We start from the raw sequence: 72089 nt of genomic DNA on the forward strand, positions 1-72089 counted from the left end.
AAAGAAAAAGGACACTGTATAAATTGAGACGATTTTGTTTGTTGTGTGTCTCTTTAATCTATTTCGTCGACGGCGTTTCGACCCTCTCTAGATACCGGGTCTCATCAGGACTGTTTATCTGGGGACAGTACTTGCACATGAAGCAAAGGAAATCCAACGATTATGGGACTCGTCTTTTATCCCGAGACAGTTGCTGTGCCGGAGGAAAACTATTCCGGTCTTGGTCCATTATTGAGTGGCCGAGTGTTTTGATCGTAAACGAAGTGGGATCGAGCATTTTCTCTCCCGCCTTCTTGGATCAACAAGAAGTAAATGCACGCCGCTAATACACCTAGTATCAAGCGGAGTAATCGTCTAAGCAGATGTTAATCCTTTTTACTGTCTCAGGATAAAAGACGAGTCCCATAATCGTTGGATTTCCTTTGCTTCACGTGCAAGTAGAGAGGGTCGAAACGCCGTCGACGAAATAGATTAAAGAGACACACAACAAACAAAATCGTCTCATTTTATAGTGTCCTTTTTCTTTTGTTTCTGTACTGATAACCTCGATTTTGAATATGTCACAATTTTTCACTGTAAATATGGTTACGGTCACCACACTTGGGGTTATGTGAATGTTTTTTTCAAAAATTGTTTTCAATGTTTATTTAATGTTTTTATGTGAAATGTATATAAATTGCTGACTTTTGTAGAAATAAAGTGCCTAGTTGAGTGAAATAGGCTATAACCATTGGGTTGTTCAGTGAGCTTGTCAGTGTAAAATGCAATGATTGAATCATAGTAATATACAGAAGTGATCACCAGTATATAGTTTTCTATCAGGCCGGGCAATCAATCAAATTGCCACAAATCTGTTATCAATTTTTTTTTTAATGAGTTCCTTGTGAACGTTGTTTCTTTAGTACAAAGGTATGAATTTATGCATAACCCCATGGAGTAGGAAACAACCATTAAAACCAATAAAACCACAGGTTAAAAAAATAAAACATTAAAAACATGTACACATACCACATCATAAAAAGTTATTAATTCTAATCAAAGACACTGTACAATTAGGCGAGCCCTCAAAATCCATGCCCAGCCTAAAAATTTCGCCATAGCTAATGCTATGGGTAGTGAGGTATCAGTACGCAAAATTCGTTCAGCCTCTGCCGCCACCCTGGTGCCTACAAGCCTGCAGATTGGTATCAACCAGGCCCTACGTGGGGCAGCATAAGTATTGCAAACAAAAAGAATATGTGCCGTAGACTCAAAAATGGCACTGCATCGCGGACACCCAGTTATCGAATGAGATGACCATTTCATCGTGTGGTTTCTAATCAGTAGTAGCAGATAACATGTCTCTGTCCCACCCAATAACACTTCAGTCAGCGGGATAAGTCCAAGCCCCCCCCCCCTGTAAAAAGCGAAATTCTGCATCACGCTACTGCAATGAAACAACATGAGACAGAAAAGATGATGAAAGAGGGAGAAGAACAGTGATATTGAAGGAATAGAAAGATATTGTGAGAAGGAGCAGAGCAAATGAGTGGCAATGAGAGAAGAACATGAATGTGTCTACATGGGGGTTTCCCATTGTTTTTATATTTGCATGTGTGCATGAATGTGCGTCTTCATGTCTACATGCTAATACTTTCACAAAATCTAAACCTATTGGCTCTGTCAATGCTAGTTTCATTAAACTCAAGCCAGGACAACATCTTTGTTTAGACTGGGATGGTTTTGAACCAATGGGTTAATTTATACTTAGATAAGAATTAGTTTCATCTTCTGCTTGTTCTCTTAGCTCTCCCATAGCCGAGCAACAAGGAGTCTTTCATTGAGAGGAGATGCATTGCAAATTGGTCTCAAGGCAATCTGAAATCTGTCACTTGTTGGTGTTTTTCCAATAAGAGGTTATTTTCCTTCCTGCTTCTTTTTTTGGCTGGTGCTGCACCACTTTACCTTGGCCAAGGCCCAGGCGCTTGTAAGTTACCATAGATTCCATAAAAAACATGAATATGAAAATATCTTTCAAGAATGTTTACAAGCAGATGCCATTATCTTTCAAAACAACAGCCTTTCACTCATGACAGCCTGCTTCTTATGAGAAAGCACTGGAACACCCTTTGAATTGTGATAGCATTTGTATTGCCCCCACATTTCATTTTATGGAAGTGTATTTTGTAGCTTGCTCTGTGACAGATTGCACCACATTTTGGTCTTATCTACATTTGTTTTTTATAAAATCTAGAAGACAAATTGTTCAGTCACATAACAATAGAGATATCACAAGGACATTCTCTAACTATGCTAGAAAAACTTATTGTCACAGGAACATTTTATTAAATTGCAAACAAATAAGCTATGGAATGTTCTCCATTGAGGCGCATTTCGTGCAGTCTCAGTCAAAAATGATAGTAAATAAACACATCATCCAAGATTTATTTTCTTCAAAGAGCATGTCTTTTTTCCTTCGATATGTGGCAGATTTGAGGAAAGAACTAAACCCTTCAGAATAAATGACAACACAGAGCCGGGTCTGATGCACCCACATTATAAACCTGTGTTCGACCTCCATGGTGAGAGGTTCAAATCCTAGCTGGTTCACTCAGCCTTTCATCCATCCGAGGTCGAAAAAATGAGTACCAATAAACATCTGTTATTCAGCGCCAAGATGTCTCTGGGTGAACGTGTGATTTAAAAATACACATGTTATGTAATACAACATACAGCTGCTTTAGTGGTAATCATGTTAGATCAGTATGGATAAATAATGAATTCAATAGGTCGAACAGGGCATTCTTCTGCCTCTATTCAATTCTTAGCCATGCTTTCTGGTGCTACTCTGTCCCACAAGCAACACCCAGCACCTGTTCTGGAAGAATGATTCCTGGCTTACTTTTAAGGTCTTTCAGGGGCTGCCTGAGGTATAGGGGATTGTGGCCTACAGTTGGAGAAGAGAGACTTCTGAGTTGTTTCATTTTGCAGCTCAACGCTTCGGGTCTGGAATTGCCCAGACTTATTATGTTGCTTCAGCCCCTCAAGGTTTTGATTGTTTTCCCGAAGTTGGGTAGAAGAAACCTGTTTGTCTCTGTTCTGAAAATGATGATGCAAGTCTTTAGGAAGACATGTGTTTGGAAGGGCTGCCGGCACTCAGGAGGGAGAGATGTGTGCAGGCTACTCCATTCATGTGTAGTGTGGTGCCTGGTGTACTTCAGCAGTGCAAGGATGGGGTTGGGAAAGCTTAGGAGCAAGTCTTTGTCATATGGAAGAGGCAGAGGATCTGGTATGTATGTGCTGATTCGGGGAAGGGGTGATAGTTGATACCATGCTGTCTGTGTTTACTTTGTAATAATGGATTTGAGTGCCAGGTCGAGGCCAATGATAAATCCAACCAATTTTATATTCAAGATGCCTTGTGGTTTCGCCCCCACTGGTCAGGGGTTAAACATTTTCAGAGGCCTAAACTCAGATATCATTATTGACATAAGCAGCTTTTGCAAGTCAGTGATGAGGATCGAATATCGCTTATGTGCTGTTTTATCTCAGATGGGTCCTAGTGGGTGGTAAACAGTAGCATTAGTCCCATAAAAACAGGATCGTGGGTGGCACACTTCCTATTAATAGATGAATTTTCATTTTTTATTAAATGTACCTTCATGGCTAGAGTAAATTCATAATAATCATGTATTGTTTATTATTTGAATATATTAATATTGCTTTTAATTCAGTTTAAACCATTTTTATTAGTGCTCAGCATTATCGTCACTAAATGAAACTGGTCATACATTCTGTGGGAAGATGCTTTATTTGTAGGTGCAGGTAGGTACCTACAGCTAGTAATAATACCACAATCACAAATAAGGTCTAGTCAAGTTTTAATAAATTAATCCTTGCCCAACCCTTGGTAGATTGGATGACAAGCAGTCAGGCTTAACTAAGAAGACAGGTGTGCAAAGTATTAATATCACCAGTGTATATGTAAAAGACACAATACAATAAAACTCCACCACCAATTTATAAAAATAGAGAATATTTTTATCTTTAAAATTACATAAACACAACAAAGATCTAAAGTAGGGAACTGAAGATATGAATTTTTATAATTGAGATAAAGCAATGTGCTTTCTAGCGCCTTAAAGTGAAAAGTGACAACTGCGGCTATCTGTACGTGCAGCGCCAGGACAAAGTCAAAGTGTCAGGCTGATCGCAATGGAGCGGGTCAGATCTGATGAGTGGTTGGGCCTGGTCAAGTTTTTACCTCTGACTTAGTCACTTTTTTTCTTGACGTCAAGCGATTGGGTCCTCTGATCGAGATTTTGATTTGGCGATGCCATCTTGGTGAGACCTAGTGGTCTTTCTCTTTGTCATCGACAGCAAGGAGCTCCAGAGCTTTCAGCGGAGTAAACTTATGTGGTCAGGCTGACGTTGCTGGCTTGAATCTCGTATAGATGCCAGTCTTCTCATGGACTTTTTCTCAAAAGTTGGCAAACTTTCACATCTTCATCTGAAAGTTTCCTTAGGGGTCAGAGAAAGGAGTACACAGCACCAGCCAAGGGTTCAGAAGCTCTGGTTTGCCTCTTGGTGTCTGGGACTCCAACTCCCACAATGCACCTGGTCAGTCTAAGTACAATCCAGGTGAAGTTGGTCAGCTGGAGTTGTCCTTGTTGTGGATGTTGCAGGTCATGTCTTGAGGTACCTTCTTCCGACACTTTTTTACCTGTCACCGATCAGGGAGTCCACTCCTGTATCTTTTAAGACAGGCAAAGTCCACTTGTTGTGAAGCCTTGAGAGTGCAGCAGGTGTAGTTCTTCTGACAGCAGTTCTCACTTGTGCAGTCCAAGGGTCGAGCCTGGCAGTCCTTCTTCTCCAAATTTTTTCAGTTATTGATCTGAGCGGCTTTTGCAGCTCTCACATATTTACTCCCTATTCTGAGCTTTCAAGGGGGGCCCTCAACCAATGGCGTTCAGTTTTCCACCCTCTATTATGACAACTTCCTGGAAATTGTGGCATATTTCTGTCACAGACTGCACATCTCAGCAAAAATCAAAATGGAGAAAATCTCTCCTTGGATTTCAGGTCTAGCTAACCCAGACCCACTGGTGTGGCTAACTTTTCCCTACACTCCCCTTCCAGCCCCTCTCCTAATCTAGTTAGAGAGACTCCCATCAGGCTGGGATCAAGGAAATTGGAGTAGACCTGGTTCCTCTGTTATCTGGGGTTCTTCTTTTGAAGACCAGTATATCCCCACAGCCCCCTTCCTGGCATCTGCAGGCAGCAGATCTCCCCCCACCAGATGGCTGTTTGGTTTCAGGCCCGGCCTCTTCACACCTAATCAGGGAGCAGTTTGGCTCAAGCTGTTAAAGGATAATCAGAAGAGGCTGTTCCAGAGTTATTTTAGGTCACTTCAGGAAAGCACATTCTAAAATTATCTTCCTGTAATAGTTATAATAAATCAGACCATGGCAATTGTTGGATTTATTGTAACTATTATTTTGACACTTTGATTTAAGTTGCTAGCTCACTCCTGTCAAAAGTTAGACTTTATTAAAATTTAATTAGGCTTTTCCAAATTTGCCTTTGGAGCTAGCATCACTACAATGGGGAAACATGACTGTTTCCCTCATCAGAGCATATAGAAAACATCATTTATAATGTCCCTGCTTTTAATACCAAGGCACCCTACCCTTGGGGCACCTAGGGAAGACCTTAGTGGTGACTTATATGTAATAAAAAAGTAATTTTAGACTTTGCAATAATTTGTATTCCAAAGACGAATTTAGACACTGTTATATTTTATAACCAGCCTGCAAGGCAGGGCTGGCTTTAAAATTACACCATACACCACAGCAGTGCACACTTAAGTGCATTAAGTTCACTGTGGTCTTTAAACTTTCATGCCCTATCATATACTAGGGACTTACAGGTAGGTTGTCTGAACCAATTGTAATTACACTAATTACCATATATACCTTTTAAACAGATACCTGCCCCGTGCCTGATTAGCAGAGCCCAGGGCACATTCAGAGTCGGTAATGAGCAGTATCAATAAAAAATGGGGGAGATCAGGGCAAAAAGGACGACTTTCCCACACATACTCAGTTTTTGAGAGGTAGATTTTTGCATCTTTCTGGGCGTATAATTATTTTAGAACCTATCATTGACTGAGTGATGTGTTCTTGATCATAAGCATCTTTTGAATTTTCTCTAGAATGGTGGAGTGAATACGTTTTTGACCACATTTAGCTAGAAGAGTAGTAGTGCAGGATGGATTATATTTTTGAATAAAAAAATGCTTGGCAGAATTCTTGTCTCAGTTACCACTTTGTAGAGCAATGAGGACTCTGAGCCAGTACACTTTGAGGTAGGCGCTGTCAACCATTTTGCTAATCCATAGCACATGATGGGATTTGGGTCAAAGTAGAGATTCCTAGGGGCTCAAGCAAGTGAGATGGTTGTAACAAGTTTGTAAACACAGAAACATTTTGGTGGTGGTTTGCAGGGCTACTGGAAGATGATGAATGAGTTCTCAGTAGAGTTGGATGTTCTTATAAAAAAGTAGTTATTGTGGCTCTATTGTTATTAAGGAAGGATTTCAGTGGGTTTACCCATGAAGGTTAGTTGAGAATGGCCATGATAAAAAAGTACAAAGGAAGAGGTACCAATGTATTGCCCAAGAATTAATATTGAGGTGGATGAGTGGATGCATGAAGGTGAAGAGTGCAGGCCAATAGATTGCAATACCAGGGTATTCAAGTTTCACATTAGTGCTAGCTAGAATATTTTAGAAACGTGGTAATGAAGATTAATTCTAAATTGGGTTCAGCTTGCAGTAGCTGTCTACCATATATGCTTGGATGTCAGAAAAACAGTCTGCAAGCATTTTCTCCTTTCAACGTGAACTATGAATTAATCGTTTAATGAAGAAAATGTAATTAACTCAATGTATTTTATGATGCTATGAAATTAGAATAAATGAAAAATTCTATTTAAACTACAATCAACTATACAGAGAAACCATCATTGAGTAGTTTAATGCCAGTTATTGAGCAAGCTTCTTGGTACAACTGGGTGCCATCTATCTATTGGTGACCTTTGCCTCCAATATGTGCATAAGAATAAAAAATTTGCTAGCATTCGCACCAAGAATTTTCGATTCTATTAAGGACACGGAGGCGAGGATTATGCTATCTCTTTCTTTACTGTATAAAACACAGCAGCCAATAAAAACATTCAATTAGTTATAACAAACTATATTGCCCATGATGCTTTGCAATGGTATCATCTCCTTAGCCCTCCCTAAGAGCCCTGAGTCCAATCCCATTATCCTCTTTCTTTGCTTGAACTGCAACAGTCCATATGTAAACAATAACTGTAGGACATCCTCCAACATGGAAGTCAATACCGAACCAAGATCCATTCTGTAGTCTTCAACTGGAAGAACTTGTTATTCAGACTTCTTGTCTGCGCCTAGGGAAGAAAAGAACAACTCGTAATATCTGTGTATGAAGTTTCTCATCATGTCATCCAACACAGGTGGGTAATATGGACAACTATTTTGTACATAGACGGGTGGGATAATTCTCGCCCAGTCCTTAATAGAATTGAAAATTCTTGGCGCGAATGCTAGCAAATTTTTGATTCTATTACAGGACCGGAGACTTCGTATTATGCTAGTTTAACGCTTTATTAAATACAACCGATGTTATGTCTCCCACCGGCTTATAATAAAATTGCTTACGTTGATTCTGCAGACCAATCAGCACAATGCATAATATCCTGAATGTTAGAACCTAACATATAAGACTTAGATGCCATGGCACCTCTTACTGAATGTGCCCCAAATTTCTGAATGTCAATACCAGCTCTTTCATTATATAACAAAAAGCCATCTGGCAAAAGACGCAGTCGACACCGTCTTAAAAGGTTTCTGTACTGCAATAAGCAGTTGAGTAGATCCCTCTGGTCTCAAAGGCCTAGTACATTCTTCGTATTCCTTCAAACAATGCACAGCACATAATTTCTCATTGCTGGGAAAAGCATTATACGTCACATGTCTAGATAGAGTTTTCGTACGACCTGTGATAGTAAAAGAAACTCCCTCCAGAGTAAATACTCTACCTGTAAGTTCCAATGTCCATACATCCGATGAACGTCTGCATGCCGAAAGACATAGAAGCATTGCCAATTTAGCAAACAACTGTTTCCGGGATAGAAGATCATTCAGGGGCCAGTTATTAAACAAGGAAATAACAAGACAGACGTCCCACAAGCCAGAGTATTCGGGCTTAGGCGGTTTTGCCACCCGTATACCCTTAAGAAGCTTAAATATCAGTGGATGCATACCAATAGGTTTCCCGTACACCTGATTATGCCCCACCGAGATGGCCGATCGAAAATTATTTACCGATGGGTAAGCCAAACCCTCGGCCGCCTTTCCAGACATAAAATTTACAACATGGGGAAGACCTGCCCCCACGGGATACAAATGTCGTTCCAGGCACCAACCCATCCAGCCTTTCCAGGCTGAAGAGTGTCACTTTCTAGTTGTTGGAGCCCAAGCTTGCTTGATGAAGGCTGAAGCTGTCTCTGAAAATCCTGGCATTTCCCACTGTTGCCAGAAAGCCGCCATGCCATCAGGGACAATCTCTCCTCTAGGATCAATGGATGCTGTTCCTCGTGAGGTCCCAGGAGTAGGGACTTCGACCACGGCAGCATCCTGGGGAGGTCGCAGGTCATTTCCAGTAACACCGGGAACATGACTGTGACCTCCACAGGAGCGTCCCCAATATCACCTCCGCCTGTTGTTTGAAAATGTGTGATGTCACCCTGGGTATTAACAGGAATGGAGGGAACGCATAGTTCAATGCTCCCGACCAGCTTTGAAGGAAGGCATCGGTTGCTTTCGCCACTGGGTCCGGCCTCCAACTGAAGAAGTTCGGAAGCTGGCGATTCAACCGTGACGCAAACAAGTCCGTCTGACAAGGACCCCTAAGGTTCTGCAACCACTGGAACACCGTTGGGTCCAGTCACCAATCGCTGTAATCCCTGAGATGTCTCGAATTCCAGTTTGCCACTAAGTTGGACTGTCCCGGGATGTACTCCGCATTCACCGTGATCTGACGCTTTAGGCAATAATGCCAAAAATCCTTGGCAATGTCCACTAGAAGGGATGACCTCGTCCCCCCTAACTTGTTTATGTATCTGACCGCAGAAACGTTGTCCATCCGTAGGATGATGCAACACAACGTCTGCTTGGGAGACAGAGTTCGAATCGCAAAAGAACCCGCTAGGAGTTCTAGACAATTTATGTGTATCAACAGCTTTTAGGGGGAACATCGACCGCATGTGGAGATATCTCCACAAAGCGCTCCCCAGCCCCAACAGCTGGCGTCTGATTCTATGACTACCTCGGGTTGCAAACCGAAAATGGCTCTTCCGTTCCACGTTCCACGTGGCCCAGTCACCACTGCATTTCGTCTCTCACTTCCTGGGTTAACGGAATCATGTCCGTGTAAGAGAGACCCTTCTGTAAATGCTGGATCTTGAGCCTCTGCAGGGCTCTGTACCGCAGCGGGCCTTGGAAGATCACTTGGATGGATGACGCTAGCAGACCCACTATCCTAGCAATACGCCTGAGAGACACCTGTTGCTTGTTGAGAAGTGATGTAATCTCTTTCCTGAGATCCTTCAGCTTCGCTTTGGGAAAACTCAATTGTGCCGACTGTGAATCTATCACAAAGCCCAGAAATTCCGTTCTCTGTGCCGGGGTTAGCGCAGACTTGACGTGATTGATCACGAAACCCAGACTCTGCAAAAGGGACATTGTCATTTGGAGATGATGAGTCACTAATTCCGGGATCTGTGCCATAATTAGGATGTCGTCCAGATAAACAATCATGCGCACCCCCTGTTCCCGCAGGTGTGCCACTACCGGCTTCATCACCTTGGTGAAGCACCAAGGAGCTGAGGAAAGCCCGAAAGGAAGGGCCGAATACTCGTACCACCGACTGTACCATTGAAATTGTAGGAAAAGGCTGTGCAGTGGAAAAATGGGGATGGACAGGTAGGCATCCTTGAGATCCAGCCTGACCATCCAGTCTCCGTGTTTCAGTAGATCTGTCAAACAATGTATCCCTTCCATTTTGAAATGTTTGTAAATGAGGTACTAATTTAATTCTCTCAAATTCAAAACCAGTCTGTGTCCACCACCTTTCTTTTGGACCAGAAAACCATTGCTGCAGAAGCCGCGAGGCTTGCCGTCGCAAAGCCTGATTGCGTGTTTCTGCAGCAATTCTGCTATTTCGGAGTCTATAAAACTGCACTCTTGTTGGGAAAAATGGAGAGGTTTGGGAAACTGTCTTGAAGGGGTTCACTGTAGAACTGTAGGTGGAAGCCCTGGACCGTTTGAATTACCCACGCATCCTGCATAATCAAACACCAATTCTGCACAAAGGCCTGAGTCTGACCCCCCCAATGGAAGAAGAGATACAGCTGGTAGACTTACCTGAGGAATTTTGTGCTTGAAAACCAGCTCTGTTTCCACCGACATGGAAATGTCGTTTGCTGAAACGCCGACGAGTGGGGTAGGAGGTACCCCCTCTTGGTGAGTCTCCTCATCCACGACCATAGTCACCTCTGGGGGGTCCTTGGGTATATCCACGGCCTGACGAGCGTCCTGTGCCTCGTCCAGCCCTGTTAAAAAGGCCTTGCTGGAAGACGCGTTTAATCCCTGACTGCACCTTGTCCAGGGATGTGAATGTCCCTACATACTTCGATACATCTTTAATAAACCGGTCTCCGAAGAGATTACCTTCGGCCAACGGGCCTGGCTCTGCTGCTGCAAGGTCCTTAAGATTAGTATCCATGCGCATGAGCAAGGATTTACGCCTTTCAGTGGATATGGCACAATTCGCATTGCCTAATAGGCAAATCGCCCTTTGGGTCTAACCCGCTAGAATATTCGGGTCAACTGGAGTCGCTGCTTCTTTGGCCACCAGGGCCATTTCCAGAATCTTTGCCAATGGACCCACTACGTCAAGAAGTTTATCTTGACATCTGCGCCAAGCTCGGTCAATCCCTTTCTTAGGGTCCTTAGCGAACTTCTTTAGAAAGGTGAGAAGACTCACATCTATTTCTGGGGTCTCCGCTACTTTTTCAGGTCAAGGACATTCTGATCTGAGTCTGTTACGAACCTCTTTATCGAATCCTTTACGAAGGTTTTCATGAAGGAAACTCAGTGACTTCAGGAGCCGGGGACCAATCCGAGGACCGAGGGTGCACAATGTCACTGGGATTGAAAGTGAACGGAGTATTTAGTTCTGCTTCTGGGGTTGCGGACGCCGCTGTTTTTGCATTCTGTTTTGGAGGGGGTTCTCCATCCGTATTGGTAGTGTCTGTGTCAATGTTAGTTGTGTCGGTATCGGGGTAAACCTTCTGTTTACTCTTTGCCTTACCACTAAGGGAGTAATCATGTTCCCCTGAAGAGGAGGGGGTAGATCTTTTAATGCGCCAGCATGCAGCCAATGACTTCCCTGTGCTGTGCTCGCAGTTGGTGGAGTGCTTTTCCCCTTTTCTTTAGTGAAGCCATGCCTTTTAGCAAAACTCTCCAGCTGCTTAGTGATAGTTTTAAGTGCAGCAGCTAGGCTAGAGCTTGTTGCACAGTATTAGGTACCGTGCTCTCAATAGCCTTATTGACTGAGGACTGGGCGGACGTGCCCAGAGCCTCCACAATATTGTCTTCCAGTCTCCTGCTGTCCTTTATAAAATACCTCCTCATCGCCATCTTCATAAGTCACCCAGTCATCCATCTTTAAGGGCTGTTGCAATATACACAAGGCAGACTGTGTGTATATATATATATATATATATATATATATATATATATATATATATATATATATATATATATATATATATATATATATATATATATATATATATATATATATATATATATAGATATATATATATATATATATATATATATATATAGATAGATATATAGATATATATAGATATATAAAATCAATAAAGAGGATTAATGGGGGGGCAAGCCCACACTGCACACAACCACTGATGGCCAATATTGTACCAAGCCACCTCAGCAAAGCTGTAGTCAACTGTTATACAACCCCTTACAAGAGGTGTAGGAGCCAAAATAATATTTTAGGAGCGTGTGCACACTCCAGCAGGCAGATATTGTTGCAGTCGAACTGGGCGTCACTCACCTCCACCAACTTTCCGTGTATAAAATGCGGGGAAAAAGACTATTAGCACGGGCGTGACGTGCGCAGCACAACGCGCTACCAAAAAGGAGCCCACCATGAACCACTCGGCTCCGCGTGCGGGGGGCGACAAGGGGAGCCCAGAGCACACTAGCGCGTATACGCGTTGCCGTTTATCGGCCTGAAAGAGACCACACAAGCGGTCCGGTACTACCGCGTGAGGAGCGTGCCTGAAAGTGAATGCGGAGACCTGCGGCGCTGGTAAACGCACAGGCAAGGTCCAGCGTCAGCGCTGAAATGTGCTAAATACAAACGGACAAGGTCCCGCCTCAGCGCTGAATCGCGCTAATCGAAAAAGCCAAAACTGCAATAAAAGCTAAAAATAACATTTTGGCATAAAACAAAGACACTGCTTTATGCATAAGTAATCATGTAACATATTAAATCATACGAGTCAGAGCGACACATCAATGACAAATAATCCTGCAAATGGAGCAGTAAAATGGACACTTATCTCTTGCTGTGAGCAGCAAAGAAAGAGGATGATGGGATTGGACTCAGGGCTCTTATGGAGGGCTAAGGAGGTGTTACCATTGCAAAGCATCATGGGCAATGTAGTTTGTTATAACTAATTGAATGTTTTTATTGGCTGCTGTGTTTTATACAGTAAAAAAAGAGATAGCATAATCCGAAGCCTCCGGTCCTGTAATAGAATCCAAGTTGTTCTATTTACAGGCTGACAATCACAAGGGAGCGGATGCCCCCTTGTCAGAACTGACAGGTGATCTATTGGTTGGAATCTATGCTGTTAGGCTAGTGCTGATTGGAGATCTATGGTGAAAATAAGCAAAGTGCAATGTCAGTAAATCTAAATGGTGGTGATAGGATGTTGATGCACACTTGATGGTTGTGCCAAATGGTAATAAGGGTGAAGAATAACCAGAAGGTAGAGCCTGGCATTGTTTGCAGTGAGGAAGCCATAATTCACTACATGGATGGTAGGTGTTGCAGTTCTGCAGCATGGCCTAAAACTGTATTGATAGTCATGTGGAAGGCAGTTGAAATCAATCTTTTATTAGATATTGAGTGGCATCTATTGTTTTCCCCCAAGAGAGGTAGATTTATGATGGGTTGGTAGCTGACTACATCATTGGCGCCTAGATTGGCTTTCCTACGACATAATCCATCTACAATGTTTTGAGGATGTTGTGAGAGGCTTTCAATAGGAAGAAGGCATTGACTATGTTGAGAAGCATTTGAATGGCTATTGGGTGACAGATTTCAAGCAGGTCAAGGGTGAGGTGTTTTCTCTGTAAACTATTGCTTGAGTAATAGACAATATGAGGATGTTGTAGCATATGTGACTGGGAGTATCTTAAAGGTGAACAGTTTGGGCCTATTGCATCCTAAGATAAGTGCCATTGTGATGGTGATTTCAATGTATTTTTTTATATTATCTATTTTTACTATAAAGAACTTTTTTTTTATGGGTATGCATTTGTTTGTTATTTGGAGCATTATCCTGATAAAAAATATGGTATGAAAAATACAGATTTTAAGAAACCTTTCTGCAGAAATACCATTCTGCCGAAGGCAAATTTTAGATAGCAGCTCAATTGATCACTTTCTACATTAGCTAAAAATAAAAATGTGAACATTTCTTACAGTTCCTCTAACAAAAATGTAAATAATAAATGATTATTTTTGGTTCTAATTTTGTTTTTAAAAAAAGGGCCATGGTAGTCTGCATTTTAAATCTACTATGACTAGGACAGTAATAAGAGAACAGGGTCTAGACAGAGGAAACATCTAAGAAGAGCAATCTAAAGATTATAGGGTAAAGGAGGCCAATGGAAGATGCACACGAACAATTATAGTGGGTATAGACATTAAAATTTGTTTGAGTGGTGGAGCAAGGCTATGGGGGAGGATGGAAATAAAGAGGAGGAGGGAAGTGAAATGAACAAGGGGTACAGAAGATGCAAAAGGAAATGTCGGAATGATATTCAAATTGGGGGAAGGAGAAGGGCAAGCAGTGCACAAGGGGCACCAATTTGGAAAAACATGGGATTATGGAGACTAAAGAGAGGTACCAGGTGGCAGCAAGAGCGAAGGCGGAAGAAAGGGGGAGAGAAAAGAACACCAAGTTGCTTACGTATGGTGATGTAGGGGATCTGGTACTGATTGCTGGTTGTGTGGGACTTGTGAATCGGGTAGATGCGATGATTATACTTCTAGAAGTATATATGTTGATTGTGCAGAATGTGCATAGTATTAGGCACACTGGTAACTTTTCTAGTGTACTGGGAATGGAGGCGTCCTTTGCTATCTAAAGCCTGCTTCAACAATTGGTATTGTATTGTGGTATACTTATATAGTGCAACCTGTCACCACCAAGGGCATCCTGGCGCTTTGAACACTGATCCAGCAGATTCAGCAACTAGCCTGTCCTAGGGAAGAGGTAGGTTTTCAACGCCTTTCTGAAGGCTAAGAGATCTTCAAGGCTCCTTAGGGATATTGGCAAAGAGTTCCAGAGTTTGGCCGCCGCTACTCTGAACGATCGGCCACCCATCCTTACTCTCTGGAAACGCGGAACTACTAGTAGCCTGGATGAAGAGGAACGTAAAGCTCGGGATGGAAGGTACCAGGCAAACATTCTTTGCAGAGGGATCGGGCCCAGGCCATGGATAGCTCTGAACACAATGCACGCTGCTTTGTAACGAACGCGTAGATGGACCGGCAGCCAGGGATTCTGCACTTCTAACCCTGGTTTCAGACTGATGGACTGAAAGTTTTCCCTTTCACACTAAGACAGTCATCATGCAAGGCGACACACTTGAATGGCTAATTTGCTTCAAGAGGATCCTTCAATTTTCTGCACATTAGGGTCACCATATTGATCTTGTGTATATTGTATTGTATTGTGATTGCATTTATATTAAGCATGGGCAGAAAATCCGTTCCGCTCGCGGATTTTGCGGATTTTCGGTAATTCGCAATCCGCGAACTCTCGCGAATTTACCGAAAATCCGTAAATTCGCACGCAGCAGATTTTTTTTCTTGGTGATACAATATTGCGGCGTGCGGCGTCCACTTACCGTCATTCAGCGTTTGCCGAGTTGTTTTTCTCGATATTTTGCGAGTGCTGCGCCATTTTGGATCTTGCTGCGGGATCCCACGGGAGTTTGGTGACCGTGATTACGTAATCGCGGCTTGCCACCTTGCACAGCACGCATCGCGAGAGTTCGCAATTGCGAACACGTAGATGCGGCGGGCAGCAACAATCTCGCACTCGCGAAATGCAGAATTTGCAATTCTGCACAAGAAATCCACCATCAAGCAGCATAAACCTTCTGAAAATGATGATTTTTATCAGAATAACTCCTCAGGTTGACATTTGCCTGCACTTTTTTTTGCAAGGAGTCCATTTGGGGGGGGGGGGGGAGGAAGGAAGTGCCCCACAGTCTCCAACTTCCTGTTCCTGTCCAGCAGGCTCCTCCCAGTACTTTCCTCATGTGCTGGTCACTTTCATTCGGATCTTGACCTGAAAGGATTACTTTTTGTGGATGCTGCTGGATGTTTGGATTTGAGGCCTTTTTGACTTTCTTTGGATCACTTTTGGATTAGAAATTTCACAAGTAAGTTTGTTTGGGGCATTACAGTTGCTGCAACTACAATTTTGGAATTTTCGATTTTTGGGCTGTTGTTGGGGCCTTTTGACCAGGGGTAGTGAGTGGTGCATGGGCCTAGTCTTTCTGTGGGGTGTCTTCAATTTAAACATCATGGAGGGCATGGATGGCATGGGATTGTGCTGATTTTTCAGTGTTTTTCGATTGTTGGGCTGTTGTTGGGGCCTTTTGACCAGGGGTAGTGAGTGGTGCATGGGCCTAGTCTTTCTGTGGGGTGTCTTGAATTTAAACATCATGGAGGGCATGGATGGCATGGGATTGTGCTGATTTTTCGGTGTTTTTCGATTTTTGGGCTATTGTTGTGGCCTTTTGACCAGGGGTCGTGAGTGGTGCATGGGCCTAGACTTTCTGTGGGGTGCCTCGAATTTAACCATCATGGAGGGCATGGATTGCATGGGATTGTGCTGATTTTTCAGTGTTTTTCAATTTTTTGGGCTGTTGTTGGGGCCTTTTGACCAGGGGTAGTGAGTGGTGCATGGGCCTAGTCTTTCTGTGGGGTGTCTTGAATTTAAACATCATGTAGGGCATGGATGGAATGGGATTGTGCTGATTTTTCTGTGTTTTTTGATTTTTTGGGGTGTTCATGGGGACAGGCCATGTGGGTGGGGGCCATTTTGAGTGCTGGTACAGGCAGGCCCTGGGCATGTGCTGGGAGGCAAGGGGCCATTTTGAATGCAGGCAGTGTTCTCAGGCCTGCACCCATTTTGCCTAGCTTTCATACATTAGGCCCAGGGGTAGTGAGTGGTGCATTGGCCTAGACTTTCTGTGGGGTGTCTTGAATTTAAACATCATGGAGGGCATGGATGGCATGGGATTGTGCTGATTTTTCAGTGTTTTTCGATTTTTGGGCTGTTGTTGGGTCCTTTTGACCAGGGGTAGTGAGTGGTGCATGGGCCTAGTCTTTCTGTCGGGTGTCTTGAATTTAAACATCATGGAGGGCATGGATGGCATGGGATTGTGTTGATTTTTCTGTGTTTTTTTATTTTTTGGGCTGTTGTTGGGGCCTTTTGACCAGGGGTAGTGAGTGGTGCATGGGCCTAGTCTTTCTGTGGGGTGTCTTGAATTTAAACATCATGGAGGGCATGGATGGCAAGGGATTGTGCTGATTTTTCTGTGTTTTTCGATTTTTTGGGGTGTTCATGGGGACTGGGCATGTGGGTGGGGGCCATTTTGAGTGCTGGTACAGGCAGGCCCTGGCCATGTGCTGGGAGGCAAGGGGCCATTTTGAATACAGACAGTGTTCTCAGGCCTGCACCAATTTTGCCTAGCTTTCATACATTAGGCCCAGGGGTAGTGAGTGGTGCATGGGCCTAGTCTTTCTGTGGGGTGTCTTGAATTTAAACATCATGGAGGGCATGGATGGCATGGGATTGTGCTGATTTTTCAGTGTTTTCGATTTTTTGGGCTGTTGTTGGGGCCTTTTGACCAGGGGTAGTGAGTGGTGCATGGGCTTAGACTTTCTGTGGGGTGTCTTGAATTTCAACATCATGGAGGGCATGGATGGCATGGGATTGTGCTGATTTTTCAGTGTTTTTCGATTTTTTGGGGTGTTCATGGGGACTGGCCATGTGGGTGAGGGCCATTTTGAGTGCTGGTACAGGCAGGCCCTGGCCATGTGCTGGGAGGCAAGGGGCCATTTTGAATGCAGGCATTGTTCTCAGGCCTGCACCCATTTTGCCTAACTTTCATACATTAGGCCCAGGGGTAGGGAGTGGTGCATGGGCCTAGTCTTTCTGTGGGGTGTCTTGAATTTAAACATCATGGAGGGCATGGATGGCATGGGATTGTGCTGATTTTTCAGTGTTTTTCGATTTTTTTGGGGTGTTTATGAGGCCTTTTGACCAGGGGTAGTGAGTGATGCATGGGCCTAGTCTTTCTGTGGGGTGTCTTGAATTTAAACATCATGTAGGGCATGGATGGCATGGAATTGTGCTGATTTTTCTGTGTTTTTCGATTTTTTGGGGTGTTCATGGGGACAGGCCATGTGGGTGGGGGCCATTTTGAGTGCTGGTACAGGCAGGCCCTGGGCATGTGCTGGGAGGCAAGGGGCCATTTTGAATGCAGGCAGTGTTCTCAGGCCTGCACCCATTTTGCCTAGCTTTCATACATTAGGCCCAGGGGTAGTGAGTGGTGCATGGGCCTAGTCTTTCTATGGGGTGTCTTGAATTTAAACATCATGGAGGGCATGGATGGCATGGGATTGTGCTGATTTTTTCAGTGTTTTTCGATTTTTGGGCTGTTGTTGGGGCCTTTTGACCAGGGGTAGTGAGTGGTGCATGGGCCTAGTCTTTCTGTGGTGTTTCTTGAATTTAAATATCATGGAGGGCATGGATGGCATGGGATTGTGCTGGTTTTTCTGTGTTTTTTGATTTTTTGGGCTGTTGTTGGGGCCTTTTGACCAGGGGTAGTGAGTGGTGCATGGGCCTAGTCTTTCTGTGGGGTGTCTTGAATTTAAACATCATGGAGGGCATGGATGGCATGGGATTGTGCTGATTTTTCTGTGTTTTTCGATTTTTTGGTTTGTTCATGGGGACAGGCCATGTGGGTGGGGGCCATTTTGAGTGCTGGTACAGGCAGGCCCTGGGCATGTGCTGGGAGGCAAGGGGCCATTTTGAATGCAGGCAGTGTTCTCAGGCCTGCACCCATTTTGCCTAGCTTTCATACATTAGGCCCAGGGGTAGTGAGTGGTGCATGTGCCAAGTCTTCCTGTGGGGTGTCTTGAATTTAAACATCATGGAGGGCTTCGATGGCATGGGATTGTGCTGATTTGTATGTGGTTTTCGAGTTTTTGGGGTGTGTATAACTGAACTGATGTTCCTCTGTCTTCTATTGCTTTTAGGTGCACAAGACTTAAGAGAGCCACCAGTGCCAGGAAGAAGTCCTGCAGCGGTGTGTGTGTGCAGCATAGCGTGACGCAACGTCATGTCTGGCCACAGACAACTCTGCGACTCGTGCAACTGCGGCCTGCTGTTCTGACCTCTGAAGAAGATGGCCCCAAAAAAAGTTCCCCGTAGCTCCTCTTGCAAGAAAGTTACTAGTAAGGAGCAGAAGAAGCAAGTTACCAAGGAGACTGGTGTGCCGCCCACCACATTTTTTGAGAGTAAAAAAAAACTACGCCCACAGCAGCAGCGGGATCTGCTGGGGACCAAGCTGGGAGCAGCACCCCCGCACCATTGGGCTCAGTGCCACCACCACCACGCCAACTTAACTCCAAGCCCTTGAGTGCTGCAGAGGCACTTAGTCTAGTTGTTCAATCACCATCGACCAGTGATGTTGGCTCATCGCAAGAAAGTAGCAGCAATGTCCCTCAATCAACACAGGTTGTTGTAACTCATCTGACGAGTGTTGAACAACCACAGCCGCAACAACAACTACATGTGCAAGTACAAGCCCAAGTACATGTGGAAGGAGAGGCAGCGCAAGGAGATGCGCAAGCAGAGGTGCATGGAGGGTCACAAGTGCCAACAATAGTTGTTCCTCCCGAAGTAGGGGCACATCAGGAAATCGACAATCAAGCCGAGGTATCATTCGAGGAAGCCACTCCTCCTGATGATCATTCATTGTCTTCCACATCCCTAGCAAGGAAAAGATCAAGGGTGGTGTCTACATCTTCTTCAAGCCCACCTCCTTCTGATGATATGGATCAAAATTGGGAACCACCAGCACTGCCGTCTGAGAGTGAGGCACACCATGATCTGACAAAGGTAGCTAAGCGTAAAAGGAAGGTCCCCGAAAGTCTCGTACTTATGGAGTGTGATGATGACGCTCAACAAGAAGTGGCGTATACGCCTGCTGATGAAGACTCTCACGACGACGACGCAGTCATCATACACGTCACTCCAGGCTCAGCGGGCATGCAGCAAACAGACATTTTGACCCTAGCCCGAAAAGCTGCTGAGCGTGATGATGTTGTCGACGAGGAGGCAATGGCAACAGCACAATCATTGGAGTTAACTAGTACACCACCACCTACCGCTTCCATATTTCTTCCTCGCCAGAAGGGACCTCCATCCACCTCGACCTCAATTAGTGGTGGTGAAAGTGCACAATGTAGTAAAGTTCGGCAATACACATCCTCCACTTCATCTGGCATTAGCAGCATGACCACCACCAGTATCGCCTCCTCCGGCCCCCACAGACATTTCAAGTCCGCAGTTTGGGACTTCTTTAGTGTTTGCCCAAAAAAGGAAAACCTCATCATCATCCCGTAAAAGCATGGTCCAGGCCAACATTAGAACCATGTTGTTTTCAGAAGCGTCATATGATCGCAACCACCCACTGACGCGTCTGTATAACACTAAGCTGGCTAAAATGATAGCTCTGGACCTTCTCCCTTTTTCTTTTGTAGAAGGGGTTGGTGTTCTAGAATTAGTGGCAGCGCTCAGCCCTAAATGGAAGGTTCCTAGCCGGTTCTATTTTGCCAGAGTTGCGGTTCCAGCACTACATGAAGATGTGCTGGAGGTGATTGGGGCAGCTTTGCAGAAGAGTGCTGTTCTCACTATACATATGACAACAGACATGTGGACCAGTGGCGCAGGCGCTGATTACATGTGCATCACTGCACACTGGGTCTCTTTTTCAGGGGTTAAAGCAAAGCTAAACGCAGGTGTTGACCCGGACCAAGTTTTTAAAGCTGCTCGGAAACATGCAACACTAGCCATGTTTGGCTTGGAGAAACGTCATACAGCAGAAAACATTTTGAATGAGTTTAACACAAAGGTCTTTCAATGGCTGTCCCCGAAAAAACGCCAGATTGGTTATGTTTCCACGGATAATGGCACCAATGTAGTTAAGGCCATGGATCTGGGTCACTATTTCAGAGTGCCGTGTTTGGCGCACTGTATAAACCTGGTTGTTAAAAAATTCTTGAGTGAAGACAGTCCAGCATGCGAGTTAGTGGCCACCTGCCGAAGAATGTGCAACCATTTCAGCCATTCTTTTAAGTCCCGGAAGCATCTGAGGAGCCTGCTACATGAATGTCGAATGCCAGTGAAAGCACTCATCCAGGAGGTGCCAACACGTTGGAACTCAACCTTCTACATGCTTGAGCGTCTGTATGAGCAGTATACGGTACTCGATCACTATTTCTTAACACTGGGTACAGCTGAGAAGGACCTGAGGCTAGATGCGGCGCAATGGAAGCTAGTTAAAAGCCTGACAGACATGCTCCGTCCTTTTGAGGTCTTCACGCGTGCAGTCAGCAGGGAGGACTGTAATTTGGGAAAAGCTATCCCATTGTTGCGCATGCTGGAGCACCAACTGAAGGCAGTGTCTTCTATGTTTCAAAAAGATAAAGAAAAGAAAGACGCTTTTGTTTTGGCGGAGAAATTATTAGAGCGCCTACTTGGCGATGAACGTCTTAAAATGATCCACTCAGAACAGCATTACATTTGTGCTACTATTCTGGATCCACGCTACAAAAAGGCGCTGGCAGGCGAGCATTCTTTCCTTTTAATGATGAAGATGTTACAAAGTACAAACGTTGGCTAGCCTTGTCAGCCATGAGGTTTGAAAGAGAACGGCAGAAAATTGAAGGAAAAGGCAGTACATCAGCATCAGCAGGCCATCCCCAGTCAAAAGAATCCACTTCTGCACCTGTGGCAGAAGTGACCTCTCAGCCATTAAAGACACCGGCAACCGGATCATCTGCACCAGACACAACAGTAACATTGGGTGAAGAAGAGGATTGGCTAACTCTGCTTGGGTTTGGTTCTCAAAAGGTCCCAGCAAAAAGTAAGCCAAGTGGAGGAACCTTGAAGAACCTTGAGTTGATGGTGCAGGACTATCTGAATGACTCAACAGAGGTCTATGTTAATGCTGACCCATTGGCGTATTAGCATGGGAAAAAGAATTGTGGGCACAGATCTCCAACCTGGCTATAAACTACTTGTCTTGCCCACTCGCAAGCGTGTCTTCTGAACGTGTTTTCAGTGCTGCTGGTGGCATTGTAACTTCCAAACGGACCCGCCTTTTGGCCAAAAATGTGGAGAGGTTAACAATGATCAAGATGAATCAGCAACTCATACCACCAGATTACAAAGTACGAGAACACACGCCGGATGAAGACGAGGAGGACAGCAACTTAGATGAGGGAATTTCTTCTCTGTTAGGTGACACTGACCTACTCCTGCCTGAATTCGCAGAGTATGAGGACAAACTCTTATTCTTATTCCCTGACACCGAGCCCTGAAAAATAGCCAATGAATCAATAACTTCCTCTTTCGTCCTTATTCACTTTTATTCCTGTGTGTCTGTCTTTCTTTGTTTTGCACAGTTAATATAATTAAAACTTTAATCACCTAATCACAAAAACAAGCCCATCAGCAGAACTGTCTTCACTTGTTTGCTTATTGATTTGAAGGTGCCGCAGTCTGCATTCCTCAGGTTCACAAGTTCACAAGAACATGCTCCTCTATCCTCCGCCTCAAGACTCCTATTTCCCTCAAAGCAGAGGGCTGGATTACGCCCAATGAAGAAAGACTTTGCACTTGTGGGGGTGTTCTACTTCTTTGCGGGTGAGTTGGCGGGTCTTGGGGCATTGCTGGGAAGCTCTAATACCGGATAAAAGTGGTTTGGACCAAATCGGAGGCGAATTTTTTTTTGCGTTTTTGCTGACTTGCTTGCCTTTGAGGTGCTCTTTGGGGGGGTTCCGGGTGTTTGTGGGTGGGTTTTGGGGTCTGGGAGCACTGCTGGGACAGTCTAATTTTGATTGCGTTTGCTTTTCAGGAAATCCGTGGTGGAAAACGGGAGTTATGACCTACCTGCACAGCGCGTTTGGACCGAAGGCCGATAAATATTGTAAGTATGAGATTTTCCTTTTTGGCTGTTTGGGGGTGTTGTGCTTTTTTGTGGGTGGGTTGGCAGGTCTTGGGGCATTGCTGGGAAGGTCTAATACCGGATAGAAGTGGTTTGGACAAAATCCATGAGGAAAACGTTTTTGCTATTTCTGACATTTCGCTCAATGTAGCGTTTTCGGGGGCCTGTTTGGGGGGCTTCCTGGTGTTTGTGGGTGGGTTTCAGGGTCTGGGAGCACTGCTGGCTATTGATACTTTTGATTGCAAGAGGTTTGAAGTAAATCCATGGTGGCAGAGGGGAGTTAGGGCCTAGCTGCAGAGCGAGCGCGGAGTGATTCCCCATTTTTGTACTTTTGCTTTTTGGCTGTTTGGGGGTCTTCTACTAGTTTTCGCCTGGGTTGACGGCTCTGGGGCCATTGCTGGGAAGCTCTAATACCGGATAAAAGTGGTTTGGACCAAATCGGAGGCGAATTTTTTTTTGCGTTTTTGCTGACTTGCTTTCCTTTGAGGTGCTCTTTGGGGGGGTTCCGGGTGTTTGTGGGTGGGTTTTGGGGTCTGGGAGCACTGCTGGGACAGTCTAATTTTGATTTCATTTGCTTTTCAGGAAATCCGTGGTGGAAAACGGGAGTTATGACCTAGCTGCACAGCGCGTTTGGACCGAAGGCCGATAAATATTGTAAGTATGAGATTTTCCTTTTTGGCTGTTTGGGGGTGTTGTGCTTTTTTGCGGGTGGGTTGGCGGGTCTTGGGGCATTGCTGGGAAGGTCTAATACCGGATAGAAGTGGTTTGGACAAAATCCATGAGGAAAAAGTTTTTGCTATTTCTGACATTTCCCTCAATGTAGCGTTTTCGGGGGCCTGTTTGGGGGGGGTTCCTGGTGTTTGTGGGTGGGTTTCAGGGTCTGGGAGCACTGCTGGCTATTGATACCTTTGATTGCAAGAGTTTTGAAGCAAATCCATGGTGGCAGAGGGGAGTTAGGGCCTAGCTGCAGAGCGCGCGCAGAGTGATTTTGGAAATTGCCATGAAAATGTGTTGTGCTTTTTTGCGGGTGGGTTGGCGGGTCTTGGAGCATTTCTGGGAAGGTCTAATACCGGATAACACTGGTTTGGAGAAAATCCATGCGGAAAAGCCTTTTGGCACTTTTTGTAACTTAGGGTTCGTTAGGGTTAGCCCTAGCAGCAGGATTGCATGTTTTTCGGGGTGTTCTAGATTTTTGCAACTGAGTTCTGGGCTCTTAGAGCACTCGTGGGAATGTGTAATTTTGGTTGCAAGTGATTTGAAGAAAATCCATGGTGGGAAAGGGGGGATTTGGCATAGTTAAAGAAAGCGTTTGCCACTATTCTTAACTTAGGGCTCGTTAGGGTTAGCAGTATTTGTATTGCATGTGTTTGGGTGGGGGGCTGTTTTTGGGGGGGTTTGCGAGTCTTGGAGCGATGCTGGGTATGGATACTTTTGCTTGCTTGCAAGTGGTTTGAATACAATCCATGGTGGGTAAAGGGGTATTTGGGCCTACTTTTACTTTCAAAGTACGTTTTGTCACCAGTTTTCTACTAGGTCTCGTTTTTTGAGATCTGATTGGGGGTCTTCTACATTTTTGCGACTGGCTTTAGTAAGGGTCTGGGTGGGAGCACTGCTGGGAAGGTCTAATTTTGTTCTAAAACAGTTTACAGTACACCTAGCTTGAGGGGAAAGATCCGCTAAATTAATTTGCCCATACTTATTTATCCTTCAAAAGGAGACTCAGACAGAGTACGCACTTTCAAAAATATTGTACTGTCTATTACGAAACTCAAAGTGTGACTTTTTGCACTACACAGCGTACATACCTTATATTTATTTATCAGTGGTGTTCTAATATCACTTCCTGTTTTTCCATCAATAATTACAGGCCGGGTTTCAGTCTGTGCAATGGGAAAAAAAGGATGAAGTCAGGCTTCACATTAGCAAGCCGCAATTCAGCATCCGCCAAGCAGGCAGTGGACAGGGTTTCTTCTGGTCACCAACATTGATGGACAAAGCGTCAGCTGGAATGGAGGAGTGCCGCTAAAAAGAGGAATGGTTTGATGCGTGCAACTTACTTACCAAATTCAACAGGACAACTACAACAACATACAGATACAGTATCCATTCTTTTCAAATTATTTTTTAAGTAATGTTATTGCTGTGAACTACTATGAGTGTGACTCTGCATTTCTTGGATCTCTCTCTGCTTCTAAATTGATCCCTACAGCCATTCTATAGGTTTTACTTCGGCTATTTTTTAAACCTAATTTAATGTAAGAAGTGTTTCTCTGAGTGCAGACATAGGCAAGTGAAAACGCTGCAGCCCTGTACTGTCGCATTCTGCCATTCACGGTTGTCGAAAGTACTACTTACTTTTCAGTAACAATGCATGCAGTAGTGCATGCACTTCCTTTATGTCACTTAAAAGATTTATGGTTAGCTTTGTACCCAAAGATTTCTTTATCTTCAATTATTGTTTGTCCATGCTGTGCTTTTTTTTCTTCTCTCAACAAGACTTACCCCAAAAAAAAAACCTATTCCCATCCATTTTCCAAACCCTAACCCTCTTCTCCCGGGCTGTGCGGTTTTGATTGATGTGTGACTAAATGACAGCAATAATTCCACACACTTGCTGGGGAGGATAAGGTCATAGCAACAGGCTGGTGAAGGAATCCGAGGATATATTCTAGACTTACTCAGCTTCAGTACTATTTCTTGTAGTAGTAGCCAATGTCAAAAAAATTCAGCGCAAGTACTAGTTATACTTTCAATACTTTACCATTTGTTAGGCTACATTGTGGCACTGTTCTAGTGTACTGTCACCTGCTATATTCTCTATTGTACCGTTCTAATGCTACGGTAAGGACAAACAAGGTTTCATTTTCTTTTTTTTCAGATGCTGCAACTGCCACTGTGTAACACCACTAGTACCAACGCAATGATGACATTTCATCTGCCCAGGATTGCCATATCGCCATTTGACGTGCAGCCAGCCCTGTGCCTAGCCCTATTTCCAAACACAAATTACAGGTAAGATAAGCGTTTGGGGGGAGGAAGTATAATGGAATATTAGGAGAGACGAGAGACTGACGCTAGTACTAGTAAAGTCCTAGGACTATTGAATTCACTTACTCTGTGAGAGGCACTTAGTTTTGAAAACATTTGGGCAATTAATTACACAACTTGAATCAAGATGCCACTTTAGTGTCACCAAAACAAAGTTACTGTTAAACCCCCACCCACCAGCCTCAAAAGCAGTAAAAAAAACACGTATGCTAAGATAAAGTTTAAAGTATATTTATATCCCTGACAAAAATAATCTCCCACAAGACCCAACCCACCCCACTCCCTAACCCCAACGAATGTCTCTGAAAAGTCCAAAAAAGTGAAAAAACCCAACTCCCAATTCCCACCCCCCAGAAGTCTTTAAAAAAGGGGCAAGGGACAGTCTCCTCCTACTGCTGGCTGCTGCTGTTGAATTTCTGGGCCAGGTCGGAATGCTCCTTGCGGAGGGTCTCGAGCAGGGTTTTGGTGTTGAGCAGCTCCTGCTCGAGGTAGGAAACCCTCAGGGAAAGGCGGTGCATACGTTTCTTGCAACTGCTGTGGGGGGCAGCTGATTTCTTTGCTCGGCGGTGGCGGGTGGCTGCGGTACCCCGGCTCCGTACCGCTGGAGACCTGCGCCGTCTGGGTGACCCAGGGAGCGTGGAGGAGGATGCAGCTGTCCCGGTAGATGTTGTGGTAGACTGCGTGTCCCCCTCCTCCTGGGCCACCAGCCGCCGATATTCAGCGACAGTGGCCTCCAGCCTCCGTTGCTGGGCCCGTCTAGCCAGCTCCTTCCGAGTTGGTTTGGAAGGAGCATCTATATGAAGAAAGAAAGACATAGTCTGTAACCAATGCTCTTTAAGAGTAACAAAAAATGATTCAGCAGAAAGTTGTGTCACAGTAGAACTAGCAACTTGCAAGTGCAGTACATAACTATTGTGGCCAGTATCTATCTAACCTCCCACTTCTTCACCCTTGCTCTAACATTAGTGGGAGTTTAAGGAATCAATTCTACGAGCACTATGGACTCACTCCATTAGAGTCGACTACGACAGTACACCAGTCTTATTATTCTTCTTCTCTCTTGTTTAGCAAAATTGGTACGTTAACTTCTGCAAGCCGGCATAATGCCAGCGCAGTCAACTTGCACCCGAGGAAAACAGAAGCCCGCCATGATGAGTGAGACAGACTTGCGTTACTGTACCAGTCCAGTACATACAGGTGGTGATGCTCTTACTTTTCTATTACGGGTGGCACTGAGAATACACTGTTACAAGGGCTACTGCTTAATTAATGAATGACCGAGTTCTACTAAACTTATTAACAGAGGTAGTGAGGGGCCATCGTAATAGCCGGATATATGCTGTGCTTGCAATACAAACTACTGCTACTATGCATGGTAGTATTTGGACAAAATTACAACTTCTTTTCCTTGCCTTTCCTACACTGGGACGGACTTGCGGGTGCGGTGTTACATGCTCTTCAAAGTAACACTTAGTTCATCCAGTGACCGTCTTCTCTCTCTAGATACACATATGCTATCTAAGAGTCAGATAGTACCATGATCCAGGCATCCATCCATCCAAACTATGGGGCAGATTAGGATTGCGGATTTCCAGCATCCTCCGGGCCGGCGGAATCCACCGCCGGCCCGGAGAATGCGGGAAATCCGCAGCGGACTGAAAAAGACCCCCCGCCAGATTAGGATGGCTGGGGGATCGTTTTTCAGTCTGCAGCTTTTCCGCCGCGGTCGCCTCCCATCCGCGGCGGAAAAGCACTAACATGGCTGGTGCTGTCTATCAGATACCGCCAGCCATATTAGGATATCTGGAGGAACACATGCCTTTACACGGCGGCATTTCCTACGTGCAAAGGCATACGGATTTTTGTTTGGGGGCCCGTTGTGGGGGGTGGGGGGTGCACATGGGGGGTACCTATGGTACCCCCCTGCATTTGCCTGCACAAAGCGGCAGGCACCACGCTGTGCCTGCCGCTTTGTGCATGCAAATGCACAACTTACATTTTTATCATTGCAGCGGGTGTACCCGCCGCAATGATAAAAATATAGGATGTGACCGCCAGGGTGGCGGTCACATCCTAATTACCACGGAGAGACCGCCACTGCCCCTGCGGATGGTCCCTCCTACTCTATGGTGGCGGACGGACTCAGGTCCGTCCACCATCATAATAGGCCCCTAAATGTCAATCATTCTTCTTCATGTCTCTCATCTGGACAAACCTTACGTTTTCTCACAGGGAGCAGCACACTATGCAGTCTGCAATCTCAATAAGTAAGGAATATAAGAGCTTACCACTGCCCGCCACTACCGTGGCAACCCGCACAGCAGTTTGGTCCGGCACTTCCACCGCCTCCTCCCCAGAGCATTCCTCCTCCACCTCCGCGCTGGGCCCAGCACCAGATGTTCCACCTACAAAGTACATTTAAGAATGTTAGATTTCATAGACATACACCACTCACTAGAATTTTGTCTAGGAATGAAGAAATGTGAATACAGAAACCAATCTAATAATTTGTGACTGTCTACTCTAAAGTAAAATTTTCCAGTGAAGGGTCTTGTCTTGCTGCACTTTTTGGCACAACTGATGAATGCTTGCTTTTTAACACGCACCATGTTTCTCATAACAGACAGAAGCTTCACTTCTAAGAAAAAATCATCATCATCATCACCACTAGGACAGAGGGACCAACGATTCATCACCAAAAAGAAAAATTAAAGTTCAAACCAGGTGAGGGCTCGGCTCGCCCACAATAAATGTGTGAAATAAATCACTATTAGCACTTTTCCATTTTTAATCAACCGTTTCTGTTTTATGAAAAGCTTGATTTTAATAAATATTTTTACTTTTAATAAAGCTTTAAAACTTAAATAGACTCTGTGGTTTTTGGTCATGAATTATGAGCAAAAGGTTTCGCAATTTGCAATCATGAGCCCGTGCCTCTGACACTTCTGGACTCTGACTCCGTACTCTTGTCCTGCGTTGGATAATCATCATTGGGGATCAATCATCGATGAATTCGGGAGCTAAATGACTCTGCCACACTATCTAGTCAGTAAGGAGATTGGGGGTTCTTCAAAGTCTGATATCACTGAGTTATGTGGAAAGTCAACCTGCGCCTATTATAATTGATAAACAATGCACTATTTAGTGTCCACAGTTCTGTTTGTGCAGATTTGTCCCTGCAACAGTAGTAGATTGGATTGTTCTCCTATCCAAACCAAAAGTAAAGTAGTATCTTATTCTTTCTTGGTGGTTATTCACCTTTTTATTGTTGGCAATTGTCAAAGCATAAACATTTAGAAGACTTGAAAAGACTATATGGACAATCCCAGAGGACTGCACTCAGTGCATAGAGCTATTGCTGACTAGAATGGGAGTCCAATGGAATTGCCAAATGTGCAATCTTACTTAGCTACACAGACAAACTAATAAGAATAATCTAGTAATACCACAGGGAGTCGTAGTCGAGGCAGGATAAGAATTTAGATACAGTCTACATGAAGATCAAAGACGATTTAGAAAAAATCGAAGAGGAACGCTAGGAAAAAATAGGTACTCTATATTAAAATTAAAACTTACCGGGGCCAGCAAAGGAGCCCTCGCCTGACCGATCCTGTTCAGCAGCAGCAGCAGCCTCCTCCAATGCCCTCTTGCCCCTGGGGGGAGCTGATGTACAACATGAAAGAAAGAAAGACCAGAAAACATGGATGATATTTGTCAACCAAATCAAACATTTCAAAAGAACAATAACAAAATATTTTAGCGAAATAGCAAATAGACAACTATTCCACGGGATATATTGACCGATCTCATGTGGTCTACTACGTTATTAGTATTGCTTGATTTGCGGACCGTCGACTTGGAAAGTTCTTATGTAACTCACTAAACAAACTACTAAAAAGGTTCGCCTAGGACTGGCAGGCAGCAGTCCGCAGCACGCGAAGTGACAGACAAAGTCCATCGTGATTGCAGATCAGCGACAACACTAAAAAGTTTCCTACTACATTAACCAGTCATTAAAATACTCAAACTATCAATCCACCACCACTATTTCTTCTTATCGCCATGTGTACGAAGGAAGGACTGGACTTGAGTCTGTAGGGGCTGATTTAGAAGCCCCTTGCGGCTCTTTTGCTCCATTGTTGCGTGACTTTTGTGACGCAGCGGCAGAACAAAAGAGGTGCCATGGTGCGGCATATATTAACAACGTGACGCATATGGGAGATGCATCACGTTGTAAAGCCCTGCGCCATCAGGGGGCATTCCGGCGCAAGGGAGGGCGTTCCTGCGCAGGAACGCATCCTAAAAGTGGCTGAGGAAAATCTACAAGATTTCAATCAGTCACTTTGAGGACAATGATGCTTGAAGCAGACGTACGACTTGACGCAGCATTGGGGAGATGGGGCACCCCAGAGCATTGCTGGAGCTGCGCCATCGTTGCGACGCAACTCCAGCAATGCGCCGCCTTTACGGCACAGATGCGTAACGCTTTGGTGACGTTTTGGGCCCATGGTGCGCCGCATTGTAAATACGGCGCACCATGGGTGGTGGTGGCGTGGCGCAAAATTACTGCCGCATCCCTGCTACTTTGCAGGGATGCGCCGGTAATTAAAAATCTGACCCTTAGTGTCTAGCATTACGCAGTTCTTTAAACTACACTCATACATAATTTCACAGGCCAATGAAATGAACACAAAATCGAAAACAAATAAGCATAGTAGCAACGCTACTGAGAAGGAGAGCAGTGCACCTGAAATGCACAGAAGATTTTGAAATATAATTTACCTACAATGTAATCAGCAGCATTAATGCTCTTGGTAAAAAACAAACATTTGCAATATAATAACACACAGAGCAGGAGAAAACAGAGTAGTAAAGAAATAGCTACTACTACTCACCAAGCCCGGGGATCTCAAGGCCGAGCAGGTCGAGCAGATCGCGTTCCCGGTCCAGGAGATCCGTCCAATGGTGGGTGGCCTGGTTGTAGGTGCGCCGGACCCGAGAGTGTTGGTACATGGCCCGGCACACCTTCTCCCACCGTTTCCGGCAATCCTGGATTCCGTACCCGCTAGCGATCTTGCCACCTGCCATGATGATCCTGGGGAGGCGGCGCTGAACATAAAAAATTAGTGCGGCCACCTCTTCCGCGCTGAAGATCTCCCGGGGTGCGACTTGCTCCCCCCTCAAACGCCCGCACAGGAGCCGGGCACGGGATGCGGGACCCTTCCCCTTCTCAGGATGCTTCCTGGCTCCCTTTACCATGGTCTGGGCAGAACGGAAGCTAAATAATAAAGAAGAAATAGAATAGGGAAGAAGAAAAGAAATGAGTTTAAAAAAGTAGTTTAAAATTAACCAAAAGTAGCAGAAAACACAAAAATATAGAGCTAGAAAAATAGAAGGATAGATAATAAGTAAAATAGATTAAAAAAAACTTCAAACAAGCAAAGGATGGCAGAGATTCAGGGAGGATACAAAAAGCATGCCCAGAACCATAGCAATGAATGAGAAACAAGATGGCCGCGCCCGTTCACGACCGCGTGGGTAAGTTCGTGCGAGATTTTCCTCGCGATCACACGCAAAATTGTACTAGCGAGCCGCACACTTAGCGAGATTACACATCGCGCCCGGAAACGGAAATACGTCATGCAAACAAGATGGCCGCGCCCGTGAACGACCGTGAGGGTAACTTCGCGCCGTTGCGCTACAAGCGGCTCGCTAAAACGCACAAAACCTTGCGAACTAACACGCCGCAAAAAAACAAATCGCATATTCGCACGAATTTGCGGCTTCCGAATTCGATCTCGCGCAAGTTCGCGCCCCGCGAATCCTGCGAAATTGCAGAAAAACGAGTTTTGCAAAACTGAAAGCACTCAGCAGGTGCAAAAGTTCAAACTCATCATTAGTAACCATTCCCTGTAGTGCTTCCTGAGGGGCCCCTCCAGAGTTCAGTTGCTAGTTGCAACTATTCTATGACCCTGCTCTGACCCTCACAGCAGGCTCATAGAATAGCTACAAGTAGGCCACAAAGGTCCTGGAAAAAAAATTGCACTGCAACAGAAAGCAAATTACAGATAAGGAAGCAGGTGCAAGACTGGAATTTTAAAACAGTGACACATTAATAAATCAACCCCAAATTAATTCATGTCAGTTGAAGCAGGGCAGGTGTGCTTACTTTTCCCCCCCATAATCTACAGTGATGAACCAGAGGGTGGCATTGATGTACCAGAGGGTGGCATGGGTGAAACAGAGGGTGGCAGTGGTGAAACAGAGGGTGATGTGAACCTGTGATGGTGAACCAGACGTAGAAACAACAAAATCGTGACCGCTGCGAGCCGACAAGTAAGTTCGCAATTGCGAACTGATACAAAACCCTCGCGAACTGGCAGAAACCCTTGCGAACACAAAAAAAAACCGGAAATTCGTGAGAATTTGCGGATTTTGCGGATTGCGAGTTAGCAAATACGCAAATTCGCGAACGACAGATTCGCTAAATTCGCCCATGCTTAATTTATATTTAACGCTCAATACAGCTGACGAGGTTCTGAAGCACTTCATGGCGGGTAGCATGCTACTCAGTAGACCAAAGTTATTGGTTATGCCAGTGGTTATTAATGATTGTCGTAGATGTTTTTGGGTATTAGGTTGGAAACTCGAGAATTGTCTCAATTTTTAGGTGGTGGTGTATCACTTTAATAGGAGTCATGTGAAATTATTAGAGAGAGGTAATGTATGTGAAAAAAGAGAGATGAGGAAGTTAACTATTGTAAAAGTGCAAGGTGAGATTAAACAGAATGAGACGTGGTTTATGGTACATGGATGAGTAGATTGGTTTCGATGTTGCAGGAATGGTTACTATGAAGGAAAGTTTATTCTTTGGTAAGGAGGGGTATGGGCATTTTATGAAAATGTAGTAGAAAGTGAGGGTGCAGCCATGTAAAAGGATAGAGTAAACTCAGAGGCATTAAGACATGCAGAGAATGGAGTGTAAGGAGAGTGTCAGTCAAACAGGAAGAGGGGGAAAGAAAATAATCCTTAGCTATAATCCCTAGCTATCAATCAAATGGTTTTCTGCCAGAGTTTTTTAAATATTGAGGCAGGATGCAATCTGAGGAAGTGGAAAAAGTAGAAAGAAAGGCTGAAAGCTGATTACCCTTGGGCAGGTGATAGAAGTTGTCCTGCCTTAGTTTGCTCCACCTGACACCAATGGTGACGGCACAGGTTGTTCTCTCCTACATACATAGTGACCATCACTGAAGCTGTCAGACTGTTCTTTCTTTTTTTTTTTAAATAGGCATGTTTTGATTATGTCTTTTTAGATATTTACGAGTTGACAATCAATTGGGATTGTATTGATAACGCCGTTATTTGTTTGTTTGAGAAAGAAGCATCTGTGTTGAGTTTCTATGGGGACAAGGTTTCACTGATATTGGAGTATGCTTATTAAGGGATCCTGCTAATCTAGCCGAGCACACCCGGGACACATTCGGTGTCACTGTGGTGGGCCCGTTGATGAAGCATGCCACCGACTAGGTCGGTGGGTGAGGGCTTCATGAAAAACCCAAGCGGTTTCCTTTCTTCGGAAAACGTACAACTCTGAGTCTTCTTACTTCCTAAATACATAAATGGTACTGGTCCTTTTTGATAGAACATATAACCCTGAGGATTCGGACCAGCTTACCTGGTCCTCTCTCTCTTCTTTGATTTATTGAAGAGGTTTATCTTGACAGGACAACATGGCAGTTTACAACTGCTCAAATAGGCTGCAATGGCAGGCCTGAGACATGTTTAGAAAGGATATTTAGGTGGATTGGACAATCAATGCTACAGGTCTACTAGAAGCATTTAATTTACAGGCCCTGGGTTTATCAGGTCCCATTTTGTAAGTTAAATAGACCAGTTGGGTACAATCAAATTCTATCATGCTTAGGGGCGATATCATAAACACTTTAGCACTGGTTAGCAGTGGTAAAGAGCACAGAGCTCTCAGGAGAGCAAAAACAAGGTTAGCAAAAATAGGCAAAAGGTTTTTGAGGAAGACCAACTTAAGGCTGAAAGATCTAACAGCAGTGGTCTGAAGGGCAGCCACTTGGGCTGCTAGATTTTAATAACTCTTCAAATTCTATGTCAGGACTGGAGGCGAGGATTATGCCTTCTTTCTTCACTTTATTAACCCCTTCACTGCGGCGGCTATTCCGCCGCAGGGCTAAGGGGGCAGGGTGGCCACGCGGCGGTCGCATGCTGGTGACGGAACCGCTCCGTCATCAGCCGCGGTTGGGCTGTGCTCATGACGGAGCGGTTCCGTCATGGCCCCGCCCGCTCAATAGAATGCCCAGCGCAGGCGCGGAATCCGCGCAGGCGCGGCGGCAGGGCCATGATGGACCCGCTCTGTCATCAGCACAGCGCCACCGCAGCTGATGACGGAGCGGTTCCGTCATCAGCATACAAAGGGTTAATATATCAGCCATTCAAAACAACATGGCTACATTTCCCATCAACCCTGGGGAAATCAGTAGTCAAACAAAATGTCCAATCAGACCAGTCCTGGGTCCACCAATTGGGGTCCTCCAGTCTCTAGATAGTCTGCCCTCACTGGCCCTTCTTCCTCTTTCTTCGCTGCTGCGCAGCCGAGATAAGTGTTTCCTCATTACTCTATGATGTTTTCATGCTAATAGCCTTGTTCCATGGCGTATTATTTGAATGGCTTGTGTTAGTAGTGTGCTTTAATGCTGCCTTGTGCCTTTGCTGCGTTATTCCCAGTATATTCGCTACTGTGCCTTCTTTGGTTACTTGACAGTTTCCGTGTTGGTTATTGGGCAGTGTTGCCCGTTTTCCAATGCTTTTCTGAGGCAGCACAGGGTTATTTCTTACCTTGTTTCATTGCCTGCTGTCTGCTGAGGGAGCTGCGGGAGCATTTCACTCCTACGCGGCTTGTCTGGTGCACCCGCACTCCTTCGGCCATCAGGGTGCGCGTGAGGAGTTTCAAATGCAGCACGCATTCAAACCCTGAAGGGCTTGTGCGAAGTGCCAGAGGAGCGGGTTTCTGGCCTGAGGAGAACGCCGTTTGGTGTATTGTCTCCACGATCGGTCTGCCAACTTTTTTCTTTTGAAAAGACGATTCTGCGGTACATCTGCCACTCTCCACTGGGCACTTTAGGTGGAGTCTGTATTTAAGTTTTCATTACGCCCGTTTGGGTCCTGTATCTAGCATTTCACATGCTTAGTGGGCACTTTGGTCCCAGGCCAGTTTTGCTTGTCTGCTTGTATTTTTCCAGTCACCAGACATAAGTACCCAGGGTTGATGACCCTTTATTTGCCTAAATTGTGAGTTCTCTCACCCCTCACTCCGGCTGACACCCTTCCATAAGCTGGTGCTTTCCCAGCAAGATCTGACACCCAGAACCTGATACTATCTCACAGCTCATCAACCGTGCCTTTCATCATGGAATTTGGTTATGATCATGATTCCCATGGAGGGGAGATCGCCCTGTCCGACCTCTAATGAGAGGATGAGTTCTATGACGCTGTGGATGCTTCCATTTGTTGAGCGGTAGGGGAGGCGATGACCCCCCTTTATGAGAGGTTAACTAAAAAAAAATGACCAAGAGCTGGTGCGCATTGCTAGCCTTCCAATGCCCCCCTTCTCTGGCGATTCTCCAACTTCTTCTGCAGTGCTCAGCTCCCTCCCCCTGCTGCCAAACGCCCTCGGGATGTGGGGATGGACACCATGGCTTTCGACAGGTTCAAAAAAGCATTCCTGACTACTCAACCGAGTCTTCCACAAGGGGCCCCCCTTCCTGTTTATCAGGACGCAGGGGATACTGGTGGCAAACCAGGTCCCTCTAGACCTTCTGACTATACTCCTTTGCCAGATATGTTGGATATGTTTGACCCGGACGAGATCATACATCCACGATCTTCCGACTAGGCTCCAGCAGATAAGGTGGCAGATTAAGTAACCTTGCGCATCAGAATTCCCCAAGAGAAGGATGCCCGTAATTTTTTTCGGGCAAAGTGCCCCCGCCAGTCTTTGGACGGCAAGGTAGCTCTCATCCCAGAGATCGACACCCAAATGGCAACAGTCCTCCAAAAATGAGTGCATGACCCCAAGAAGGGGATTGACAGATCCTGGCGGGCTTGTCAAGATAAACTACTAGATGTCCTCGGCCCAGTGACAAAAATACTTGACAGAGGAAGCCAAGTCATCAGGCTCACTCATCTCTCCTGATTCCCTTTCTGGATGGGCTCAGAGAGCTATTGTATTCCTTGGCAACGCCAATTGTGCCATATCTACTGAGCGCCTTCGCACTCTACTTAGCAAAGTGGACCCCAAATCTTGCAGATTCTGAAGCCAGAGCAGCAGCTCAAGGGGGATTGTTTGGCGACCCATTTGTTAAAGAATTGAGAAAATGTGTAAACAAGTTCACCTACCTGAACAAGGCACAATCACCAATTTAAAAAACTCTTTCCCGGGGTTTTCCGTGGGGCCGGTCGAGGCAGGGGCCACTCGACTGTCCGTGGTGCAAACCACCAGCCTAGAGGGCAAGGCTCCAACAGAGGCCAATATCAGGACCAGCACCGCTTTGGCAACTTCTATACCACAAGAGGTAGACGTAGCAAGGGTCGAGGATTTCGAGGAGCTGCGTCCTCTTCCAAAGGTGAGTCTCCTCCCTTTTTCACACTTAGGAATAGGGGGGAGGCTGGGAAATTTTTTCCAGGCCTGGATTTCTGTCACAAGTATAAGTGGGTTATGCAAACCGTCCAGGGTTTCCGCATAGAATACCTGGGGGACCCCTTCCAGTGCACCAGACCCCGTCCTATCAGTTTTCTCACCAGGATTCCACTCTGGTAGACAAGAAAGTTACCTCCCTCCTTTCCAAAGAAGCAATAGTGCCCGCGGTTCTCCACCAAAAGGGTTTCATCAGTAACCTGTTTCTAGTGGACAAGACCGATGGGGGCAAGTGCCCTGTGATCAACCTAAGCAAGTTCAACTAGTACCTGGTTTACTGCCACTTCAAGATGGAAGGCATCCATCTTCTCAGGGAAGTGCTGAGTCCGGCCGACTGGATGGTTCGCCATGACCTAAAAGAAGCCTACTTGGTGATTCCGATCCCCCCCCAGACCCCCCCCCCCCCCACCGGCGCTTCCTCCAATTCACCTGGCAAGGTCAAACATTCGAATTTTCGAATTTACTTCCCTCCCATTCGGCCTGTCTTCGGCCCTTGGTGTTTTACCAAGGTCCTCAAACTGGTGGTAGAGTGGTTGAGAGCTCGAGGCATTCGGATAATCGTTTACCTCGACGATCTTCTACTTAGGGACGCTTGTCCTAGTCAGCTTCATAAACATCTTCAGTAGTCATCAACGAAGCAAAATCAATGCTCTCTCCCTCACATTCTGACATTTCTGGGTTTCGTGATAGACTCAAAGTCCTCTACACCCAATCTCCCACCTCATAAAGTCACCGAGATCCGCCACAAATTGCGTCGCAGTCTGGCCAGTAATCAGGTTTGTCTCAGGGATTTGGCAAGGTTAGTGGGCCTGCTCTCCGCCTCTATCCAGGTCATCTTTCCAGGCCCCCTGCATTATCGCGCATTGCAACATCTCAAAGCGATAAACCTACGGAAGGGGTGTTCTAACTCCCACAAGGTGACACTGTCAGAGGAAGCCAAGGAAGAGTCGGACACCAGCACCTTAGGCTGGGGAGCCAGGTGCAGCGAGTTTTCAACCGGAGGAGTGTGGGGTCCAGATGAACGCAAATTACATATCAACCATCTAGAGCTACTGGCGGGGTCCTTTGTGGTGTTTTGTTGGACCTGGCCGTCCATTCAGTCTTTCGTGCTCCTCATGATGGACAACATCTCGGCAGTTCACTACATCAAATATCTGGGGGGCGCCAAGTTCAAAGCCCTTTCCGATCTAGCTGCCAGCTTTTAGCAAGACTGCCTGGATCACCATGTATCGGTGACAGCAGAGCATCTTCTGGGCCGGGAGAATTTGGTGGCGGACTTCCAATCCCGCAACTTCCGGGATTTCAGCCTGTGGAAACTGGAGACAGGCATCTTTCAGAGGTTGAACGACCTTTGGGGACCTTTTTTGATTGACCTCTTTGCCTCGAGGCTCAATCACCAAATGCCTCGGTTTTACAGTTGTAGGCCGGACCCCTTAGCAGTGTTCATGGATGCCTTCCTCCAGGATTGGAACCTGGAGTCGGGATACATGTTTTCGCCCTTTGCGATGCTTTCAGAAGTCACAGCTCAGGGCCGGCATCAGGGAGCGGAATTGGTAGTCCTCTCTCCCCTGTGGAGATCTCAGGAGTGGTTTCCTGTTCTTCTGGAACATTCCTGGGATTCACCAATCCTACTCCCCCTCCTACAGCATCTTCTGCTCAATCCCAACGGGGCTACCCATACTCTAGTTCTGCCGAACTCGTTACGACTTGTGGCTTGGAGAATTACCGGAGATAATGGGAAGTCCCGAGCCTTTCGCAAAAGCTGAGTAACTCATGTCTAAGGCATGGGCGGACAGTACTGTCAAGCGCTATAGATCTGTTTGGGGTAGATGGTCCCGTTGGTGTCTGCGAAGGAGTACCAATCCCATGGATGCTGATTTAGTGTACGTTCTAAACTTCTTGGCTCATTTAGTTTCAAGCAGCCTAGCTACCAGTCTGTTAACACCTTTGGTTCTGCTATCTCTGCTGGTCCTGTTCCCATTAACAAGTTCACTGTTGGGGAGCACCCTCCTGTCTTCAAGCTTCTCTGGGGTATTCGACTTTCCTTGCCTCCGGAGCCGCGTTATTCAGCTCTATGGGACGTGAACCAGGTTCTGAATTTGTTCCTGTCCTGGCAACCTAACAGGTTTCTTTCACGGAAAGAGCTTTCAACCTCTGACCCTGCTCACAGGCAGGTCGCTCCCCACGCTGCTGCACCCTCAGCCTGCATTGTTTTCGCCTAAATCTTGTATTTTTCCCCTGTGCCTAACTTGCTTTCTTCCCCACACTTGTTTTTATTCCTCTGTGCCTGTACTTACTTTCTTGCCCAGACTTGTAATTATTCCTCTGTGTCTGTACTTGCTTTCTTGCCCAGACTTGCTTGTATTTCTCTGTGCCTGTACTTGTATTCTTGCCTAAACTTGTTTTTCCTTCCTGTGCTGCTCCTCCCTCCCACATCCCCTCATACGGAGGCCGCGCAGCGACCGCGCTGCTGGCGCACTGAAGGCACGCCTAAGGCAAGCCCGTCTCTGCCCGTCCGCACCTGGCCCGTGCTCAGCATTAGGACCCCTGGACCTCACGAACGCCACACCACCGCTAGGATGCCAGAACCCTCCACGCACTCAACACCGGACGATCACACACCTGCTTCCTGGCCACCACGAAGCGCACCCACGGAGCTTTCACCTGCCGGAACTGCAGCTTCACAAGCATCTGCCCTACCATGCTGCCGACCAGGAAAGAGCTCAACCACCTCAGATGCATCCTTCTCAACACCAGCTCCGCCCGCAAACATGCCGTTGAACTCTGGGACCTACTCGACTCAACCTCCCCAGACGTCGCCTTCCTGACGGAGACCTGGCTGAACCCCGCCTTGGCACCCGACATAGCCTCAGCCGTCCCGGAAGGCTACAACATCACCTGCAGGGACCGCAGCATTGGAGCAGGAGGAGGAATCGCCATCGTCCACAGGAACACTCTCAGAGTCTCAACCAACACCGACAACACCCTCAGCACCGCTGAACACCTGCACTTCCAGATCGACACCGACCCCAACACCACCCTCAGAGGTACCCTCATCTACAGACCCCTCGGACCCTGACCACAGTTCATCGACTCCATCGCCAACTTCGTCAGCACACACGCCCTCGCCTCCATGGACTACATCCTCCTCGGGGATCTGAACTTCCACCTCGAGAACAACAACGACACAATCTCCACCACCCTGATCGACAACTTAGCCAACCTCCGACTCAGACAACTCTTCATAACACCCACCCACTTTGCCGCTCACACACTTGACCACATCTTCTCCGCAAGCCCCCACGTCTCCTTCAACCACACCACCGAACTGCACCGACCATCGCTGCATCCACTTCACCTTCAAGAAACCACCACGCACCACCGCACCCAACAGATACCTCGCCGCTGCTGGTGGAAAATCACCAAAGACCAGCTAACCACCACCCTCGCCCAGAGCCCACCCGCCGACCCCACCGACCCAGACACCGCCGCCCACAACCTCAGACAGTGGATCAAATACTGCGCCAACACCCTCGTCCTGATCAAGAAACCCTCCAACAGTCACACCAACAAGAAAGCCAGCTGGTTCACTGAAGACCTCCGGGCCTCCAAGCAAACCTGCCGAAAACTGGAGAAGATCTGGCTCCATGAACGAACACCGGTCAGCCACGCAGCACACAAGAACGCCACCCGCAGACACCATCACCTCATCAGATCCCCCAAAAGGGCCTCCTTAAAAGACCGCCTAGACAACAACGCGCACAACAGCAAAGAGCTCTGCAACATCGTGAAGGAACTCTCCAACCCCAGCTCCAACACCAACGACGTCGCACCCTCGCAAGACCTGTACGACTCGCAGGCCACCTTCTTCCACCACAAGATTGCAGACATCCACGACAGCTTCAAAGCCACGACCGCCCCGACAACCACTGAGATCTCCGCCCCCACGACCACCATCTGCACCAACCGCCTGCTCTACTGGACCAACATCAACGACGACGACACCATCAAGATCATGAGCACCATCTACTCCGGTTCTCCGTCAGACCCATGCCCACACCACATCTTCAACAAAGCCAGCACAGTCATTGCACCCCATCTCCAGAAAGTCATCAACACCTCCTTCGCGACAGCAACCTTCCCGGAGAGCTGGAAGCACGCCGAGATCAATGCCTTACTCAAGAAACCCAAGGCGGTCCCCAATAACCTCAAGAACTTCCGGCCCATCTCCCTGCTCCCGTTCCCGGCAAAGGTCATCGAGAAGACCGTCAATGAACAACTGACCCGCTACCTCGAGGAGAACAACATCCAGGACCCTTCCCAGTCTGAGTTCCACAGCAACCAGAGCACCGAGACTACCCTCATCGCCCCCACCAATGACATCCAGTTCCTGTTGGACAACGGAGAAACAGCGGCCCTCATCCTCCTGGACCTGGCAGCCGCCTTTGACACGGTCTGCCACCACACACTACAAACACGCCTCCACAATGCCGGGCACAGAGTTTCCGCCTTCCCCCCTTCCGCTCAAAAGTCACCGAGATCATCTGCGGCATACCCTAGAGCTCATCCCTTAGCCCAACTCTGTTTAACATCTACATGGCACCGCTCTACCACGCCGCCCGTCAGCACAACCTCAACATCATCTCCTAGGCCGATGACACCCAGCTGATCCTCTCCCTCAACAAGGACCCCCACACCGCCAAAACCAACCTTCACGAAGGAATGAAGGCGGTCGCTGAATGGATGAGGAACAGCCGACTGAAGCTGAACTCGGACAAGATGGAGGTTCTCATCCTCGGATCCACCCCTTCGGCCTGGGACGACCCCTGGTGGCCGACCGCACTGGGAACCGCCCTAACACCCACCGACCACGCACGCAACCTAGGGGTCATCCTCGACTCCACCCTCTTCATGACTAAACAAGTCAACGCCGTCTACTCCTCCTGCTTCAACACCCTCCGCATGCTCCGCAGGAGCTACAAGTGGATCCCCACTGAAACTAGAAGAACAGTCACCCAGGCCCTCGTCGGCAGCAGGTTTGACAAAGGAAACCCCTTCCACACAGGAGCCTCTGCCAAACGTATTAGATGGCTCTAACGCATCCAGAACGCCTCTGCATGCCTGATCCTCGACATCTCTCGCCGCAGCCACATCACACCCCACCTGAGAGACCTGCACTGGCTCCCGGTCAACAAGAGGATAACCTTCAAGCTCCTCACCCACGCACACAAGGCACTCCACAAGTTCGGGGCGGCCAGGCAGCAGGTGCGTGATCGTCCGGCGTTGAGTGCGTGGAGGGTGCTGGTGTTGTAGCGGAGTCGGGCATTGTGGTGTTTGTGAGGGCCAGGGGTCAAGGCGCTGGGCGCGTTCCATGCGCAGATGGGCGCAGACGGGCTTGCCTTAGGTACGCCTTCGGGCCGCCAGCGGGGCGCTAGCTGCGCGCGGCCACTGCGCGGCCACTGCGCGGCCACTCCGCGGCCTCCTTATGAGGGGAAGTGGGAGGGAGGAGCAGCTGGGAGGCGGGAGCGGGGCGGTGAATAGGAGTGCGGGGGCCAGTGCCGCAGGGACGCAGCCGAGGGAAAACGGACGATGGGCACCAATTGGCGAAAAAAGAAGAATCAAAATAGGCACAGAGAGAGTAGAGAGTAAGTTGGGCACAGAAAGAAAAGAAGAGAACAGAATTAGGCAGAACAAAGCAGCTGCGGGTGGCGAGCCAGGCAGGGAACAGCAATTAGGCACAAGGAAGAAGCAATATGGGCACAGAGTGAACAATTAGGCACAAGAACAAATGTCACAAGATAGGATATCAGGGCAGAGTGGGTAAAGTCAGGGGGGGTGGGATGCAGAAGTAGATGAACGGCGGCGCGGAGGCTGGTGGAGGCACCGGCGAATGGGCAGACTAAGCTGCCGGTGGCAGGCGTGAACTATGAGGAGGGAAGGATGAGTAGTCCCAGGAATGGCGATGCGATTGAGCTGCTGGGGAGAGTGCTGGCCTGGACCAGAGGTTTAGGTTCACATGAGCTCCCCCGCAGCGGTCGCCATTATGAAGGGGAGGGGGGCGGGACCAGAGGAGTGGAGGCGGGAGCGGGGCTGCGACGAGGGAAGGGGCCGCGGGGGTTTAGCGGCGGGAAAAACAACTGCAGAAACACACCGAAGGGCACAGAAGTGGAAAAGCACAGTAATCACAAAAGACACAAATAACAAATGTCACAAGACAGGTTATCAGGGCAGAGCGGGTAAAGTCAGGGGATGGGATGCAGAAGTTGAAGAACGGCGGCGCGGCGGCTGACTACAATCAGAAACGGTCGCTCCCCACGCTTCCCTGTCCTTTGGGTATCTTAGCGCTCTACTTTGACCGCATTTTGTGCTTGTGTTAGGCACTTCACTAAGAGCGTAGCGCTCTACTTTGATTGCATTTTGTGTTCGTGTTAGGCGCTTCACTAAGAGCGTAGCACTCTACTTTGATTGCATTTTGTGTTTGTGTTAGGCGCTTCACTAAGAGCGTAGCGCTCTACTTTGATTGCATTTTGTGTTTGTGTTAGGCGCTTCACTAAGAGCGTAGCGCTCTGCTGTTCTGCCACATCGCAGCGCTCTGCCCTCACGCTTGTGCATTGCTAAGTTTTACTTTATATGTCCTGTGCTGCATTCATTGCGTAACGCTGTGCTGGCTTTGAGCATTTATTCATTTGTGCCTCCCAATTTTAATAGCGCTATACTGGTCGCTATTTTGGATCGATAAATTACTTTGTGCCTGACCTGTCCTATTTTCGCTTCCCTTTTTGCTGCCATCTTGTTGTTGTTGTGCCTGATAGTCCGTCCCTCCACCCCGCTCCCGCCTCCCAGCTGCCCCTCCCTCGCACTGGTATTTAACTTCGTGACGTAGTTGGAAGCGATGTGACCGTCCTGACTACAATCAGAAACGGTCGCTCCCCACGCTTCCCTGTCCTTTGGGTATCTTAGCGCTCTACTTTGACCGCATTTTGTGCTTGTGTTAGGCGCTTCACTAAGAGCGTAGCGCTCTACTTTGATTGCATTTTGCGTTCGTGTTAGGCTCTTCACTAAGAGCGTAGCACTCTACTTTGATTGCATTTTGTGTTTGTGTTAGGCGCTTCACTAAGAGCGTAGCGCTCTACTTTGATTGCATTTTGTGTTTGTGTTAGGCGCTTCACTAAGAGCGTAGCGCTCTGCTGTTCTGCCACATCGCAGCGCTCTGCCCTCACGCTTGTGCATTGCTAAGTTTTACTTTATATGCCCTGTGCTGCATTCATTGCGTAACGCTGTGTTGGCTATGAGCATTTATTAATTTGTGCCTCCCAATTTTAATAGCGCTATTCTGGTCCCTATTTTGGATCGATAAATTACTTTGTGCCTGACATGTCCTATTTTCGCTTCCCTTTTTGCTGCCATCTTGTTGTTTTTGTGCCTGATAGCCCGTCCCTCCACCCCGCTCCCGCCTCCCAGCTGCCCCTCCCTCGTTCCGCCCCTCCCACTATCCACATATGACAGGCGTATTTGCGCGCAGCGTTCACGCGCAGCAGTCGCGCCCCATGCGCGCCGAAGGTGCGCCAAAGGTAAGCCCGTCTACGCCCGTCCGCGCCTGGACCGCGCCCAGCGCCAGTCCCCCTGGTCCCCGCCGCACCCAACCCACTAGATTCACATATGATGCCGCAACTCTCCTCGCCCTCAACCCCAGACGCACACCACAATGCTGCGAAGCCACCCCAGGACGTACCCACGGCCCATTCGCCTGCCTCTCCTGCAAGTGCAACTGCTTCAGGACCCTCACCAAATCCACTTCCTCCATACACAGCTCAGACTCTAACCACCTGAAGTGCATCATGCTTAACACCCGCTCGGTCCACAGACACGCAACTGAACTCTGGGACCTACTCGACACTGCGTCACCGGACATCGCCTTCCTTACAGAAACATGGATGAACACATCATCAGCACCCGACATCGCCATAGCCATACCGGACGCTTACAAGATTATCCGAAAAGACCGCACCAATCAAACAGGAGGAGGCATCGCCATCATCCATAGGAACACCATCAAAATCACGACCAGCTCCGACGATAATCTTGCAACCGCCGAACATCTCCACTTTCAGATCCACACGACCCTAGGACCACACTTAGAGGCACCCTCATCTACAGGCCTCTAGGAACCCGCACTCAATTCAGCGATGACATCAGTGACTTTGTCAGCCCACATGCCCTCGCCTCCAAGAACTACATTCTTTTAGAAGACCTCAACTACCACCTTGAAAACAAACACGACAGCAACACCTCCACCCTTCTGGACAACCTGGCCAATCTCGGACTCAAACAACTTGTTGACACCCCCACCCATGTAGCCGGACACACGCTCGACCCTATCTTCACCTCCAGCAAGCACATTTCCTTCGATCGCACCACAGCTCTCCATTGGACGGACCACAGCTGTGTTCACTTCAGCTACAAAACCACCCTGAACCACAACCGCCCACAACCTATTCCTCGGAGAAACTGGAACAAAATCACCTCCGACCAACTCCTCACATCACTCAACCAAAACCCTCCCACCCTCTCATTGGACCCAAACCAAGCGGCCACCAATCTCAAGCAATGGATCACCCACAGTGCTGACGAATTAGCACCCCTGAAAAAGCACCAGATCAAATCAGCCAGCAAAAAGGCTTCCTGGTTCAATGATGACCTTAAAAAATCCAAGAAGCTATGCCGCACCCTGGAGAAAACATGGAGAAAAAACCCAACCACCGACAACATGGCCACCCTCAAGGCAGCCACCCGCAAACACCACCAACTGATTCGATCCGCCAAGAAATCAGCATTCAAGGATCGTCTCGACAACAACACCCACAACAGCAAGGAACTTTTCAACATCGTCAAAGAATTCACCAACCCCACCGCAGCATCTAACGACATCACTCCCTCCCAAGACCTCTGCGATGCGTTATCCTCCTTCTTCTACAACAAAATTGCCGACATCCACAACAGCTTCGAGAACACTCCCAGCGATCAACCCTCCCCACACCCCTCAGACCCTACTCCGCCAACTAACAACCTTAGCGCCTGGAACCCAATCACCACTGAAGACACCATCCGCCTAATGAACTCAATCCACTCTGGCTCGCCAACCGACCCCTACCCCGACCACATCTTCAACAAAGCTGACTCCATCATCGCACCCCATCTCCGTGATGTCATCAACTGCTCGTTCAACTCTGCCACCTTCCCAGAAAGCTGGAAACACGCCGAACTCAGCGCCCTCTTGAAGAAACCCACAGCAGACCCCTCTGAACTTAAAAACTACCGACCCATATCCCTCCTCCCTTTCCCCGCCAAAGTCATTGAGAAAGCCGTCAACAGCCAGCTCGCCGCCTTCCTTGAATCCAACAACTCCCTCGATCCATCTCAATCCGGATTTCGAGCCAAACACAGCACCGAAACCGCCCTCATTGCAGCGACAGACAACATCCGAACACTACTGGATAACGGAGAAACAGCGGCCCTCATTCTACTCAACCTCTCCGCCGCTTTAGACACAGTCTGCCACAGCACCCTTATACAACGCCTGAGCAACATCAGCATACAAGGAAAAGCCTTGGACTGGATCATCTCGTTCCTCGCCGGGAGAACTCAAAGAGTCCGACTTCCCCCATTCAACTCAGAGGCCACTGAAGTCATCTGTGGAGTACCACAAGGATCATCACTCAGTCCCACCCTCTTCAAAGTTTACATGAGCCCACTCGCATCCATCGCGCGCCAACACAACCTCAACATCATCTCTTACGCCAACGACACCCAATTAATCCTTTCCCTCACCAAAGACCCTAACACCGCCAAAACCAATCTTCACGAAGGCATGAAAGAAGTAGCCGAATGGATGAGACATAGCCGCCTAAAACTCTGCTCAGACAAAATGGAGGTGCTCATCCTAGGATCTTCCCCCTCTGCCTGGGACGACTCTTGGTGGCCTTCCGCTCTGGGCACAGCACCCACACCCACAGACCACGCAAGTAACCTTGGCTTCATCCTAGACTCCTCTCTCTCGATGTCCAGACAAGTCAACGCAGTCTCATCCTCCTGCTTCAACGTACTTAGCATTCTCAAAAAGATCTTCCGCTGGATCCCCCTCGAAACAAGAAAGACTGTCACCCACGCACTGGTCAAGAGTCGACTGGATTATGGTAACACACTATACGCCGGAATCACAGCAAAATTACAGAAAAAACTCCAACGCATCCAAAACGCATCAGCGAGACTCATATTGGACATCCCTAGCCAAGATCAAATCATCGGACACCTAAAAGACCTCCACTGGCTTCCCGTCAACAAAAGAATTACGTTCCGTCTTCTCACCCACGCACACAAGGCCCTCTACAATCTAGGACCGGAATGCCTCAACACTCGACTTCTACAAACCCACCCGCCAACTAAGATCGTCCAATCAAGCCCTCGCCGCAGTCCCGCGCATCCGAAAATCCACCATGGGTGGCAGATCCTTCTCCTTCCTGGCTGCCAAGACCTGGAACTCACTCCCCACTCACCTCCGCCTTACTCAAAACCACATCTCCTTCAGAAAAGAACTTAAAACCTGGCTATTCGACAAAAAATGAACCCCTTCCCCAAGCGCCTTGAGACCCTCTGGGTGAGTAGTGTGCTATATAAATGCCCGAACTTGAACTTGAACTTGGTAGAGGCGCAGGCGAAGGGGCTGACTAAGGTGCCGGTGGCAGGCGCGAAATCTGAGAAGGGAAGGCTGAGGAGTCCCAGGAACTGCAATGCGACTGAGCTGCTGGGGAGTGTGCTGGTCTGGACCAGAGGTCTAGGCTAAGGGATGGTAATAGTGCAATGGGAGGGGGGCTATTATGTTGTAGGTTCCTTTTCATTTGTTCTTGTTTAATTTCTTTTCTGTATTTCCTTCCTTTTCTCCTTGAACATTTTGTCTATAGGTTAAAGTCATGACTATGTAAGTTTATTGTGGTGGAATTTCTCTGGGGTACAGAGCTCTGCATTATATTTGATATTTGGCAAATAAAATCTGTTAAAAAAAAATCTACATATATTTATTCTACAATAACAATATTTTAGGGTATAAGCAGGTAGACCAATAACTCTAGGAGCAAATGTCTGTGATGAGCACATTAAAAAAATATTTCTAGACCTGCAAACATAATATATTCTTACAAGCATGCATTCCTTTTTACCCCAAGAAAGCAGTACTCTTAATTCACTCCCCATGGAGGCTGCATTTTTTTTTTTTTTTAAAACATAATTCTGTTTTTGGATTTTGGATTTGAAAATAGGAAAACATTGAAAGTTTTCTGTTCGGCTCTGTCAACTTGACAGAACCGCCTGTCAAACCTTCAATGCATTTACAGAAACCACTGTGACAGCAGTTCCTTGAAATGCAAGAAATGTCCTTTGTGCCGGCGGACTTCTCTAACTTCATTGGGATGAGTACCCTCACCATGTCAGAAGTAAATTACTACCCCATGGTCATGGTACTTACTCTGTCTGCCAAACATTAAGTCAGACCCTAAATCTTTTGCAAAAGCTCCTTAAGTTATTTTCAGGGAAGCTTATGTCCAATATGTTAATTTTTTGGGATAGGATTTCAGGTTCCTGGCAACAGGTTCTATGAAGCAGTTTCGGATGCCACTAAATGCTATACAGATAAATAACTCCTATCTCACAGATTGTCTCGCTTCCATCCTTCCCTCATCTCTAAAAAGCTCAACCCCTTGAAGACTTAGTTTGTGTTCCTTTGCAGTGACACCAACATGAGTGTGAGCAAGAATTACTCTTGCACACAGATTCATCAATGTCCCGATTTGCGAGTCCTTAATAGCGATTATTAAGGAATCGCTATTAAGGACTTGCAAATCGGGATTCATGTAGAAATCGCAAAATAAATTGTGATTCCTACAGCCTCCTTATTTGCGATTAGCAAATTGCTAATCGCAAATAAGGAATAACTCCCCATTCATTCCTATGGGCCTAAAGGCCCATAGGAATGAATGGGGAGTCAATCCTTATTTGCGATTAGCAATTTGCTAATCGCAAATAAGGATGCGATTTCAAGGGTGCCAGGGGTGTCCAAAGGACACCTTGTAGCACCCCTGAAATGTCAATGTAGACTGATGTTGCGCACACACATGTCCAAAGGACATGTGTGTGTGTAACATACCACTTAGAAAAATGCACTAATGTGCATTTTTCTAAGTTTTCGCTATTTACCACAAAGTCAGAATTCGCGTTAAATAGCGGTAAAAAATAGCGAATTCACAATTGTTCAAAGGTTCATGAATAGCATTTAAGGAATCTCTAATTGAGATTCCTTAAATGCGATTGCAATTTGAGAAATCGCAATTATTTGCGATTTTTCAAATTGCGAGTTCATGACCCATTGATGAATTCCAAATGCCATTTTTGCAGGCGCAAACGGCCGAATTTTGCGATTCGCACCATTTGCGCCCGCAAAAATGCTTGATGAATCTACCTGTTAGAGATTAGTCGTGACAGCTTAGCTTTTCAATTGGTTAACTGCAACAAATCCCTATGATTTCACATTACCAAAACTCTCAGCATCAGGGCCCACATATCAAAAAAGACCAAAGCCACCTTGCACCCTTTCATCGTGCTACATAGAGAGAAAGCTTTTCTCCAAGGAGGAGACTGCAGAACAGCCAATGAATGGTCCTGTCTCACCTCTCAAGTGGCAAAATCCTGTTTGCTGGTATTCCATAATCAAATGTGAGACCTCCATCTTTCCATCTTCACACTGCTGCCTTATTTGAATCAGGCTCCTCAGGATGTTTGATAGAATATCCATCACTCTCAAAGAACTCTACTGGTTATCGCTTTTCTTCAGCACCTCTCTTAATGTCAACTGCTTTACCTACAAAGTGTTAATCTCAAGAGACTTACCTTAACTGGAGAGCAAGTCCACAATTGTTCGAGGGTTGTGCAGCCCTCATCACCGCTCTTCCTAGGATCTAGACCACCCATCACACCCAGATGGCAAGTTCTCCATCTATTCCTCATGAAGAAGGAACACAAGACCCTCCTCTTCAAGCAACACCTCATCCACGTCTTACCCTTTGGATGATGAATCTCATCTGGTCATCCCTATTCTCCTGCCTGCATCTCTTCCTTCATTCTGCTGTTCAGTAATCCAACCATCATCTCAAACCCATGTAGAGTTCCATTGCTTTGCGACTAGAAACATACAATAGCAAACCCCATGCATGCACACTGACATTGGAACAGGGCCGGACTGGCTACCGGACATTTTTTGCTGGGGTGGCAGGGTGGGGTCAAGGGTCACTGCTGAGGACTGATTTGGTTGCAGGGGAGCTGTTGGCTATTCTAATGTAACAATGCAAAACAAATAGCTTTAACACCTTGACTGTGGCGCAAATTCTGCAGCAGTGCTGGTGATTTATTGAGTGGGCGGGGTTCGGATGGCCCACGGCCGTCCTATACACACGACCACTGTAGCCCTGCCCGGCCGTCCGACGCATGTAAGGGATTAAAGCATACTTTTTTAAACATTTGTTTTGCATTGTTTATTAAGGAAAGCCCGGTAGCCAGTCTGGCCCTGCATTGGAAACATGTTCATCTTCACTCCAAGGTTATGAGGCTTCCTACTTGCCTCCCTTCCAGAGGAACATGACCCCAGATTTAGATAAAACCTCAAGACCTGTATGTTCCATTAACACTCACTTGTTCCACCACTGCTTCTCTTTAATTTATTGCTGTACTGTGGGGCCTTTTCCACTGAAAGTGTTACAAATGACAAACATATTGGAACAACTATTATATTTGGGAGAAAAAGCTAGGATATATATGACAAATAATAGTCACGCACTGTTGTTTGACTTGAAAGAACGGTAACATACTGAATTGCTGTGTACTTTATGTGCAGCTCTGCTATTAGCTGCACACACAAACCCTGAATTATTAAGTGGTATATAAACTGGCAAATGATTCAAGGCACATTGCAGCATCACACAAATGCTGTCTGATTTACTAAGAAAGAAAAGTGGTAAAATGCTCACAATACAGTGAGATAGTGCTGACAGTGCCAATGGCCTTTAGATTTTAAAATGCAGAAAGAGTGCCTGACAGAAACATCATCCTAATTGAAGAAAGTGATACATGAAAATGTGTCTGTAAATTAAATGCATGCCATGCTTTACTAATATAAAATCCAGCAGCAGATACCTAACACTTATAACACATTTAGGCTAGGAGGGGAGCTAGCAGAGCCTTGATTCAGGCTGAGACCTGCCGGTCTGACACACGAACTGTCTCACGTATACCCCTGTCTTGAGAAAGACCCGCCGCGACCACCTATTGGGGCGCACAAGGGTCAAAACGTCGACGCATATCATAGGTACAGAACCACCAGGATCCCAATAGGAACACTAGGAATCCTTGGTTGCCAATCAGCATATCGCCAATGAAATACTTGTATATATTTGTATTTAGGAAATCCCTTCCCACTGAATATTTCTTCAACGATTGAGCACTATTCACAAAAAGTCACATTTTTGCACTTTTTCTGATGGTCTTATCATACACTGTTATCATTGAATGAAGTAAATTCAGATACAAAATGAATGAATTCTGATATTCTGATATACATTGCATAATACAATTTCCTTGATCTATTGACCCTTTATTTTGAGCATTTATTTCTCAAATGTATGTGTGTACCAGAGAGCATCTGTTCTTGATTGCATTAACAAGTAGTGTCAAAGTAATGTGTCTTACCCAACAGAACCAATCTTTTGCTTAACTATCAATTACCCAGGTTCTGAGGGACACAGGGTTACCCCTTTTTCGTTATTTATCTTCAATGCGGACATAACTAATCCTTCTGGCTTTCCATTTCTGACAGGCCCCATGGACGGTGAAACAAATGTACTTTACGCCCTGAAGGAGGTGACACCCCGGATAGGGGGTGAAAACACGAAACACGAAACACGCGTAGGCATGTCCTTTTTCCTTCTGTCCCTTACATACGTGAAGCAAATGTGTATCAAGTTATCCTCTTTCTTTGAATCACTTCCTATATGATATACCAAAATTGTTTTGATACTTAATCTGCAAAACAGTGGACTGTATGTGACCAAGGAGCTATTATCTCTCTCTTATTGTATTTATTTTGGGAAGCTTTATCAGACCAAAATAGAATAATTGATGATGAATGTTGAGTGTGGATTCACGGTTTGAGTGTGTTCAATTGAATGTTTGAGTGTATGAATGCTGTATGTGAGATTGGCCATGGAAAGCGTCACAATTAAGGGCCTGTGTTATCGTTGTGTATATATTATTATGTAATAAGAATCGATCTTGGTATTGAATTGTTGCCTTTGAACAATAATGAGATGAGAATAAAATGTCTCACTAATTGATTCATTTATTCTTTTGTGCAACCACATGGCCTAGCCTGAGTGATATATTTATCTAACAACTGAATTGCGTTTACATAAACATATAGGTAGAGCAACTTGTTAGCATTTTGATGCATGTATTTCCCCCTATTGCCCTACCTTTATCCTTTTAGGGGTTCCCCTATTATTGAGTGGTTGTTTCTAGGGCCCTGATGGCCTGCTGCAAGGGATTAGCACTCTTGCTTGTCTAGGAAGCTATTTGACCATAGCCGTGTGAAGCATTCAAGGAGGAGATGAACCCCCAAGTAAGTTGTAGTGAAGATGGGTGAAGACACTGAAGTGCACAGGCACTGAGACACTAACTAAAAACAGCTCACTAGGCGCCCCTAAAAAAACGTAATTATAAGGCGAGATTCAAATTCTTGCCTTAAGGGAAGCTTTAACATCCCTGGGGAGCGAATTCCAAAAGGCTGGACCCTGATACAAACATGCCTTCTCTCCTCCAGTGTCACAACCCAGCATGACACTGGCATTTGTTCGGCTCAACAATTTCACTTGGGAAGGAAGAATGTATTTTTTCCTCAAAATTAAAGGGCAAGGCCTGGTAGAAATTTGTTCACCAGGCTGGGCGCTTTGGAAGACATCACAAATTCTGTTGGATGCCATTGAAGTAATGACTATTCTGAAGAAAGGCAGTTCTGCTTCCCAAGACCACAAAAGGGTCTACTTCTGGCATTCTGTTGTATTCTTAATATGGTACAATGTGAAATATCTTGTTCTGGTGCTTTAAATATAATGTTCCATTTATGGTTCTAGTGTTACTATGTTGGATGACATAGCTGTGTTCACCTTCTGTCAGTTGTATGCTGGCTGCAGTGGGAACATTCTCATGAGTGATGATGAAGCTTGTGGGAGATCACCTACTGTTGTGCCAAGAGATAGTGGTGATAATGTCACTAATAGGGTCATGTCTCAAAGATCAAGATGTCCCAGATATCTGCAAGATTATGTATGTGGGGATTTTTAAAATGAGTCGCTGACATGTTATTTCGTATTTCATCTATTTGTTTTGTAAAATGTAAATCCTTATTATTGCAATATGTGTTATTGTTATTTAAAGGAGATAAAGGGGAGAGGATGTGTTGTATTCTTAATATGGTACAATGTACAATATCTTGTTCTGGTGCTTTAAATATAATGTTCCATTTATGGTTCTAGCGTTGCTATGTTCGATGACAGAGCTGTGTTTACCTTCTGTCAGTTGTACGCTGGCTGCAGTGGGAACACCATTGTTATCTCTAGCGCTTCCAATAAAGTACATACTTTATTTAACTAAACTACGTGTAGAAGATTACTTCGACTACAACACATTCTTTCACCTTCAAAGACTCTAAAGCCAGAAAGGTGCAGAATCAGGGCATTCTGTACAGCCAAAAGGCACTTTGGTCTCATGTGCACACACACCTCTTCTTAGCCTTTCTCCTTTTGCTCTGGATGAATGTCAGAGGGACCGTGTAATTAAGGGAAATACAGGGATAAAAAAAAAACGAGAGAATAGGGATAAAAAAAATAATTTGGAAAGCGAAAATAAAGCCAAGGGGAGTGTAGGGTGGTGGGAGAAAGAGGCATGAGGTGGAATCAAGATTAGGCATGCATGAAGTACTGACACGTCTGAGCACATTGCAATGAAAATGAAGTGCCTTAACTACAGCTGAGGAATGGGAAGCTGCGCGTCATATGTCAAGTGCACATGGACGTTCAGGTTTTCCCTTTTGAAATTTGGACATGTGGTTTTCCAGTCAAGGAAGGAATCAAGATATTCTTGAATGGTCCACGGGTCGTTGGTTCCTAAGAGCATGGATTCTGTCTTGCTCGAGTTGAGTTGTAGGCTGGCTCTGCCATCCGCTCTTTTACTTTTAGGTGCTACAGGGTCAAACCTTTGAAGGACTCTGGAATATTTTTATCAGGATATCTTTTGCCTTAGAATGTTCTACCCATTCAAGACTCCTGAAGGACCATGCGTTTTTGCCCCTTCAGTATAGCAAGTTATTTAACTTAACTCAGTGAGGAAGACTATAGGAAGCCCCTAAACCTTGTCAATGTAGGATCTTGCGCATAGGGTACTACTTGGAGGCAGTCCCGGATTGTGGGATGGTCCACAGTATCAAGTGCCACAGAGAATTCGAGAAGAACTCGACTTGCAGCACATTTACTAGACACTTCCCACAATAGCTCATTCCACACTCCTCAAAGACCAGAAACCACTGTACAGCTAGGCATGAATAGTCATCCCACAAGAGGCAATACAACATTTCAAATATATACTGTGAAAGCATTACAGTGGATTGTACACAGGGCATCACATTTACCAGTTGTAGCAATGGACATTCTTCCCACACCTTTATTTACCTGTCCATCCATATCAGCTGTGGGTGCTGCCCTGAGAACAGTTCAATCCATTGAAACTATACAACTTTCATGTGCGGCAGACCTGATGGTGCGCGCACCATAGAAGTTCAGCGAGGAGCTTGTATGGCGCGCGCACCAAAGAAGTTCAGTGGGGAGCTTGTATGGCACGTGCACCATAGAAGTTCAGCTGGGAGCTTGCATGGCGCGCGCACCATAGAAGTTCAGCGGGGAGCTTGTATTGCGTGACTCGCGCGAGCACCATTAGCTCGATGAAAGGCACTAGATTTCCTGGTAATCACTTGAAGGAAAATACAGATAAATTAGTAGGCTATATGAATTATGGAAGCAGTCGACGCTGTCTTGTGCTTATTCCTTTGGAGCAGCAGTCCCGATCAAATGTTGTTTTGTTTTGGTAATTTGCAGATGACAACACCAAGAATTTGGAGCAAGATGGAAACAGCTCAATTTGTAAATCTGTTCACCGAAACGATTACAGTGCTCACAGAAAATTCTGATGTTTCCTCTGTAAAAAACAGTGCTTCCCTGCCAGTTTCCGCGCGTTTCAATGACAGTAATCTGCTTCTTTCAGCCTCATATTGTGTGCTAAGATGGCTGAAAATCAGCATCCCTTTCAGAGATCAATTGTGTTAAGAAAATGCCTCTCCTGCCACTGCTAGTGCTATTAGCAACGGAATCCCACAGTAGCTTCACCTACAGGGATATTTTTAGGTGTGCAGCCATTGATTCGTGCATTTCATGGGAGCTGCAGCGGTGTCATGGAGCGAGGAGCTGCTCCTTGGCAGGGTAGAAGCTGTGCCAGATTTTAAAAGCGCATTGATGCACGCTATGCAGGATGGTTTTGAAAAAACACTCCGGTGTATCCACAGATGAGGAAGGGCTCCCTACTTTTGTATCCAGGGCCTAGATGTATCAAGCCGTTTGCAAATCGCAAACGGTCTATTTGCATGTTTTGGCATGCATCAAAAATTCGCAAATTAAGGAATCGCAAAAATTTGCGATTCCTTATTTTGCCATAGCATTTTTCAATTGCGAATTTTGGTTAAGAAATCGCAAATTACCACCAACTTGTAGTTAATGTTAATTTACGAATTCTTTTAAAAATGCACAATTTGGCATTTTTGAAGATGGCATGTGACGCACACACATGCCCATATGGCATGTATGTGCGCCATATGCACACACATGTACATTTCAGGGGTGCAGCAGGGTGTCCTTGAGACACCCCTGCACCCTTGAAATTATTCTCAATTTGCGATTAGCAAATTGCGAATCGCAAATTGAGATTAATTTCACAATCATTCCTATGGGCCTCCTGGCCCATAGGAATGAATGGGAAATTATTCGCAAATAACAGAGATTAAGAAATCGCTAAAAAATAGCGATTTTTTACATACATCCCATTTTGCGATTTCTAAATAGCGATTCCTTAAAAATTGCTATTTCGAAATCGCAAAGGGGTATGTTGATACATCTACCCCTAGGTGCAAAGCATTGACATTGTTGTTAAACTTAGGGAGGGTTAAAGCAGGAATGTCCAAGTAGTTAACTTCCCATGCAGAAAGCTCCTTTTCACAGCCAGTGGTGGTGGAACAGTTTCCATAGTGGGGATGCAGCCATCAGTGTTACATTAAGTCCTAGGGACTGTGAAACATCCAAGTGTTTCACAAAGAACAAGTACAGCAAATGAGCCAGTACCAGTTCAGCTGGAGAGTGGCAAATCTGTGCTATGTCGCCATTGGTGTAAGGTGGAGTACACTTTTGAAAATATATTACTAACACATGGTGTGGTAGCATGCTACCATTTACAGATAGCACAGTTCCCATTCAATTGGCCTCAAAATCTGCATTGACATGCATTGTTAGTGAGAAAACTATACAGCAGACAAATGATAATGTATGGAAATCGTGTTTCAATAAATATATATTATTTGTTCTTCACCAATTAATGTGTCCTGATTTGTTTTGATCCTATTACAACCTTTGTTTCCATCACATTCCAGAATTACAAACAAATTGCTTCAATTGGGCTTTCCTGGTGCTATATTTTGAAGTATTGTACAGTTCATTTACAGGTATTACATCCTGTGGTTTGTACGAAAACAATATTATAGCCTTTCAATTCACATTCCCTGTACCATAGCAAGGTTATCTAATAACTCACTTCCACAAAATAACTTTACAGTCAGAGAAAGAATAGCAAAAACACTCTCCATGTAAAGAATGAATATATGACATTACAACGCAAACAATTACAATTCATGCTTTTGCAACGTGGTTTTTACATCGCAACTACCATTACATTGCATGATTTTACAACGCATGCCATTACAACGCATTTTTAAAAACTCCCATTACAACGCATTCCACTACAATCCGTACCATTACAATGCATACAAATATATGACATTAGTTTGCATGCAATATATCATGCCATTACAACATGGTTGTTACAACAACCGCGTAGTTACATCGCATACGATTACATCGAAAGTCGTTACAACAACTTGCTGTAGGGGTCGCGCTGGATTTAGGCATAGTATAATGTACTATTCCTACTCCAGTTTGTGCAACAGCAGGGAAGGTTTTGGATTGTAAATCCAACACATTCTGCCCCCTACAGCAAGTCGTTGTAACGACTTGCGATGTAATGGTATTGATCGTATAAAGCGGTTGGCCATCCCCCGATATATTAAAAGAAACCTCATGGAAGTGCTTCTACTTCAAGAAAACCATTTGATGGGCCCTCACTGCTGTTTCCTGGGCCGCTTCAGCTATGATTGAGTTTCATGCTGGTTTTTTTTCAGGGCTCCCGCATAGTTGCAATTCAAATGCATAAGGGGTTCCCACTGGCAGTCACAGCCCTGCATGGAGACCCTCAGGGTCGATATGTGAGGCTTTAAGGCTGACTGGAAGGTAGGCATCATCATTTCCTGTACATTTATGTCCCCCGGTAACAACTCCAGTCCACACTGCAGACCCGGTGTGCCCTTCTGCTGACTGTCCCTCAGGGGGTCACACTGATAGGAGGTGATTTCAATGCAGTTCTGGACCCCTCTTGCAATACCTCTGACCTTTCCTGACCGGGGCATGAGGCATGCACACAACAACGCATCCTCTGGGCAGACTCAGTGAAACTCTGTGATGCATGGTGCATATGGCACCCTAATGGGCGTGAATGTCGGCTCACGCTGGCAGCCCACAAGACCCAATCACATATTAAACAGGTATGGCTCCTGGCGTCTGATATACATAACCTCACAGAGATTGAGCTCCCCCCAGGGGAATATAGGATTATGCCCCTCTTTTGTTGAAATGTGGGTCCCCCTGGGAAGCACTGCAAACCATGTGGCACATAAACACTCTGACAGGACCGTTCAGACTTTGTGGAATCTGAAATTTGCTCCTATTTTGATATCAATTGTGACTCAGGGGACTCAGTGGGAACTCTTTGGGCAGCCAGTAAGCTGACCCTCACAGGACATATTAAAGGGTATGTCTGAGGTGTGGAACAGCATAAGCAGTCACAAACATCTGCTCTAGAGAACCAGATTCTTTCTGGAGTGGCGTCTGCACTGAAGGCACTCAGCAGTCCTTGACCGCAAGTTGGTTCTAGCAATGTCCGATCTAGGTCGGATTTTCCTGGAGAAGGCCCAGCACTATTGGAGGGCATTTACACAGCATGTGCACTAACAGGGGGACAAATACGTGAAACTCCTGTACTGGCTGGCAACTAGGGAGGTTAGTGGTGGCTTTCAAGAGTGAGCCTCAGAGGTGGCACAGGTCGTTGCAGACTACTACTGCGTGCTTACCTTGAAGACTCCCAGGCCCCTGCAGGAAATCGCACACCCAATTTTGCAGGACATCCCATTGCCCTCACTTACCCGGTCCCTGGTGGAGGACCTTGATCGTCCGATCAGGGTTGAGGAGGTTGGAGAGGCACTGTGCGCTATGGTTCCTGGGAGGACACAGGCAAGAAGGATTCATGATGGAGTTCCCTAAATGATTTCACCCTCTTCTACTCCCCCATTTCCTAGCACTTTATGCAGAGGTAAAATTGGGGGAGTTCTTCCAAGAGCTGGACATGGCTACTATAGTTGTAGTTCCCAAACAAGGCCAGGCACTAGATCAATGCTCCTCATACAGGCCCAAGGCTGCCACCTTTCCCCTCTGTTGTTTCCTCTTGTGATTGAGCCCCTAGCGCGACTAATCAGATGGACACTAGGATACAGGGGTGGTCCTGGAATGGGGGACCGGAGGATCCTATAGCACTTGATGCTGATGACATTTTGGTGTTCCTTGGGCATCCGATAACCTCCTGTCCATGCGGTTTAGAAATCCTGTGCCTATATGAGAGGCTTCCAGACTCCAGGTAAACAAACCAAAATCTCTGCAAATTCCTATGGGTGGGGATTGGAGTTGCTGCTAGTGGCGGGCTACTAACCCAATATGTTGTCTCTCCTTCAAATACTTTGGGCCTTATTAAGTATAGGATTGCTATACTTGCAATGGCGGTCGGACCACTGCCACCACTGTGGGTCCACCTGCAGTATTCAGAGTGTGGCAGTTGGACCACCGCAGGATCACTGCGTGCCCGCCTGCAATCCAGGATCCTGTGGCGGTCACACAGCAGAAGGGGGCAACAATATGCTGCTGGTGCCACTGCAAAAAACACAGTTGATTGACAGAATGTAGAACAATGCCATACATTCACCCCAGTACAAGGATCTGGGCCTAAATCCATCATTTTTTTGCACTCCACACCACCCTGGGTTAGACATGGCTATATGCAAATCAGCTCTGACCCTGCCACTGCAGCACCATTGTGCATATTACGAGTTTCCTGTCCACCGCCCCTTTCATGGCGGTGAGCCTGCTGTGACAAGGGTGGCTGAAAAGAAGGACAACTAAGGGGGCCCTAACAGGGCCCCCTGCCACCTTGGGGTGTTTGCGGGGGGCACATGTTGTGCCCCATTGGAATTGCACCCCAGTTCCTGCACTGTGTGGCATACATGCCACACCATGCAGGAACGTGCTGCAGGCGCCTGCAGTTAGTGTTCACCTATGAGCCTTATATAACCACCACTGCCAGACTGAGCAGTTCAGCCCACTCACCATGGATTACACTTGTAATCCAGTGGGCGGGCGCTCGACGGGCTTGGTGGTCCTCGACAAGAGCACCACCAAACTGCCAATAAGGCCCTAAGGCATATACATCTCCCGACTCCCCGACTTGTCCGCGAGCCTTAGCCTGACCCCATTGGTTGCTAGAATGAAGAAAGATCTGCTGAACAGCCTGGCACAAGTAGCTCTGTTTATAATGATGATACAGCCATGTTTCCTCTACACATTTTCAAACTTCCCAGAAAGCAGTTTCAGGCCCTGACCTCAAAAGTGGCAGCGCTCCTTTGGTGGGGGGTTGGCATGTGTAAATTAAAATCACTCTCCATACGACGGTGGAAAAGGCATGGCCGAACTCTATGGCTATTACCTAGCAGTGCAACTAGCTGTTATTAATGACTGGTTCCATTGGGGGATGGGACAGTCTGGCTTATCGGTTGGTATTCTCCACACTGGGCCTTGATGACTTATAAAGCTTTATTTATGGGAGCCCGATACCTCAGGCCCTCCCCAAGTGTACATTGGTAAAGCTGCTGTGTTGGAGGGTGGCCATTGGATTTATTGACGCGAGCGGAAGCTCACTGGGCTGACTCCACTGTGGCAGGGGACCTGGCTTCATCACACAGCTGGGCTCTGGGGCTTTGCGAGGTGGGACAGAATAGGCATCAACCATCCTGGAGATGAGTGGCACTGTAAAGGCCTACAGTGCTTCCAAGAGCTGCAAGAGCAGTACCAGCCCTCTTGTACACAGCTCTACCAATATCTACAACTGTGCCATGCCATGCCAGGTACACAGGTCCCGGAGTTCAACCCTCTTGCGGATATACTCTTGATAGGGAACACAACAGAGAAAGGGTATTAAGTGTACGGGAAATATTGGCGCTCAGACAATATTAGCGTGGATATAATATGAAAATACAACAGTAACTGGTGCTGGCAGGGAGGGGGGACCCCAAGAACCCCTCAATTTAAATGTGAGAATTCACATCTAAGACTTAAGAAACAAAGTCCCGCGCACACAGATTCAGTATAACCAAGTAGAGTGCTACTATATGTAATTCACAGAGACAAATGTCCAACGTTGGTTCCTTGAGTTTTGATGTATATCTCCTTTTATTAGATCATCACACCAATGGTAATTTACAGCCAGCCGACACGTGTTTCGTTATAGGTCTGTACAATCACAGATGCTATAACTCTTCAGGGCTGGAAAAATACAGAAAACGGATGACCTGCAATACGTATGCTACAAAAGTAGTTTATAATCAATGTGCCAAAGTGCAAGATAGGTGTGACATTCTCATCGTTCCAAAGATTCACCTAGTCATAAGGAACCCATAAGTGATTTTAAAAGAAATGTTTCCTATTCCGTCATGCCTAGATCAATGTATAGTAAATTTTGACAGCACTATTGATTGTAATATTCGACATAATAAGAAGAAGTGGAAAGACACCCGTGATAACTTTGAAATAAAGGCAAATTATTCATAGTGACTAAGCAAGAATATCAACCGAATTATCAACAGTAATTATTCATACATGAGCAAGGTCCGAATGTATTGAGACTTTCACTAAGGAATGTTACATGTGAACAATGGCGTGATAAATCAACCGCAAGCAACCCCATCAGTGCAGTGCTTAATATAAAATATATTCAAGGGCTACCTCAATGGCTGGATCTTTATCTGTTAGGGCTGATTGTACAAAGGAAAGTAAGAAGGGGAAAGAAAAAACAGAGAGAGCAAAAATTAAGTTGGTGTTGGTATATAAAATTGAAGGTAACCCCAAACAAAAGGGGGCAGAGCATCATATAAAAGGAATCTTACCCCTAGTCCGGTGATAATTCCAACCCGGCAGGGTGACCTATTAGTAAGAAGATGACGATGTATTGATTCTGTAAAAATAATTCAGTACTCCACATTAGGAATTGAATACGTCCGACCCAACTGGTATAAGTAAACAAGTCACCTAGAAGCTAAAACCTGATCAGTTGCACGTACAATGCGAAAAATGCCCAATTCTGTATAATCTAGGATATATTAGGAAGACCATAATGGCTCACGACCAATAGATTCATAGAGAACTTAGCGCTCATAAACCACCTTTGTGAGGTCAACAACAAATTGTATCTAACCTGAAATAACCTTATGATGTACTACAAAACATAAGTCCTATTCAATCAAACCCTCACCAATAATGGTAGTCTCGTACCCGTTATTTTCGAATCACAATGTTTGTAGAAGACGCCAGAGTTCAGCACCTCTGTGCCATCAGTATTAAAAGGTCCAATTCTTAAAGACATGAAAAATCCTTCACAGAGCACCACATGGGTACGTGTGGTGTCAAGGCTCTAAACAGGAAATAACGGGATCTATTAATAGAGTGCCCCCAGTTACGGTAAGTAACCAATTTTATTCTATCAATTACAGCAGGCTTAAAATTAAGCTATCCGAACTTCAAAACACGCAATATTTACCTAGGGTCGAATCACCCTCGCTACAACTGGCGTCCCGGACCCGGAAGTAACTAAAACGAGACCCGGAAGGTAAAAATAGCCTCCGCGAGTTGAAAAGGCTGGAATGCTAACCTATGTTGTAGTTAGAAAGATTAGAAAAAAGACTATGTTGCCGCTAGGAAAGCGGAAAGTAAAGATTAATCAATCAGCCTGAGAAATGTCAAATTCTAAAATCTAATCGGTATCGCCTCTATATCCAACCCTAATTCCAGTTACTGTGTCAAAGTGCTCATGTACTAAAAACACGTCATTTAAGACATCAAAAAGTCCAATTCGCCTGTAAGGTAGGCGAAAAAGAAAGGATATTAAGAATATCCATATAGTGTAAATTAGGAGGAAGGTCAGAAGAAAAGATAAGAAATAAGAGAATAAATTAAAAATTATGGAAAGAAAAGAGGAACATAGTACACTTAATTTCGTGCAACAGTATTTTGCATTGGTTAGAAAACAATTGCGAAATTGTGACAGATTTGATGAAACTACTATTAAGAAACCGTCACGTAAGAGTGTTACAACATCCACTCTACGTGCAGGCTATATAGTGAGTTAAAATTCATTGTTCAAAAAAACAGGGAGGAGAGAGCATGATAGTTCCCTATCCCAATGTACAGTAATCCAATCAAAGTACCGGAATGATATATTCATATTCCAATTAGTACGAAGTATTGATACTGAATGTTAAACGCAATAAGAGGATATTGGTAAGACAAGGGACTACTATGAAAATAGAATATCTACATTTCAGAATCTCATAAAGTCCATCAGTCCCCCAGAAAGAATTGCATCTCAGGGTCACAATTAAGTCCCCGCCCCACTGTATGAAGTCTCATGATCCAGAAAGCCTCAGCACGTCTAAGGCGAAGCTCTCTATTACCACCTCTAGTGTCAATTGGAATGTGATCTATTCCAAAAAAAACAAATTCTTTTTTGGGGCCTTGTGCCTGGCAAATGCTCGCGTGAATCGCCACTGGGTATCTAGCATCTTGTTGTAATAGAGCTCTAACATGTTCCCCAATTCTCTCTTTCAAGCTCCTAATAGTGCTACCCACATACTGGAGTCCACATTTACATTCAATAATGTATACCACGAATTTGGTTAAGCAATTAATATTCATACGAATATCATAAGTTTTGTTGTCACAACCCTTGTAGTTTTTTGTCTTATGTTTAGCCCACCGACATATTCCACAGAATCCACATTTGAAAAAACCCCTATTTTGAGAGCTCAGCCATGAGTTGGTTTTTATTGTCCTAGGTACTGTAGGGCTAAGTCTATTGCGCAAAGTCCTACCCCTCCTATATGTGATCTGAGGCTGTCTGGTCACATAATTGGTCAGTGTCTTGTCCGCAGTTAGGATGCTCCAATGTCTTTTGAGGCTCCTACGTAGGACATGGCTCAATTCATTAAAGTCAGTGACCATACGAATGTTGTCTTTTTTTTACACAATTAGGAATAGATTTTGGTTTAAGAGTCTCTTCCCTCTTAACTCCCCTAATTCTCTTTTTGGCTTTGTGGAGAATAGTGGGGGAATATCCTCTTTCTACGAAGCGTTGGTTCATATCCTCAATACACTCTTGAAATTCTGGTTCCTCACTGCAATTACGTCTAGCCCTAACAAACTCACCATAAGGTATAGCACTGATTTGGTGTATAGGGTGAGAGCTATCAGCGTGTAAGATAGAATTACATGCAGTATTTTTTCTGAAGAGACGGGTCTTTAATTTGTTATGTTCAGTGTACAGTTCTATATCTAAGAAAGAGATTTGTGTACTGCTAGATTCCATAGTGAATTGCATACCATATAAGTTACTATTCATATATGTAAGAAATTCAAGCAGTTCAACCTGTGTACCTGCCCACAGAAGGAGACAATCATCTATGTATCTCCCCCAATAGATGATCTTATCAATCCATTTAGCGCCTTTCACGCCCCAAATCCAATCTTTTTCGAGACAACCCATAAAGAGACAGGCGAAGCTAGGTGAAAATTTAGACCCCATAGCGACCCCCCTGGTCTGTTTGTACCATTTCCCCACAAATAGAAAAAAGTTGTTATTGAGGATAATTTGCATCATTCTGATTAGCATTTGGTTATGTAGCCACTCCGTGGCTGGTCGTATACTCAACATTCGTCTTACTGCTTCCAAACCCAAATCTGAGCTAATATTTGAATAAAGTGCGACCACATCCTGGGTGGCCATAATCATACCAGTCTGCCAATCCACATCCGCAAGAATGCTTAAGAATGTTTCGAGTCCTGTATAAAGCTAGGTAGGTTACGTACAAGAGGGCCCAAGAAAATGTCCACGTATTCGGACAGTTTTTCTGTGGGACCCCCGATACCCGATATAATTGGTCTACCTGGCGGGAAGTCCTGGTTTTTATGAACTTTATGTAAAGTATATAAATAAGGAAAGGTGGGTCTAAATAACTTTAAGTATGCTAATTCATCGTCATCCAATAAACTCTGGGAGTGCCACTCAACCAAGTGTTTATTGATCATTGATCCCAGTTGTCCTGTAGGGTTAAGGCCCAACGGTTCATAACAATTTGTATCTGATAGTTGTGTAAGAATTTCATTGGTGTAATCCATTTTATTCATTACCACAACATTACCTCCCTTGTCCGCCTCCCTTATCAGAATAGTTTGGTCCTCACTGAGGTTCTTTGAAGCCAGTCTTTCTCCTTTGGTGAGGTTATCGCCAAAGAATTGCCCTCGATGTTTATGTGTAGTTTTAAAATCCCATTCATCCAGGTCCTGTAAGACCCGTTTGTAGAAAGTATCCACAGAGTTCCCACCCTGGAGAGTAGGTGTCCACTTAGATTTATTTTTCAAACCACTGGTGATAGAACAATCCATGTCTATATCAAGTTCTTCCAATAGTTGAGTCATAGTTAAAGGAGAATCCTCAACCTCAGTTATAGATAGTAACAGTTGTGTCGCTTGTATTTCTTGGATACTTGGTACATCAGACACATTACTCATGTTTGCGAGTGAAACTGGTTTATTCATTCTAGGATTGCACACAAAAAACTTTTTAAGCTTAAGTACTCTGACAAATTTATACAAATCGACCTTCATTTTACACATGTCACCAGTCTCTTTAGGATTAAAGCTCAAGCCCCTACCCAGTAAGGAAACCATATCCATGTCAAGAGTTTTTGTGGAGAGATTAATGACCTGCAAGTCCCTGTTGGTGGAAATTATTTCCTTACGTTGCCTGAGCAGAGTTTCTTCTTGTACTCTTCCTGATCTGTTTTGTCCACCCCTTTGGCCTCTACGGGTTTTGGATCTTGTGCTGTTCTCCCTCCTTGGTTTCTGTTTCCCTTGCGTACTGTTCGGACTTCCAGTAAAAAAGCCGAAACTGGTGTGGTGTTACTGTTCTCATTGTCACTATTGCTAATATCAGGGATACTGTTAAGTGTGGAGCCAGAAGCTACAGAAATATTATCTGCTTCTGGGGTAGCACCCAATTTAGTGTTACCCTTCACTATTGAGTCGTATTTGCGTGCTCTTCTGAAGATTCTCCCAGTTTTGTAATCTATCTCATCACGTCTTAGTTGTCTGGATTTTCTCTCCTTAATGTCTTTTTGGTGTCTTGCTAGTATATCTTGTAAAATCACATAGTTTTTATCAGTGGCCTCTTTGAGGTTCATGTCCCTTATTTCCTTTTTTATAGGGTGTCAATTTCTGCCTGCAGTTTACTAACCTTTCTGTCTGAACTTTCGATTAAAATCATCATCAGAGTTTCAGAGTTAATAGTCAGAGATTGCTCCCACTTAACTAGGAGATCTGCATCTAGTTCATCATAAGTAGGTAAGACTTGGGAACGTAAGCCTCTCGGGATTCTTTTTAATCGTAAGTATTGTTTTAAAGTAGCTCCGTCCCACCACCTGGCATTCTCAGTTTTTTTCAAGCGTTCCAGTTTGAGGAATTTATCCCTTAGTCCCATACTACGTGTGGTGTTGCCACTGGTTGTAGTATTTTTATTAGCATTGTCAGAAGAAAGGGTTCCAAATAACTCTTCTGCTTCTTTGTCCCTGTCCATGATTATATATGTCAACAGAACTTAGAACGTATAAACAAATATTCAGACGCTGCGGCAACCTTTCCCGAGACAAATTGTACACAACAGAGAAAGGGTATTAAGTGTACGGGAAATATTGGCGCTCAGACAATATTAGCGTGAATATAAAATGAAAATACAACAGTAACTGGTGCTGGCAGGGAGGGGGGACCCCAAGAACCCCTCAATTTAAATGTGAGAATTCACATCTAAGACTTAAGAAACAAAGTCCTGCGCACACAGATTCAGTATAAACAAGTATTTATTTATTTATTTATTTATTTATTTATTTATTTATAGTGTTTTATATAGCGCGAACAAGACCCGTGGGTATCAGAGCGCTTAACATAGACGATTACAGATTGACATTATAGTCGCAATTATAACAACAAAACAAAACAGGTGAGGTAGATGGTGATATACTATCTAGGGCGATTTAGATAAATAAATTCTTAGCGCCTGTGCCATTAGCATTAAGAGGTGCATAACGTAAAGCTTGAGTCATAGTCAAATATTCGGCTCGGTGAGGTAGGGTTACATAGTATTATAAGTACAATTATCTAGGTAGTTAGCACTGAGAGTAGAGATAGTTTAGATAGTAGCGAGGATCGTAAAGATAAACAAAGTAAGGTATAGGTAGTATCTTTCAGGTGGGAGATACAGTGTAGAGATCATATAAATATGAGGTAGCAGTAAAGGTGTACAGCCGGTGTTTGCGCGGTAATCAGTCCTTTGTCTTGTCGATCTTCAGATTATTCAAGATGAGTCTGATCCTCTTTTGGCATAAATGTTCACACCAGTAGTCTGTAGGGCTCTTTATGTAGGGTATATACTCATCATGTGGTTCTTCAGTTCCCGTTTAAATGTTGCAGTGTTTTTAATCTTCCTGATGTTAGGAGGGATTGAGTTCCAGACTCTGGGGGCGGCTCCGGAGAATGCTCGGTCATATGTCTTTTTCTTTCGGAAGAAGGCCGGCTTCAATAGCAACTCTTTAGCGCTTCTGGTTGGTCTGTTACCTCCCGATAGTTTAATTTTCTTGGCTAGATATCTAGGCGTGTTGAAGTGGATCGCTTTGTGGGAAATACAGGCTATCTTCATTTTGATTCTAGCTTCATAAGGTAGCCAGTTTAGTACCTTCAGGTGAGGACATATGTGGTCGAATTTCCTGGTTCCCGTGATGAGTCTTGCCGCTGCGTTGAGACAGGCCTTTAATGGTGCCGTCGATGTTTTCGGTAGGCCAGCTAACGTGGTGCAGCCATATTCGATCCTTGAAATAACTAGCGATTGGATGGCAAGTTTTAGATCCGCTTCTGAGATAAAGGGTTTCAGTTTTCTTAGATAGTTCAAGTGGAAGCGGGCGCTCTTAGCCATTGAGTTGATGTGTTCTTTCATGTCGAGGTTCTCATCTAATGTAATTCCTAGTGATTTGGCTGAGTTAACTAGGGTCGGAGTGCAGTTGAGCGCAGTCACCAATTTAGCCCATTCCTTTACCTCTGGTTGACTCCTTGTCGGTGAGATTAACAGGAATTCTGTTTTGTTGGCATTAAGTTTCAGATGGTTGGTTGTTAGCCATTGCAGCGCTTTCTTTAGAGTTGCATTCAGTAGGTCCATGTCGTCACTGCAGGTGATCTTCATATATATTTGCGTGTCATCTGCATACATATGGTAGGAGATCTGTGATTTTCGAAGAATCTCCGTGAGGGGTTCTACATATAAGTTGAAAAGATCTGGGGATAATGTTGAGCCTTGTGGTACACCCATTGCGTTAGGGCATGGGGAGGAGATTGCTTGGTTGACCAGGAATAGCTGAGTCCTGTTCTGCAGGAAGGAGTTAAACCATTTCAGTACGTTTCCCGATAAACCCATCCTGTCTTGTAGCCTGGTCATCAGGATCTCATGATTTACTGTGTCAAATGCAGATGACAAGTCTAGAAGGATCAGTAGACACGCATGATTTTGGTCAAGGGCTTGTAAGGCGTCATCAACAATATGTAGGATCGCGGTTTCAGTACTGTGCCCTGTTCTGAAACCTGATTGGCAGTCATCAAGTAATGAGAACTTAGCGATGTGTTGACTCAATTGGCCCTGCACGCATTTCTCAATAAGTTTGGCGAGTAAAGGGATGTTGGTCACTGGTCGATAGTTATTCGGGTCTGTTGCATCCGCTGTCGGTTTCTTGATGATGGGAACTACCTGCCCTGTTTTTAGGCAGTCAGGGAGGGTCCCTTGTGCAAGTGAGGCATTTATTATCTCAGTCCAGATCGGAACTAGAGTGTGGTTGATTTCTCTTACACATTTTGCCGGTAACGGGTCTTGATAGTGGTTGTTCGGTCTAAGTACAGCTAGTGTTTTGGCGATCTTTCCCTGGTCGTATAGTTCAAATGTGTCCCAGTTTGCCTTATTTTTTGTTAGGAGATCTTCCGAGGTCGCATTAGTCTCATTTTCAGATGAGGGAAAGGTCGTGATATTAGCAGCGGCACTTGTAAGCTCAACTTCTAGCAGTTTAGTTTTATCCGTGAAAAATGAGGAGAATTCTTCGCAGCTTATGGGATTTTTCGGGTTCTCTTGAGTCGTTTTAGTTAGTTTATTAGACTGTTGTTTTAGGATCTCAAAAAGTTTTCGTGGTCTGTTTTTGGCATTGTCCAGTTCCGCCCTTATAAATTCTTTTTTGGAGTTGATGATCTTTTTGTTATATTGCTTCCTTATCTTCCTGAGGGCTTTCAGCTCGGGGGAGGATGGATGTTGTCTCCATTTCCTTTCAGCCATTCTCAGTCTTCGCCTGTCCTCGTTCAGTGCCTCATTAAACCAAGGATTTTTTGGCTTTTCCGAGACTCTTTTTAACTTTTGAGGCAATGTGTCATTAACTATCTTATCGATCGACGTTAGGTAGTGATCCGTCATCTCATTGACATTCTGCCTGCTGTTACAAGGCTTCAGGTCTTTCTCACATCTTTCGACCAGAAGTTCAATATTAGCTTCTTTTGTATCTCGTATCAATTTTTTGGACTTACGGGGTTGCACGGTCCTGCCTTTTTTCATTGTAGGTATAGTGAATGTTATGGCGTGATGATCTGACCAATCACACGGGTCTATAGCAAGGATTGATGTCACTTTGTTTCTTGAAATAATCCAGTCTAGAGTCGCTCCTTGTGAGTGAGTGGGCTGGATGCATGCTTGTGTAAGGTCTAGCTCGTAGAGGAAGTCTTTGATCGAGTTAACTAGTTTGTCATTGTCGTCGTCCCAGTGGAGGTTAAAGTCCCCTAGGAATATGTTGTTGGCATCTGGGTTAGAGTTGGCCGTTATAATCTCTATAAGATGCTCTGTGAACTTTGCGTTATCTCCAGGTGGGTGGTAGAACGCGTGTAGGTTGTAGCTTTGATTTTTTGGTAATCTTACATTAAGACCAAGGTATTCACAAGATTCTATAGGGTCAGATTGGAATTTGTTGACCTCGATCTCTGAGCGGTGAATACACGCTATACCTCCTCCCACTATCCTCGGTCTGTCTAATCTGACAATGTTATATTGTGGTGGTACTAGGAGATCCATGGAAGAAGAGGATGATTCATTGAGCCAAGTTTCCGTGAGGATGGCTAGGTCGATTTCTTTATTAATGATTAGGGCGGCTATGTCTGATGCGTGTTTAGTTGCTGAACGACAGTTAAGTAGTAGGCAGTTCAGGGTTTTCTGTGCGTTAGCGCTCTTTCCATTTTCTGTTTCAGTTGCAGTTACCTGGATATGTTGTAAGTTGTGGTGGATTACTTTCCTATCGTTCTTTCTGGACGATCTATTAGGGTCAATAGGTACAATTTCGATATTCTCCTCCTTTCGTAGAGCAGATTGTTCATAGGATCGGAGTAGGGCCAGGGCTTCTTCGTTTGGTAAGGGATTGGTCCTGTTTGGTCTGTTGTGTCGGAGTACAAGATTCTGGATGTGTGAGACCTTGGTGTGCGTATTTATCGTGCTACTATATGTAATTCACAGAGACAAATGTCCAACGTTGGTTCCTTGAGTTTTGATGTATATCTCCTTTTATTAGATCATCACACCAATGGTAATTTACAGCCAGCCGACACGTGTTTCGTTATAGGTCTGTACAATCACACATGCTATAACTCTTCAGGGCTGGAAAAATACAGAAAACGGATGACCTGTAATACGTATGCTACAAAAGTAGTTTATAATCAATGTGCCAAAGTGCAAGAAAGATGTGACATTCTCATCGTTCCAAAGATTCACCTAGTCATAAGGAACCCATAAGTGATTTTAAAAGAAAATGTTCGTATTCCGTCATGCCTAGATCAATGTATAGTAAATTTTGAAAGCACTATTGATTGTAATATTCGACATAATAAGAAGAAGTGGAAAGACACCCGTGATAACTTCGAAATAAAGGCAAATTATTCATAGTGACTAAGCAAGAATATCAACCGAATTATCAACAGTAATTATTCATACATGAGCAAGGTCCGAATGTATTGAGACTTTCACTAAGGAATGTTAGATGTGAACAATGGCGTGATAAATCAACCGCAAGCAACCCCATCAGTGCAGTGCTTAATATAAAATATATTCAAGGGCTACCTCAATGGCTGGATCTTTATCTGTTAGGGCTGATTGTACAAAGGAAAGTAAGAAGGGGAAAGAGAAAAACAGAGAGAGCAAAAATTAAGTTGGTGTTGGTATATAAAATTGAAGGTAACCCCAAACAAAAGGGGGCAGAGCATCATATAAAAGGAATCTTACCCCTAGTCCGGTGATAATTCCAACCCGGCAGGGTGACCTATTAGTAAGAAGATGACGATGTATTGATTCTGTAAAAATAATTCAGTACTCCACATTAGGAATTGAATACGTCCGACCCAACTGGTATAAGTAAACAAGTCACCTAGAAGCTAAAACCTGATCAGTTGCACGTACAATGCGAAAAATGCCCAATTCTGTATAATCTAGGATATATTAGGAAGACCATAATGGCTCACGACCAATAGATTCATAAAGAACTTAGCGCTCATAAACCACCTTTGTGAGTTCAACAACAAATTGTATCTAACCTGAAATAACCTTATGATGTACTACAAAACATAAGTCCTATTCAATCAAACCCTCACCAATAATGGTAGTCTCGTACCCGTTATTTTCGAATCACAATGTTTGTAGAAGACGCCAGAGTTCAGCACCTCTGTGCCATCAGTATTAAAAGGTCCAATTCTTAAAGACATGAAAAATCCTTCACAGAGCACCACATGGGTACGTGTGGTGTCAAGGCTCTAAACAGGAAATAACGGGATCTATTAATAGAGTGCCCCCAGTTACGGTAAGTAACCAATTTTATTCTATCAATTACAGCAGGCTTAAAATTAAGCTATCCGAACTTCAAAACACGCAATATTTACCTAGGGTCGAATCACCCTCGCTACAACTGGCGTCCCGGACCCGGAAGTAACTAAAACGAGACCCGGAAGGTAAAAATAGCCTCCGCGAGTTGAAAAGGCTGGAATGCTAACCTATGTTGTAGTTAGAAAGATTAGAAAAAAGACTATGTTGCCGCTAGGAAAGCGGAAAGTAAAGATTAATCAATCAGCCTGAGAAATGTCAAATTCTAAAATCTAATCGGTATCGCCTCTATATCCAACCCTAATTCCAGTTACTGTGTCAAAGTGCTCATGTACTAAAAACACGTCATTTAAGACATCAAAAAGTCCAATTCGCCTGTAAGGTAGGCGAAAAAGAAAGGATATTAAGAATATCCATATAGTGTAAATTAGGAGGAAGGTCAGAAGAAAAGATAAGAAATAAGAGAATAAATTAAAAATTATGGAAAGAAAAGAGGAACATAGTACACTTAATTTCGTGCAACAGTATTTTGCATTGGTTAGAAAACAATTGCGAAATTGTGACAGATTTGATGAAACTACTATTAAGAAACCGTCACGTAAGAGTGTTACAACATCCACTCTACGTGCAGGCTATATAGTGAGTTAAAATTCATTGTTCAAAAAAACAGGGAGGAGAGAGCATGATAGTTCCCTATCCCAATGTACAGTAATCCAATCAAAGTAC

The sequence above is a fragment of the Lissotriton vulgaris genome, chromosome 6 (genome assembly GCF_964263255.1).
Source record: "Lissotriton vulgaris chromosome 6, aLisVul1.2, whole genome shotgun sequence".
Classification (NCBI taxonomy): domain Eukaryota; kingdom Metazoa; phylum Chordata; class Amphibia; order Caudata; family Salamandridae; genus Lissotriton; species Lissotriton vulgaris.